The sequence below is a fragment of the Lathyrus oleraceus genome, chromosome 5 (assembly GCF_024323335.1).
Source record: "Lathyrus oleraceus cultivar Zhongwan6 chromosome 5, CAAS_Psat_ZW6_1.0, whole genome shotgun sequence".
NCBI classification, from domain to species: domain Eukaryota; kingdom Viridiplantae; phylum Streptophyta; class Magnoliopsida; order Fabales; family Fabaceae; genus Lathyrus; species Lathyrus oleraceus.
In genome coordinates this window covers 633,323,832-633,395,920 of record NC_066583.1, presented here as the reverse complement: position 1 = coordinate 633,395,920, position 72,089 = coordinate 633,323,832, and the positions used below count along the sequence as shown (strand labels likewise).

The window sequence follows — 72,089 nt, the reverse complement described above, 5'->3', positions numbered from 1 at the left end:
CTCTGCTGTGCCTTTGTACCAGATGGACAGAACTGGGTGTTCTTCCACTCTATGGTGATATAGTAGCAGATGTCGGGACATCTGTGAATGTGTGCTTATCAGTACTAGATTTTAATTTGTATAACTGTCTTGCTATATTAGTAACAATGTTAGATCAGATGTCATTACTTGGAGTAGAACATCTAAACTCTGACTACACCAGAATTTCAATTGGTATCAGAGCAGGCATCCTGTTCTGCTTCTGGATGAGATCCATGGGTGATACTTTCTGGTATCTTGCAAGGAGTTACGTTAGTACTGATGCTGGAACCTGTGAAAGGCTCTGTAATTTCCCTAAATGGTCCCTTGAAGTAGGTGGATGGACTGTTCATGACAGGAATGGTGTGTACCTGTCTCTGGAGGGTGGCAATTGGCCTGTGTGTGGGACAGCTGTGCCAGTATTGAATCACATTCAAACTTGGTATGGTCTTGGAGGCTGATCTGGTGAAGTGTGTGTTCATAGGTTGAGTTGTGTTATGATTTCCGCTGCATAATACCTGGCAAAACTCAAACTCTGATGTTGTTTCCCCTCATGTGGATGAAAGGCTGCTGTATTCAAGATCTCATCATAATCTACTGAAGATGTCAAAGATACTTAAGTCTCCTCAAGTCCACTCATCATGACGTTCTCACTTCAGGATGGTAAGAATCACTTAATCACTGATTCTTTTACTCACTTGAGTAGGGTGTATGAAGACCTTGAAGACCTTCAAGGAAGGTTTGTTCCAAGGAGGTGGAACTAATGTTCTATGCGATGTTAGAACATGTTGTTCAACAAGTATGCAGCTACTGGTTGAAGAGTAGATGTTTTTAGGTATCAAACAAAGGGATACTTCTGTTTGGAACCTACTCCTGACCTGGAAGAGGAGACATCTGTGTGTGCTAAGTTGAACTGTGTGTGTGCTCAAGAAGGTCACCTTTAGAAGTCTGATCTCTAGAAGTTGAGCTGGTTGAGATGTGACATTGTGCAATCTCCTGCTGTTTGGCATATTCCTGTTGATTGATCAGGGTTGGATAGTTGTTCCCTGAAGTACTATGTTGTGTTGGAAGACAAGTCCCCTGGATGTTAGTAGTCAATAATGGGATAACCTGATTGCTATACCATTTAAGAGGATTGGAACCATGAATCTTGTTATTCAAACACCACGTTTCAGAAGTGGCAGTTCTTTCGAGGAGTGAGAATATGAAGATTCAGAGGTTAGTTGAGGTAGTATGCTCTAGCAATGCATATTTACCATTGACTGGTGCTGTTTTGTATCACTAGTGCTTATGGTCAGCTGGAGTCTGATTGGTGTGATTGGAGTATGTATAGGTATAACTCATAGAGTTAGTTGCCACTGGTAGGGATGGTGTATGTCAGGTTGAGACATTTATATACAATGCATGGTTATTGGTGTGGAGTTTCCATGATTGTTAAGTTGAGGGGGAGTTTTGGTTAACCTCCTCAAGTTTGGTCAGCCTAGGGTCTGGTTGGCTGTTGACCTGTGTCACATGGGTTCTGGTGGTTGTGTGACACATTTGCAAGGAATAATTCATCTCTCTTATTCCTAAGGGTGAATTTAATCTGGGAAGACTTTCAAAATTGTCGAGGTGCTTGCAAGCAGAAGCTGTTGACACAAGAAGAGTACTTTCAAAGTAGTCTTATGGTGGAAGTATCTGAAAGGATAATTGGGAAAGGATTTAAGATCAATGTCTACTTGTGCCAAGTACAAGTGTTTAATTGATTATCCTTGGAGCTCAAGATAACTGATGTTCTTAAAGATGTTGGAACATCACTTCTTCAAGACCCTGTGCAAAATCACAGGAAGGATAGTACATTGGCTTATGATCTATCTCTTTGGTGGCAGCAAAAGCATATGATCTCTGAAAAGGTTTCCTGGCAAGAAACATGTTCAGCCTTGGTATGTACAAGAAGAAGAAGACATCATAGTCTTGATGGTGGTTACTTGGATCAGTTTATTTCTGATCTAGGTAAGGAAGTGCATTAGCTTATGCATACTGTGGAGTCAAGAACAAGTGGCAGCATTCTTAACATCATGGAAACAGCCTTGCCTTAGGACGTGGAATCCTTGGTATAGCTGAAGGGTTAGTCTCTAACTGGTCCTTCTAAAGACTCATGCACCAGAGTGTCTGATGTCTTTGGAGAAGAAGCAGGGATTCATCAAGGTGTGAACTTGGATGACTTAACCACAAACCTGCAGGATGGAGGTTGTTTACTCAAACTTGGTTCCACAATCAAGTCTATGAGAACATTGAACTCTTGTTCTGTGAAGGGAGGAAGTTCTTTCAAGTGGCAGAAGAAGGAGCTGAATTCAACAGCTGGATGTCAAAAAACAATGTTGTGACATTTGGTTCAACATCAGATTCTTAGTTGGTGAAGTGGCACATCAACTTGAGATAGAAGGGTCTACAGGGTTGTAGATTGGACACTTCAAAAAGCTTGAAGTTCAAATCTCACTTGGAAGGTCAGAATATCTTTGGGAGAAGTCTGATAAACTTGGAGAGGTCAAAAAGTGGCATTTGACTTTTTCATATGAGGATTCATGAAGGAGGTAATCAACCAGTGGCATTTGGTCTATCTCAGAAGTGAGTTCGAAGGATCAAGATAATCAACATATGGCAGCTGATTATTCTTGAGGAAAGTCTGAGACAAATTACTTTTGAGCAGAAAAGTAGTAAGTTGAAGACAAAAGGAGATGTCTCTCTATTCATCTCTTGGAGCTTGTGGTAGGAGTTCTAAGCTATCTATGGAAGATTATCTCTTGTAATGGGATGAGAATGCATGTGTCCCAATTTGTGTCTGGCTCTTTTGGACCAAGCTGGTGTGCCCTGTTATGTTGTGAGGATGTCCTAACTAATGTTAGAACATTTTGTGAAGTGGTTTTCTGTTCTGGTTAGAAGAGAGATTGACACAGAGTGTGGATGTGTTCAGCCAAGAGGGTTGAACAGAGGGTGTGCTCTTGAAGACATGAAGATGCGTCTTATGTTTTCCATTCATCAAGTGGTCTGGGTTCTCTTTGAATCAGGAAGTATGTGAAGGTCCAACCTTGGGATGTTGGATATGATCATGTGTGATCTCCCAGTTTCAAGAGGAGAGTAGGTTGTTCATGACAGGGGGAGTTTTGTCCTTGCACTGCAAGTAATCATCAAGCTTATGGTCTATGTGTTCTCAGATAACAAGGTTTGGACACCTGTTAGCTAGTGAGATGATGGGGTATGTGTCAAGGTTGAGTGAGCAGAAGAATGTCTGACCGGATGTCATGACATTGCCTTGGACAATATTTTTATTTTCTTCTGAAACTTACAGTCATAAGGAAATATGGAAGCAGATGCCAGTAGGACATTCTGGCTGGTACAGGTGCTGGAGTTACAGCAGCTGTTATTTGATGAATGCACAGATTTAGGGGGAGAAGAAGTACCCTTGTGCATTGTACATTTGTGTGTATTACTAGTTGCATCCATAACTAGTAATTCTGATTGTTGCAAAGATTTAGGGGGAGGAGAAGTACCCTTGTGCATGTGTGTATTACTAGTAGCCATAACTAGTAATTGTTTTTTGCTCCTGCTGCTGATTAAACTACTATTATGTGGTTTAAACTGCTGATAGTTTTCCTTGTTAACAAAAAGGACAGAGTATTCACAAGATGTCATATGTGATGTCTTAACATAAGATATCTTATGTGCCTGCTGGAGTTCAAGAAAGTGTTCATGCAGGAATGGATCAAGATGTCAGACTCAAAGTCTTGGAATCTGATATGGCTGTACCTACTGTAAAGCAAAAGTGGGTGATTACCTGATCTAAGTTGTGAAGCAAGATCAAGTGGGTACTAACTTGGTTGAAACTGTGAAGTAAAACCAAGTCTGTAAGTCTGTCATTTTTTTTGTTTATGTTGTTGACTTTGGCAACATTTTTGACAAAAAAGGGGAGTAACAGGTGATACCCCAGACAACAGATTGGTCTGTGAAAACAAACGTTCTTGACAGATTCGAAGATTCCCCCCCTGCAGCAACTGATATGTGCTGCTTTGTGAAGTTTTTATTTAACTTCCATGTATGTGAGTGTGCTGCCACTCTGAGTGTATTAGCTAGGTTTATTTCCTGCTAGATGTGTGATTCCGCTGCTATGAACTCTGTTATGGGGATCAAAGTGTTTTAGCCAAAAATTTGCCAAAGGGGGAGTTTGTAGGTGTTTAATTGGCTGCATTGTATGGTAAAACACTAGCTGGATTCTAATGTCTTGACTGATGTCATGACATGGTGTGAAGGTGTGACTGCATTGTAGGTTAGAATATCTAACTGTACTCTGATGTCTTGACTGATGTCATGACACACTTGAGTAGTCTACTGCAGGATTAGCTAATACAGGATTTGTTGAATGTCAAATTGGATGTGGTGAAATTCATCCCTGTCAGCAAATACTGAGGAATATAACAGTTGGTGTTCTGTTAGAACTCAGTGTTTATTTCCAGTCTGGTTATCAAGGAAATACCAGACCTGGCATAAGGCCTACTATCTGAATGTCAAACTGGATGTTATGACATTCATCATTGACAGCATATACTGAACAATAAACAGAGTGGAGTTCTGCTACACTTCAGTATGTTTCTGAGTCTGTTCTTCAAGAGGAAAACAGAACTGACTTAAGGCTAAATTTGTAAATGTCAAATTGGATGCCTTGACATTTATTATTGTAAGCTGCTACTGTAGAATGGACAGGTTGATCCTGTACAGTTCAGCAAATTATGTACAGTCTGTTTTCAGGAAAAACAGACTTAGCATATGGTCCTTGATGTCAAGCTGAATGTTGTGACATTCATTCCTGACAGCATATGCTATATTGTAGGTTGTTTAGTTTTTCTGTTTCAGCATTTTTCTCAGGCTAAAATCCAGGAAACCAACAACCAAGCTACAATTAAGGAACCTAACAAATAGCCTATTTGTTAGCACACTAATATCTGGAAATTAGTTAGAATCCTATGTGGCATTATTTGTGGAGGTCTTGGAATATATATAGGCTCAAAATAAGGAGATATATATGGAGAGATTTTAGGATTGAAGACCTTGTTTGTAGCAGAAAGTTTCTGCTGACTTTGTAACAGCAAAGAACAAGTTGCTGCGATTTTCTGAAGGCCCAAATCCAGTTGGGTGATTAGGTTATAAATAGCACTTTGTAACCTAGTATTTGTAAGCCTCTTAGAATGAATTTTTAGGGGTGTGTGTAAGGTAAACCTCCCAATCTGTGGGAAGGTTACCATGTGTTTCTCAGTGTTCAAAGCTGAGAGTATTTGTAACTCAAAGCCTGTAGGCAAGAGTGATTATGGTCTTGAATGAAGCTGTGAAGCAAGTTCAAGTCGTTTACCATTACATTGTGATTGTAGTGATAGGAATGGAAACTTGAGGTTTCTATCTAGGAGTTCCTAGGTATAGATTGCATTGGGTAGGGATTAAGTGAAGAGTTGTAAACGGGTGAGTTTAGCTTTGAATTAATACTACTGATAGTGGATCTTCTTCCTGGCTTGGTAGCCCCCAGACGTAGGTGATGTTGCACCGAACTGGGTTAACAATTACTTGTGTTTTTACCTTCTGCACGTTATAACTCTGTCAGTTATAAAATAAGGTCAAACTGTAATGTTGTAACAGCTGATGTTCAAACCAATGTTGAGACATCATGCTAATAACTATGCAGGCTCAACAGAAGTAAGTGCTATGTTTGATCTCTGCTGTGCCTTTGTACCAGATGGACAGAACTGGGTGTTCTTCCACTCTATGGTGATATAGTAGCAGATGTCGGGACATCTGTGAATGTGTGCTTATCAGTACTAGATTTTAATTTGTATAACCGTCTTGCTATATTAGTAACAATGTTAGATCAGATGTCATTACTTGGAGTAGAACATCTAAACTCTGACTACACCAGAATTTCAAAAACCTAATGGTTTATCCTTCAAGAACTGGAGTGTTCTTGAGGGTTTGTGAGTCACGTTTGCAGAACAGATTCAGCCGCAGCGTTGCGTTTGGAGATCGGGGGATTTCGCAAGCAGGTCGTGGAACCGGTGAATTGTTTGCATTTTCGTGCAGGAAATTCTTGATCGTGCTCAGATCAAGTGAAGGTTCATACAAGATGAAGTTCTTGGAAGTTAGAATTCTGTCTTTGTATCATAACCTTGTATCAACGAATTCGGCAATAATTGATAATCAAAGTTCTCAATTTCATTTGAAATTGAGAGGGAGACGTACCCACACGCGAGGACGACGTGGGGAACTTCCTTACCAAATCTCTGCGTATCGTATTCTTACCTTACTCCTCTTTACGTTTAAAACAGTTTTCGCAATTTCAGTTAGTGTGTTGTGATTGTTCCTTTTGCAATACAGCAGGGGCAAGAAAACTTTTTTAATTAAACTCTACTGCTGTTCATCATTGATCACATACACACCAACTGTTTGACAAAATTGTTAGCTAGGTTTTATTCATTGGAAATAGACTTTAATGATAAGTGCATTCAATTAGCTAAAATTCTGGTGTTGATTGCTTCTGTCATTCTTATTCAAATCCAGCATTAAACTCGTGTGTCCGATTTTCTAGTAGCGGTTCAGAATAGACGGAAGTCGATTCGGGACTGATATTTTCCGCCAACTTTAAAAACTCTGATAAAACTTTAAATCCGTTAAATTTCAAAGAGGTGATCTATTCACCCCCCCCCCCCTCTCGATCACTAGCCACACCGTCTAACATTATTTTTGGAGGTTTAATAACCTCAATAGCCCGATTCCTAGGAATCGAAGATAAATTCTCCTGCCTAACACTGTTCCCGCCTCGATCCATTGACATTGACATGACAAGGAGAATGAAATTGGTAAAACGAAGGCAAGACAGTAAATTTCACCTAATGGTTGCCAATAGTGTTTTTCAAGATTTCATCCTCCCCAACCCAATTCGCACATATGTGCGCAACCCGGACAATTATTTTTATATTCATGATCCGGTGCCTAACCAAGTCCCCGCGCACATTCCTGAGAATGTAGCTGCTGGCGGGGACATCGATGAGGATTATGTTCAGGAGCCAGCTGCTCCCGCTACTGACACCCACCCACACACCACACACATTTCTTCTGAAAATGTTGTAGGTACATGTAGCACCTCAAATTTGCACCTGCTTCTTGTACATACATTTTCATATTAGGTCATAGCATATCATGGTCCATTGCATAGCATTGCATTGCCTTTTTGCCTCAAGTGCAAGCCAATCAAGAAATTAGGTCAAACTGATCAGGAGATCAGTCAACCAAGCAAGCAAGCACAATTCTCAAGGAGCCAAGGCCCTAGGGTTGGTCCAACATGTTCACATGACTTGGGGATCCATTTGAAGTGATTAGGTCAAAGATTGGATGTTCAGAAGTCATCAGTCAGTGCACAGTCAGTCAGAAACCCTAAAAGTCAACTGTTGGTCAACTGTCCATTTAATCAGTGATTTGATGATGGAAATCGGTTTGAGAGGTCTCATTCATGTCCAAATAGGCCTCATATATCATGTCAAACACCATCATGGAAGAATTTGAAGCCAGATCAGAAATTTCCAAAAATGGAAACTGGACCTGTAACTGAAACTTACCAAAAATGGAAAGTCTTGATCCTCAAACTTACATCATGATACAAGCTTCAAATGAATTTTTGCCCAACATGAAAGTTGAAGATCTTGTTCTCCCATTTCCAAAAAGTCCAAGAACTCTCAATTCCCATGTGTGGTTGGCAAGTTATGATCGAATCGTTTTCACAAAATCTTGGACTTCAAAAGGCCATATCTCTCAAACCATTTGGCCAATTTTGGTGGGGTTTTTTCCTACAAGTCACATTTGATCCCCTCTTTCCAAAAATATAAATTTCATGAGCCAAAACTTCACCAATCAAAATGGCATTTTTTGACTTGTCTCATTTAAATTCAAGTTTGACCAAGGGTTGACTTTTTGATATAATCATTTTTTTTACCACTTGGCCATTGGAATATGTTCAGAAATGTTATTTAAAACTTGTTGGAAGCCCATTCCCATGAAGTACATGCAGCCATGCCCTAGTTGTTTGAAATTTGGCCAAAAGTACACTTTCACCCATTCTACTCCATACTTTCATAAGCCATGCTTTGTACTCTTAAACAGAATTTTAAAACATCATTTGTTGTCATTTTGAAACTTCAGTTGCAGCCTAAAACCAACAGAAAAAAAGGCCATTCCTTGCTTGCTTGAAATTGGGAAGAAAGTACAAATGCAACCACCACATCCCACATATCCATGGGCCATGCCTTGTACCACAAAACAGAGATTTTGAACCTCATTTTCTGTCATTAGAAACCAGTAGCAGCCACACAAAATCACTTGGTCTAAGCAGAAACTTACTCATGCTAAGAAACTCATTCTTGGCCATTTATCATTTTCTGTCCAGAACTTCCAAAGAACCAAACCTGGCCTTGCTTAAAACAACATCCATACAACCTTTTGAGCCTATTTTCACCACCATTCTTCAACTGTAAGAGCTCTTGGTGGACTGTTTTTTCCAAGGTGTCATTAATGGCAGAAACTGTTTGCAACCTCACCAAGCCATTTCAAGCCAAAAATCAATCATCATCCATCATTTGAAGGGCCATAGAACATCTGTTTCACCATTAAACACACAAACAACACTGTTTCGTGGATTTCTTCAAAAACAAGTAAGGATTCGAGTCTCTCCTTTCTTGAAATAATGATATGCTTTGTGTAGAGCTTTTTAAGTTGGTCATTTTGGAACTTGAACCACTAAAAATGGTTGGATATTTTGAAAGTTATGCCATGTTTAAGTTTGATGATGGAATATGTTTGTGCTGTGTTTGTCCTTGTTGGTATGAGTTAATAAAAATGATGGTTGTATTATTGATATATATGCTTAGATGTACACATTGATATGTTTATTCTTGAATTTGGAAAAAAAAAATTTTGACCTGGGTTTGATGGATATGTTGCTACTGTAAGTTTTTTTTCTGCCATTTGATGCTGGGAATTTTGCGTACTGGGCATTTCTTTCGTTACTGTAGCCAAGCCATTAAGCAATAAGCCAAATAAATGCCAAAAGGCCTGGGGCGAGGGGGATTCGAACCCCAGACCTTTGCCTCAAAGCTTCAAATACCAAGTGTTTTACCACTGGGGCGCAATGCCAATTCATTTATTTAAACGCCTTCTATAAAATATATATTAAAAAGGAGCGCTGCCATTGGCCCTTGTGTTCGCTGACCAAGCGTTGACCCCCCCTTCCCTTTAATGAAACGCTGAGTTTCATACTCAGCGAGGGGCGTTTTCGTCCTTTGTCTTTTTGTATTCCAATAATCAATTAATTCATTTTTCATTTCAATATTTATTTCATTTAATTACTCAAACTTTGAAAAATCATAAGTTCCTCATTTTAATTCCAAATTCATTGGGAATTTTTGCATCATGTCCATCTTGATCTCTAGTTTTTTGTCATATATTTTCCAGAATTTTTGCATGGTCGAATTTTAAATGGTGCTAGGGTTTGTGACATGTGACCAATTTTTGTACATCTTGCCAAAACATTTGTGAAATGATGATACTTTATCCAATGGCTCCCAAATTGTTTGTGCTTAAACTAGACACACTCATGGTGATTTTGGTGTAGAGTTTGTGAATTTATCATTGCTGGTTTGTGAGATATGATTTTTTGAATTAGGGTGTGACAATTTGTGTCACACCATTGATGTCCAACTTCATGATTTTCATTACCATGCTTCTTGACCTCCAATTGATCTGATTTTTTGCATGAACCTACTCTTGTATGTCTAGTTTACATGTGAATTTTCTTGGAATTATTTGTGGCATTTCCTAATTGTTTGAGATTTTCTCCCCTGTTGACCAAAATGTTGACCTTGTGTGATACATGTTCCCATTTCATTTGTGAAATTCTTATACTTTATTAGATGGACATGAAATTTTACATGAGATAACTAGACATCCTCATCTTTGCCATGGTTTTAGTCCCATTCATTTATCATACACCATCTCTGATTTATGATTTTTCTAAGTGGATGCATGTTTGGTTGACTTCTTTGAGCATGTTCAAAATTGCTTTGACTTTCTGATTTTCATTGACTGCCTTCCACTTGTCCAAATGAGATGAAATTTGACATGCTTACCATTCTATGGGTTGTGGTTTATCATGATTTATTTGATGATTTTTGGAAATGTTTAAGATTGCTTTTGAGTTAAGTCTTGCTGTTGACTCCTATGAGCTTCTGTTTGCTATACTTTGACCTAAATGGTTCATGAAATGATGATGATGATTGATATGAATGTGAACCCAATTGGTTGTGTTTCTTAATGGTTTTAACATGATTTTGGATGCTTGCCCTTTGCTGTTTTGACTTTCCCATTCATTTTTGACCCTAGGCTTGTCCTAGAGGTCCTGTTACTCACCTTTGAGCTTGTGTTTTCAGGTTGACCATCAAATGGCCATTGAGACCAATTCTTTTGATTGAGCTTGCTTAAAAATCATTGTCTAACTTGTTTGTTTTGTAGGTGGCTTGGCTCACATGCCTTAAGCCTTGTGCCTTGCACATCCATTTGGCCTCTAATTAACTGTTGACCTCTGTTTCTTCTTGCTTTGTTTGAAGTTGCATACTAACATCTGCTTGACTGTTTCAGGTGCTTTTAGTTGCTTAGTTCCTTGTGAACTTTTTGCTTTGCTTTGCTTGTATAAGCAATTTGCATTGAGGTAACTTCCTAACTTCATGTAGTCTGGAAGACCTGGCCTGTTACTTGGCCAGGCAACTGTCTGAAGTCCTCCTTAAGAGGCAATGTTTGTGGATGTTTAATTTTGTCCTTGCATAGAGTCAAAGTCCTCCTAAGTGAAGAGGCAATTGGCAGAACCCAAGGGATAAGCAACCTATCCCCTGCTATTCAGTGTGTCATCTGCTTTGCTCACACCACTGTGTTGATGCATTGCAGATACAAACCCAAGATCTTGTACAATTGTACAGTTGAGTCAGTTTCAAATGTGTAGAAGGGTTCCCACTTTCTGAACCCACACGCTCTTGTCTTAAGCTCTCCCAGGCCAGGGATAAGAGCTGTGAAGTCTTATCTTCACTCACCTTTCATCTGCTTCACCTTAGCCCCTCAATGGCAAGGTTAAGAGCACATTTACCCAGTTCCAGAGGTTTGTTTGTTGAGGTTGATATGACCCCTCGACTAAAACCTAACCCTTGTTTGAGCCACTTGTGTGCATATAGTGTGTGCTACCTGTGCTATCTGTGCTTGTAGGATTGTTTGACTTGCTTCCTGTGCAAGTTAGGATTGTTTGACTTGCTTCCTGTGCAAATTAGGATTGTTTGACTTGCTTCCTGTGCAAGTTAGGTTTTGCTTGGCTTGCTTCCTGTGCAAGTTAAGTGTAGGTGTGGTTTGCTTCCTGTGCAAGTCATGTCTAGGATAGGCTGGCTCCCTGTGCCAGTTAGCTAGAAACCTTAACTTAGGGATGATTTGCATGACAACATCTAGGCTCGAGTCGTAGTCTCCCTAGTTGTGTCTCCCTCTGTTATCTGGTTAGGCTAGTCCTTTATCCCTCCGTAGGGGAACTACATCGCCCTGATCTTCACACCAGATGAAGTATGTAGGCAGGAGATTGAGCTGATCTCTCCGGGCGCTCTTTTTCTTTTTTGTGTGTGTTGTTTGACAATTGCTAGGCTCGAGTGCCTGACTCCTTAGCAATCTGTTGTCTGTTTGTTTGTGTGTGTTGTTTGACAGTTGCTAGGCTCGAGTGCCTGACTCCTTAGCAATCTGTTGTCTGTTTGTTTGTGTGTGTGCTTGACAGTTATAGGCTCGAGTCCCCGACTCCCTATTAACTTGTTGTGTTGTTGTGTGCTTGGAAGCCGATGTAAGTCCATCGAGTGGCATTTGGGTTCCAGTGTGCGTGTGTTTTAGTTCGGATGCTGATGTAAGTCCAGTGATTGGCATTCAGGCTCCACGTTTGCCTCCTTGCGTGTGTTTTGGTTCGGATGCTGATGTAAGTCCAGTGATTGGCAGTCGGGCTCCACGTTTGCCTTTGCCTGTGTTTGTTTGTGCGCGTGTCAGCCGAGCTACGAATGCTCTGATTCTTCTCTCGTCCGAGAAGATACGTATGCATAGGATGCGATATCCTAGCGAGCATGTGTCGTTTCCCCCAGTCCGAACTACTTCGACTCTGATGTCTATGCCTGATAGACTAAGTAGGCCCAGGATGCGGTATCCTGCCGAGTCAGTTTCAGTCAGTTTCTTGTGTCTCTTTCAGCCAGTGTGTGTGTGTATGAGCAGTGTTTTAGCAACCATTTTCCTTCCTTTTGTGCGTGGATCCCGTCGAGTACGACGGATGCGTAGGGGTGCTAATACCTTCCCTTCGCATAACCGGCTCCCGAACCCATCCTCTTTGGTCACGAGACCATGTTCTTTCCTAGGTTTACTCTGAGCGTTTCCTTTCCCTCTTTTGGGATAAATAACGCACGGTGGCGGCTCTGTTGTTCTTGTTTTCCCGCCGGTTTTTCGCGTGATGCGACAGCTGGCGACTCTGCTGGGGACCTAGAGAAGTTGACCTGTGCTGGTCCGTCTTCCCTGAGCGAGTCTCTCCTAGCGCTCTCTAGGTTAGGAGTTTGGTTGCTGTTTGTTGTTGTATTTATTGCATTCATTGTATATATGTGCACTTACTGTTTGCATTTATTATTTGCATTAATGTTTGCATTTCATTCATATTCATCTGCTGTGCTGTCTGTGTTTCTCTGTTTGGGGGTGGGAGTTACTTGAGGTAAAAGGCCCAATACCCAGGCTATGAGTGAAATCTAGGGAACCTAGGAATAGAGTGATTCATGGGAAGCGGGTGGTATTGCGCCACTTAGCGGAACATTGATATCACGAGCAGTTCAGACCCTGGTGGGATATTGTCGTTACATACTTCAGGTGTGTATATGATGGTATTCTGCGAAAGGTTATTTATGCTGCGTTTCTCTTCGACTTTACCCTGACCTAGATAACACCCGTGAGTGGGGAGGGTTTGATCATTACAGGTACAGTTGCTGATTGTTGGTGATTTGTTGGTGACTCTTGGTACTGATGGTGACTGTGAATTATGGGGCATTTATTTCTGGGACGCCAGAGTTATGTCCGTGGTTTATCAGCGGGTTCCGTTTATTTCGGATCCCCGGGCTGAGTTGAGAGTACTTGTTCAGAGGATCCGTTTGTCACCCGTTCAGTGGTTGTTCCTGTGAAGATAGTGATGTAATCTCCGGTTCCGTTTATTTCGGAACTCCCCAAGTTGGATTTATGGTGACTTGGTCCCGAAAATTGACTGGTTCAGAAGAGAAGAGGGTCTACAGTTGACTTGGTGGCACAAGGGCCTGCATTCATGCATTTGCATCATATCATCTCGCATTCATCTGCATTCAACTCATGTCTGTCCGTACTCAGGGCCCGTTATTTTTAAATTAAAAACCCCGGTTGAGAGACATCCAGATGTCAAAATGTTGCTGATTAAATTTTATCTGTCTCAATGAAACCAAAAAAAAAGAGGACTGAATGTTCCTAGCATGGACAGACATTGCATGTGTGAGTCATACTAACCCGTTTGCTGTTTTGTAGGTTTCAGTATTCAACCAGTGCACATAGCTCGCCTGTTCAGATAACCTGCTGGGGGTCAACAAATCCAAGCTGATGGATCTTCTCAACGCCGATATCCTTGAACTGAAAGGGATGATGAGGGAGTTGTTCAGTGTTGTGCAAGGGCTTGTCTTGGGACAGAAAGCCATGTCTGAAAGATTGGAAAGGATCGAGAAATGGCTGATAGTGGAGAAGGTTCAGGGGAAGGCTCCGTCCTCCGAAGTGAACAAACCTTCTAGTACTGTAGCAAGGAAATCCTCCGACAGTGGTCCGTTCAAGAGGGAAGTTGAGCCAGTTGGTGTGCCTGCAAAGAAAGAACGTAGTAAAGATCGTTATCATCCTTATGCCGCCACTGTAATCACTCCTGTCAGCAATCCACCTGCTCAACAGCAACAACTGCCACCTCAACAGAAAACACCAGGAGCTAAGAACCAGGTGAAGAAGAAGAATGAGGATCGTCAGTTTGAGGAACCACCCGTGACATACGCCCATCTGTTCCAAAGGTTGATGGATCTTGCGTTGGTACGGCCAAGGATATTGATTCCCATAGAACGGCAGAAGAGGCCACCAAACTATGATGAGAATGCCAAGTGCGAGTTTCACTCTGGGGCACCCGGACACAACATTGAGGGCTGTAGAGCTTTTAAGCATGTCGTCCAGGACATGGTGGACTCCGAGACCATTAACTTGGCCCAGATTATGAAGGGGGATGTCAACCCTGCGCCCAGAAGGGGTCCTGTAAAAGTTAAGATGGTGAAGAAGGCCAAGAAAGGATTGGAGATGACTGAGGAGGATCAGCTAAAGGTTCCAATGACCGTGGTCCCAAAACCTCTGGAGCAGGATGGAGTTTTCCCTGTTAGTGATAATTCTTGTGCGATCGTCACCATAAAGGGAAGTGTATTGATGAAAGACACGACCCAGAAGATGAAGGAAGTAGAAATGGACGATGTAAGGTGTGGAGCACCCCGTCTGGCAGTTGAAACCGTCCAGGTAGAGAAGGCCCTTGTTGCTGAGAAAGAGAAGAAGTTGTCCATTTCTTCTTATAAACAAGCTCTGGAAGTGGTGAAAAACAAAGAGGCGCAAGGCTGGGGAAGGATCATTGACATCGTGGTAAAAGCAGACATGTTTGGGGTCGGTTATCAGCCGGATTTAGAGTCGTCTAGACCAAACAGAGGATGTCGTCCGCCGTACACCTTCGTCAGTGCAGGAATGTTGGATCCTGGTCATGCCCGTTCAGTGGGTGAAGATGTTGACAGCGACCGCGAACTCGAGTCATGGATAAAGTCGTGTGTACCAGGAAACTGGAAGGACTCCAAAAGCATCACTGTCACTCATTCTGAAGAGTAGTATTTTTGTTTTTCAAATTTTTGTTTGCATGAAAGCCATACGTTTTGCCCGAAACGTAATGGTCCATTGTAAGGGCCATCTCATGTGTTTCATTATGCAACATTTTGCATCAGTAATGAATGGATGTTTTTGTGGTTAAAAGCGGTGTTCCCTGTTTTTCATTTAATTTTGCAATTTAAAAAAAAAGAAAAAAACAAATAAAAATGGCAACGTTTTTTTTTCATTCTCTTTCCTTTTGATTTTGTCTCGTTCCAAAGTGATTACTCTCCTGATCTCACCGATAACGATTTGGTTACACCTCTGTATGACTTCGACAATTCGATCTATCATGCCAGAGAAAAAGGCGAAGAAGATTGTGATTTGCTGGAATTAGCCAGGTCATTGAAACAAGAGGAGAGGGTGATTCAACCGCACGAGGAGCGATTCAAGATTGTTACTCCAAGCTCCGCCGAGGTTAGAAAGCAAAAGCTGAGGCCGACAAAGGATGAGAAAGAGAGAAGGTGTGAATAGACTATCAAATGCGAGCAGAGCTAATCCAAAAGATGGATTCCCGGTACATCACAACGAGGTATTGGTTGATCATATGGCTCAGGTCTCAGTGTTTATCTTCATGGATGGCTTCTTGGCCCAGACCAGATTGAATTGTTGCCAGATGGTATGAAGTAAATCAAGTCCATCACACAAGGGGCACCTTCTTGTTCTAAGTTGATGTCGTTCCGTCACATTAGGCCGGTGCCACGTATCAGAGGTCTACGGTGACTTTGTTTCATGATATGATTCATCGTGAAAACAAAAGCCATGTTGATGACATGATGGCGAAGTCCCAAGCAGAACAGGGGCATCCGGTAGACTTGGGGCAAGTTGTTTGACCGTTTGAGATAACTCATACTTTTGAGTCTGAATCAGTGCACTTATGGGGTGCTGTCCATCAAGCTACCGAGGCTTGTTGTGAGCGAATCAGAGGAATCGAGGTCGATCCTGCTAAAAAAAAAAAAAAAAAGGATAAATTGCAGGAACTTCTGATTCCGATGCTTCCCAAAGAAATAACTGTTAATCCGGTACTTGATAACCCTCGAGGGGTCTACGAGGCGCGTATTGAGTCAGCATGACTAGTCTTGTCGAAAAGAGTATGCAATTTACCTAAGCAAAAAGTTTATCGACTGTGAAACAATACACTCGCTGTTCGAAAAACTTGATGTACTTTGGCATAGGCTGCTCGCCGACTGAGACAGTGTATGCTGATTCATACCGCTTTGTGGATGTCCAAAATGGATCTAATCAGATAGGTGTTTGAGAAGCTAGTAGCAACCCATGGAAAGGTTATTAACCAAGGAAGTTTGAGGTCCCTGATGAGGACATCTCGAGGTACTCAAATCGAAAGGTTGAGAGTGACTGATCCCGGAGGAGGGGTCTGACCCCGAATCCGAACGGATTCCGATGTCTGAGGGGGAAGGAGATGAGGTGAATAAGGTAGTGCTTCCCGGATCACAGTTGGTTGCACCAACAATGGTATCTGAACATAAAGTCTGTATCCTGGATATTGAACCTAGGGATGTGTATCTACTTGGGGCGGTGTCTTCCTCACAGAAATATGAGAAATCAGAGAAGACTGAATGGATAAAGACTCGGAATGACACGTTGAGCCCAGCTGAAGGAAAGGGCTGACAGTTACCTGGCATGGGGCAGCTGTACCCAGTGAACGAAGCATGTTGTTAACCAAGAAGTGTGACCTCGCGCGTACCGCGTGGAAGAATTGGTTGAAAAGGATCCTTCCTCCTCAAGACGATTGTGGGGCAAAGGGACAAACAGTTATGAATGTCCATTCGTGGTCAAGAGGGTCCCATCTGACAGAACCTTGTTGTTTACAACCACGGATGACGACGATTTTCCATCCACTGTGAGGGCGGACGCAGTTAGAAAATACTTCGTGAAAGAAACCCGCTGGACAAAAAAAAAAGAATAAAGAGTCCAGGCAAAAAATGGGCATCCCGGCGAACCAAGAAAAAGAGAAAGGTTCGGGAAAAAGTTAGGGATAAAAATAAAAGAAAAGAACTGTACACCCGGCAAGTTGAAAACCCGCAAGGGCGACTTGGGCAAAAAAAAGGGTATCCCGGTGGACTGAAACCCGAAAGGGCGGTCCAGGCAAAAGAGGGAATGAAACGAACAACTGCGTCTAGCATGATCATTTGTGCTCATGATGACTTGGATAATCTCCGACAGAGACCGATCGGAAGCGTCTTGTTCAGAAGACAGAAGGTGCGGAAAGTCCTGAGGACATACGAGGTGTAACTGAGTTGGAACCCGATGAGATCACAGTTTCACGTTGCCATTAGGATAGATTTTTTCTTTTATGTGCAATCACCTCTTTCCAGGGTTTGCTTCCTGTGTGTTGCTCAATTGTGAGCCATCTTTTATTCCAGTCAAATAAAGCGTGTGTTCGATCAAATAAATTTTGTTTTTGTGTCATTACTGTTTTGATTACGAAAACATCTATTCATTTTGATAAGAATATTTGCATTTTTGAAACATAGAGGTCCCTTCTGATGCATGCTCGTGAGATTGAAATCTGGAAATCTTACTTGGAAGTCTGAGTGACCTAAGTGTTGAAATATCAGAACACCGGGGGCATACCTGGGGCACGTTTTTATCTGACGATCTCTTGTGCAGGTGCTGTTAGACATCTTCATTCACTTGCCAGTGGTAATATGGACCCTTTTGACAAGAAGTATCTGCAGAGCCCGATCAGGGGCAATGGATAGTTGAACCGTGAAAAGACGGTGAAGGATTACGACAACGATCCTGGAAAGTTAATCAAGAAGACTCTTCAAAGTCTGATGATTGGAAAGTATGTGTGAATCCCAAGAGTTCAAACCTCCGTGAAGTACGGACGAGTTGGGAATACAAGATGATGGAGCAGAAAAGTCCAGAAGAGCCTGGGAGTTCTTAAGAGTGGAAAGTCGACACTATGGGTGGATGATGGATACCAGTGTTCGACGAATCGACCGACATCCCTGTCAAACAAGCTGTATCTCCCCAGAGGATTAGGAGTGTGATCTCCCTGGCAGATTCGAGATCGTTGTCTCCTCAGCAAGCCTGAAGGTTATCACGTCCCCAGCAGGGGCAGGGGCAGAATGTTTCTCAGGGTGGAGGACGTCTCCCCAGCCCAAGCCAGTATTGAAGCTATCAGAGTTATTTCCTCTGCAGAGATGCCTGTAGACAGTACCTTCTTTCCCCAGCAGATCTAAGGATTACTTCTCCCCAGCAGGCCTATGCTTGCAGATTTCCCCAGTTGAGAATCCCCGCTGAGCGCCTGGCAGTTATTTTCCCCGGGAGTCCCTAGTGGAGTTTATCAGTAGACTGTTGGTGTGTTCCCCAACAATTGGTTTTGTGATGCTATTATCTCCAGTATGGCCGTGAGTGCCTATCCTAAGCAGGTTTGGGGGAATTCATCTCCAGTATGATATGACGTGTTATCATCCTCAACAGAGTTGTTACCCTCACCACTATGGTTGTTCTCTCCACTAAGATCGTTCTCCTCAGCAGAATGGTGTGGTTTTTTCCTCAGCAAGTTCCCCGAGTGGAGCGGGTCTCATGAAATACATCTCCAGCAGTGATTCTCCTACATATGGTTTGGTTGGGTCGTCCCTAGTGGAGTAGCATTTATTTCTCCAGCAGAGTTCATCCTACCAGTGGATTGGGCGGGTTTCTGTAGTAGACTGATATCGGCATCCCCAGCTGAGTCGATTCTACCTATGGATCGCGTGGGTTATCCCTAGCGGAGTAACAGACATTCTCCGAAGCAGGGTTTATCCTATCTGAAGATTGGTTGAGTCTTCCTCCCAGTGAAGTCGCTTTACTATTCCCCAAGCAGAGTTCCCCGCAGAATATTTCCCCAAGAGGAGTCTCCCCACAGAGTCAGAGTATCTGATCATTTCGGCTCCCTAGCCAGGGTTCATTTGCATTTTGCATATAGTAATCATCGCATCCTCAAAAAAATCGCGTAGCATTCCTATTCATAAATGGAGCATTACGCCATAGAAAAATCAAACATATGCATTCATATGTTCGAAACCTCACCAGACCGTATCCCCGGCAGAGGCGGACCATTTCATTCAACATAGCAAGCATATCCATTAGCCCTAGGCCGTGGTGACCAACCGAGTTTGGGTTGTTGGAAAGAATTTTGCATCGTGCCATTGGATCGGCTTCAGGATTGGGTTCATCAGCATGGTTGAGAGGTTGGTGTTTTCCCAACAAGTGATTCCTCAGTCGAGTGGGTATCCCCAGCAGTGTTACTCCCCAATTGTTAGCGTCTTGCCAGCTTGGGTCTTTTTCCTTAAGCAGATATGGGCGTGTCTGATCTCTCCATGTAGAGTCTACCCCTTAAGCAGAAAGTGTCAATCTTTTCCTGCCATTTCCCCACTGAGATACATCCTCGTGGATGACGGTTGCTTCCGTTCCCTCCCTGATGGGATGGGTTTTCCCTATTGAGTTCTTTCCTCATTAGGATGAGTCTTGATTCAGTCTGCCTTTTTGGATCGATCCTAAATTGGCTTCTTGTTGACTATCTCTTGTGCTGCCCTGGGGCATAAATGAATAGTCGCTCACTAACCGGCACTCATTCATTTCATCCTCAGCGGAATTTGTTGGCCTCTACCTACGAACCGGTAGCTGTAAGTCCTCTCTTTACGGTCTTCTACCCACTACCCGGTAGTTGTAAATCCTTTTTTCTCACTCTGTCTCTCAGTAGATTCGTTTGTTGGCTTCTACCTACAAACCGGTAGCTGTAAGTCCTATCTTTGTGGTTTTCTGCCTACTAGCTGGTAGTTGTAAAATCCCACTTTCATCCCCTTGGTGGAGTTAACCCTGTGTGTTCATCCTATGCATGACTGGTTATTTTTCCGTGGTTTTCTGCCTACTAACCGGTAGATGTAATCCCCTCTTTGCAGTTATCAGTATCCGGTTTGTGATATTGATATTCTTTCCCCTCTGGATACTTGCCTTGATCGAGCAGTATTGTCCCCATTGGGTCTTCCCCTTCTTTTTGGATACTTGCTCCGAATAAGCAACTTTATCCTCTTTTGATTGGTCATCTTTTGCATACCTAGTCTGGTACCCAGATGCCTTTCTTTTCGGTCGCTTGTTCATTTAACAACCTACAACCCGGTTATGGATAATCTTCCATGCGAGTGTATTACCTACGTTTTGACGGCTATAGATAATATGTCTTATGTTTTTCTGGTATTCAGACCGAAGGAGTTTCCGACGATCAGGTCGATGTACTCATGGCACTCAGGCCAATTTCCCGGTATTCAGACCGAAGGAGTTTCCGACGATCAGGTCGATGTACTCATGGCACTCAGGCCAATTTCCCGGTATTCAGACCGAAGGAGTTTCCGACGATCAGGTCGATGTACTCATGGCACTCAGGCCAATTTCCCGGTATTCAGACCGAAGGAGTTTCCGACGATCAGGTCGATGTACTCATGGCACTCAGGCCAATTTTCCGGTATTCAGACCGAAGGAGTTTCCGACGATCAGGTCGATGTACTCGTGGCGTTCAGGCCAATTTCCGATTTTCAAATCGAAGAAGTATTCCTCCTCTCCGTTGGTGTCGATAAACGTCGAGTTTTTCCCGATCATCCGTTGATGATTTGGTTGTATCCCTCCCAGTCATTCATTAATGTCTGGTTACCTCTCCGTTGGTCTTGGTAAACGTCGAGTTTTTCCCGATCATCCGTTGATGATTTGGTTGTGTCCTTCTTCCCTAGTGAAGTATTCTCCTCTCCGTTGGTGTCGATAAACGTCGAGTTTTTTCCCGGTCATCCGTTGATGATTTGGTTGTGTTCACTCTCCCCAGAGATTCTTCCTCATCCGTTGGTGTCGATAAACGTCGAGTTTTTCCTATTTCGTCCTATGACGTCTAGTTGTACCTGTCCCCACGTGGATTTACCTCTCCGTTGGTCTTGGTAAACGTTGAGTTTTTTCCCATTACGTCCGTTGACATATGGTTGTATCTCGTCCAGTCATTCATTAATGTCTGGTTACCTCTCCGTTGGTCCCGATAAACGTCGAGTTTTTCCTAGTTGTCCGTTGGCATCTAGTTGTGATTCTTGTTCCCGTTCACCATCGTTGAGATGTCTGGATGTGGCCGTACCCTTTGAAAACAAAACCAAAAAAATATATACCCAGTAATAAATATCAAATCCCAGTGGACGTTTCCATTGGTGGATCCCTGTATTGTGCAAATTCAACGGTTCTTGGTATTCAATCCCTGTTTACCCTGAAAGTCTGACAGCCGTTGCTATCATCCGTTCGGGTTCCCAGCTGATTGAATAGGGGCAGCTGTAGCACCTCAAATTTGCACCTGCTTCTTGTACATACATTTTCATATTAGGTCATAGCATATCATGGTCCATTGCATAGCATTGCATTGCCTTTTTGCCTCAAGTGCAAGCCAATCAAGAAATTAGGTCAAACTGATCAGGAGATCAGTCAACCAAGCAAGCAAGCACAATTCTCAAGGAGCCAAGGCCCTAGGGTTGGTCCAACATGTTCACATGACTTGGGGATCCATTTGAAGTGATTAGGTCAAAGATTGGATGTTCAGAAGTCATCAGTCAGTGCACAGTCAGTCAGAAACCCTAAAAGTCAACTGTTGGTCAACTGTCCATTTAATCAGTGATTTGATGATGGAAATCGGTTTGAGAGGTCTCATTCATGTCCAAATAGGCCTCATATATCATGTCAAACACCATCATGGAAGAATTTGAAGCCAGATCAGAAATTTCCAAAAATGGAAACTGGACCTGTAACTGAAACTTACCAAAAATGGAAAGTCTTGATCCTCAAACTTACATCATGATACAAGCTTCAAATGAATTTTTGCCCAACATGAAAGTTGAAGATCTTGTTCTCCCATTTCCAAAAAGTCCAAGAACTCTCAATTCCCATGTGTGGTTGGCAAGTTATGATCGAATCGTTTTCACAAAATCTTGGACTTCAAAAGGCCATATCTCTCAAACCATTTGGCCAATTTTGGTGGGGTTTTTTCCTACAAGTCACATTTGATCCCCTCTTTCCAAAAATATAAATTTCATGAGCCAAAACTTCACCAATCAAAATGGCATTTTTTGACTTGTCTCATTTAAATTCAAGTTTGACCAAGGGTTGACTTTTTGATATAATCATTTTTTTTACCACTTGGCCATTGGAATATGTTCAGAAATGTTATTTAAAACTTGTTGGAAGCCCATTCCCATGAAGTACATGCAGCCATGCCCTAGTTGTTTGAAATTTGGCCAAAAGTACACTTTCACCCATTCTACTCCATACTTTCATAAGCCATGCTTTGTACTCTTAAACAGAATTTTAAAACATCATTTGTTGTCATTTTGAAACTTCAGTTGCAGCCTAAAACCAACAGAAAAAAAAGGCCATTCCTTGCTTGCTTGAAATTGGGAAGAAAGTACAAATGCAACCACCACATCCCACATATCCATGGGCCATGCCTTGTACCACAAAACAGAGATTTTGAACCTCATTTTCTGTCATTAGAAACCAGTAGCAGCCACACAAAATCACTTGGTCTAAGCAGAAACTTACTCATGCTAAGAAACTCATTCTTGGCCATTTATCATTTTCTGTCCAGAACTTCCAAAGAACCAAACCTGGCCTTGCTTAAAACAACATCCATACAACCTTTTGAGCCTATTTTCACCACCATTCTTCAACTGTAAGAGCTCTTGGTGGACTGTTTTTTCCAAGGTGTCATTAATGGCAGAAACTGTTTGCAACCTCACCAAGCCATTTCAAGCCAAAAATCAATCATCATCCATCATTTGAAGGGCCATAGAACATCTGTTTCACCATTAAACACACAAACAACACTGTTTCGTGGATTTCTTCAAAAACAAGTAAGGATTCGAGTCTCTCCTTTCTTGAAATAATGATATGCTTTGTGTAGAGCTTTTTAAGTTGGTCATTTTGGAACTTGAACCACTAAAAATGGTTGGATATTTTGAAAGTTATGCCATGTTTAAGTTTGATGATGGAATATGTTTGTGCTGTGTTTGTCCTTGTTGGTATGAGTTAATAAAAATGATGGTTGTATTATTGATATATATGCTTAGATGTACACATTGATATGTTTATTCTTGAATTTGGAAAAAAAAAATTTTGACCTGGGTTTGATGGATATGTTGCTACTGTAAGTTTTTTTTCTGCCATTTGATGCTGGGAATTTTGCGTACTGGGCATTTCTTTCGTTACTGTAGCCAAGCCATTAAGCAATAAGCCAAATAAATGCCAAAAGGCCTGGGGCGAGGGGGATTCGAACCCCAGACCTTTGCCTCAAAGCTTCAAATACCAAGTGTTTTACCACTGGGGCGCAATGCCAATTCATTTATTTAAACGCCTTCTATAAAATATATATTAAAAAGGAGCGCTGCCATTGGCCCTTGTGTTCGCTGACCAAGCGTTGACCCCCCCTTCCCTTTAATGAAACGCTGAGTTTCATACTCAGCGAGGGGCGTTTTCGTCCTTTGTCTTTTTGTATTCCAATAATCAATTAATTCATTTTTCATTTCAATATTTATTTCATTTAATTACTCAAACTTTGAAAAATCATAAGTTCCTCATTTTAATTCCAAATTCATTGGGAATTTTTGCATCATGTCCATCTTGATCTCTAGTTTTTTGTCATATATTTTCCAGAATTTTTGCATGGTCGAATTTTAAATGGTGCTAGGGTTTGTGACATGTGACCAATTTTTGTACATCTTGCCAAAACATTTGTGAAATGATGATACTTTATCCAATGGCTCCCAAATTGTTTGTGCTTAAACTAGACACACTCATGGTGATTTTGGTGTAGAGTTTGTGAATTTATCATTGCTGGTTTGTGAGATATGATTTTTTGAATTAGGGTGTGACAATTTGTGTCACACCATTGATGTCCAACTTCATGATTTTCATTACCATGCTTCTTGACCTCCAATTGATCTGATTTTTTGCATGAACCTACTCTTGTATGTCTAGTTTACATGTGAATTTTCTTGGAATTATTTGTGGCATTTCCTAATTGTTTGAGATTTTCTCCCCTGTTGACCAAAATGTTGACCTTGTGTGATACATGTTCCCATTTCATTTGTGAAATTCTCATACTTTATTAGATGGACATGAAATTTTACATGAGATAACTAGACATCCTCATCTTTGCCATGGTTTTAGTCCCATTCATTTATCATACACCATCTCTGATTTATGATTTTTCTAAGTGGATGCATGTTTGGTTGACTTCTTTGAGCATGTTCAAAATTGCTTTGACTTTCTGATTTTCATTGACTGCCTTCCACTTGTCCAAATGAGATGAAATTTGACATGCTTACCATGCTATGGGTTGTGGTTTATCATGATTTATTTGATGATTTTTGGAAATGTTTAAGATTGCTTTTGAGTTAAGTCTTGCTGTTGACTCCTATGAGCTTCTGTTTGCTATACTTTGACCTAAATGGTTCATGAAATGATGATGATGATTGATATGAATGTGAACCCAATTGGTTGTGTTTCTTAATGGTTTGAACATGATTTTGGATGCTTTCCCTTTGCTGTTTTGACTTTCCCATTCATTTTTGACCCTAGGCTTGTCCTAGAGGTCCTGTTACTCACCTTTGAGCTTGTGTTTTCAGGTTGACCATCAAATGGCCATTGAGACCAATTCTTTTGATTGAGCTTGCTTAAAAATCATTGTCTAACTTGTTTGTTTTGTAGGTGGCTTGGCTCACATGCCTTAAGCCTTGTGCCTTGCACATCCATTTGGCCTCTAATTAACTGTTGACCTCTGTTTCTTCTTGCTTTGTTTGAAGTTGCATACTAACATCTGCTTGACTGTTTCAGGTGCTTTTAGTTGCTTAGTTCCTTGTGAACTTTTTGCTTTGCTTTGCTTGTATAAGCAATTTGCATTGAGGTAACTTCCTAACTTCATGTAGTCTGGAAGACCTGGCCTGTTACTTGGCCAGGCAACTGTCTGAAGTCCTCCTTAAGAGGCAATGTTTGTGGATGTTTAATTTTGTCCTTGCATAGAGTCAAAGTCCTCCTAAGTGAAGAGGCAATTGGCAGAACCCAAGGGATAAGCAACCTATCCCCTGCTATTCAGTGTGTCATCTGCTTTGCTCACACCACTGTGTTGATGCATTGCAGATACAAACCCAAGATCTTGTACAATTGTACAGTTGAGTCAGTTTCAAATGTGTAGAAGGGTTCCCACTTTCTGAACCCACACGCTCTTGTCTTAAGCTCTCCCAGGCCAGGGATAAGAGCTGTGAAGTCTTATCTTCACTCACCTTTCATCTGCTTCACCTTAGCCCCTCAATGGCAAGGTTAAGAGCACATTTACCCAGTTCCAGAGGTTTGTTTGTTGAGGTTGATATGACCCCTCGACTAAAACCTAACCCTTGTTTGAGCCACTTGTGTGCATATAGTGTGTGCTACCTGTGCTATCTGTGCTTGTAGGATTGTTTGACTTGCTTCATGTGCAAGTTAGGATTGTTTGACTTGCTTCCTGTGCAAATTAGGATTGTTTGACTTGCTTCCTGTGCAAGTTAGGTTTTGCTTGGCTTGCTTCCTGTGCAAGTTAAGTGTAGGTGTGGTTTGCTTCCTGTGCAAGTCATATCTAGGATAGGCTGGCTCCCTGTGCCAGTTAGCTAGAAACCTTAACTTAGGGATGATTTGCATGACAACATCTAGGCTCGAGTCGTAGTCTCCCTAGTTGTGTCTCCCTCTGTTATCTGGTTAGGCTAGTCCTTTATCCCTCCGTAGGGGAACTACATCGCCCTGATCTTCACACCAGATGAAGTATGTAGGCAGGAGATTGAGCTGATCTCTCCGGGCGCTCTTTTTCTTTTTTGTGTGTGTTGTTTGACAATTGCTAGGCTCGAGTGCCTGACTCCTTAGCAATCTGTTGTCTGTTTGTTTGTGTGTGTTGTTTGACAGTTGCTAGGCTCGAGTGCCTGACTCCTTAGCAATCTGTTGTCTGTTTGTTTGTGTGTGTGCTTGACAGTTATAGGCTCGAGTCCCCGACTCCCTATTAACTTGTTGTGTTGTTGTGTGCTTGGAAGCCGATGTAAGTCCATCGAGTGGCATTTGGGTTCCAGTGTGCGTGTGTTTTAGTTCGGATGCTGATGTAAGTCCAGTGATTGGCATTCAGGCTCCACGTTTGCCTCCTTGCGTGTGTTTTGGTTCGGATGCTGATGTAAGTCCAGTGATTGGCAGTCGGGCTCCACGTTTGCCTTTGCCTGTGTTTGTTTGTGCGCGTGTCAGCTGAGCTACGAATGCTCTGATTCTTCTCTCGTCCGAGAAGATACGTATGCATAGGATGCGATATCCTAGCGAGCATGTGTCGTTTCCCCCAGTCCGAACTACTTCGACTCTGATGTCTATGCCTGATAGACTAAGTAGGCCCAGGATGCGGTATCCTGCCGAGTCAGTTTCAGTCAGTTTCTTGTGTCTCTTTCAGCCAATGTGTGTGTGTATGAGCAGTGTTTTAGCAACCATTTTCCTTCCTTTTGTGCGTGGATCCCGTCGAGTACGACGGATGCGTAGGGGTGCTAATACCTTCCCTTCGCATAACCGGCTCCCGAACCCATCCTCTTTGGTCACGAGACCATGTTCTTTCCTAGGTTTACTCTGAGCGTTTCCTTTCCCTCTTTTGGGATAAATAACGCACGGTGGCGGCTCTGTTGTTCTTGTTTTCCCGCCGGTTTTTCGCGTGATGCGACAGTACATCATCCAGCCAAAGACCCAAAAGAAGAAATGTCGCACCTGCCAATCTTGATGACATTTATGTTGAATTGCTGCGGCATAGAGAATTAGACACTCAGCGCGACCAACAAATCCAAAACATGGAAGCTCAGCAAACAGAAATAATGCAAATCCTTCGTCAGGTGCAGCATGACCAGTATGATTACACTTTCATGACTAAATAGCACATGTCTGGTTTGATCGATGAAATGGCGGCATTGACAGTGCGTGTGGAAGATCTACAAGAATAGGCCTCTTATGTGGGTACGCCAACTCACCATCCTGGAAATGGTGGATGTGGACGAACACGTGGCAGAAGGCGCCTGTAGCAGGCTATCCAGGTTCTACCTTTCTTTCCTATCTTATGTCGTTGCATTGGGGACAATGCTCGGTTTAAGTATGGTGGAGGAAGCTTTACCGCTTTTATTTATCGCTTTCTAGTTATATTTAAATTATTGTTATTTCCTTTGTTAAATTGTTAAGTGTTATTGTTATTTCCTTTTGTTATTTTCTTTGTTAAATTGATAAGTGTTGGTTGAGTCAAATATCATTGCATTGTCGAGTCTTTATGCGTGGTTTCCGTTGTTTACTGATTCTCCCATTTGCTCAAGCCATACCAAATTTTTGCAAAAATCATGACTTAGAAACACAGTACATCTTTTGAAAATTATAAACTATAAAAAAACTTTACAAGATCGATACCATTTTAACATCTTAAATCTCCCAAGTATAAGAGCTATTTGAGTACTTGTCATGTCGTAGCCTTAAATTCCATCCTTTAATATTCCTTAAGTAGTTTATCTAGCAGTCAGCACCATCCTAAGCACACACTACGCAAGAAGTTGATGCAAATAAGTGTATGATATCAGGCTTAAAAGAGAAAAAGATTGACAAAATGTATGAAAAATGTTGTTCCTTCTAAGTTAGGTGACCCTCACCCGATCATTTAACCCAATGATATAACCATCTTTAACTGTTATTTGAGCCAAAGTGCGAAAAAGAAAGAAAGAAATAATGATGAGATCATAGTCGCTAACAGATTATCTTGCTATGAATGTGAAAGGATAACGGGCTTAATGTGATTTCACTAGAATGAAAAAGGATAAAAATAAGGATTAGTAAGGTAGGCTTAGCATGATGACATGATTCAGATTAGTTTGTATAGGAGGGAGACTTATGATTTCATGATTGCGACTATGTGTTCCAACGATACCCTTAGTGTGGAAGTTAGTACTTGTTGATGCAATTCCTTATCGGAGTAGAATTTGTAGGCTAGAATGAGTATCTGAATGCAATTGAGTTTTTCACAAGTCTTGATACTGTATGCTACAAAAAATTTACAAAACTCTTTTATTCATGTACGCAATTATTCATGTACACAACATTTGCTTGAGGACAAGCAAAGGTTTAAGTATGGGGGAGTTTGATAGCGCGAAAATGTATCGTATATTTGAATTAACATGCATTGCTTTTTATTGATTTTCCATAGTATCACGCTGTATTTTATGTTTATTTCAGGTATTTATCGAATAAGAGATATCTATGCAAGCAAAGGGGAAAATAGCAAAAAGGAAAGAAAAAGGGAAGAAAATGGAGAAAAATAAAGAGTGGTGGCACCCACCACATTATAAGAATGTAGAGCCCACCACATGGGAGAGTGGCGCTCGCCACAAGGATTTATGAAGGGTGGCACCCACCATATTACATGAATATGGTGCCCACCACACATGAAAGTGGAGCCCGCCACGTGATCAAATTAGGGTTGTGGCATCCTCCACCAACCCAGTCCTCCTTGTTATTCTCCACAATTTTCTCCACGTTCGGTTTTTGCTCATTCAACAAACCGCTCCCCACTAGTAGATATTCAAGGCTACTTTTAAGGAGGAGTGGGGAGTATATATAGACTTCGGTCTTTAGAGACCAGGGGTGCATTTTTTTAGTCAGATTTTGTTGTTAGTATTTCTTAGGCAAATATTTACCTATAAAGTAATAGATTCTCCACGTCGGGGACTATCACAATTTTTGTTTTAAGCAACTGAATTTGATTGTAACGGTGTACCCAATTGCCAAAACGTGTCGGCATTGTTTGAATTCAAGAATCAACATTCATTCCAAGTTTTCGGTTTATATTCCAGGTTTTATTTTAATTGTCATTTTAATTGCTTATGCCTTATCGTATGCTTAATTATCAGAAATATCATGTTTGTCCCCGGATCCATGTCCGGCTAAACCAATCGGTATCGGTATGTAAAGATCGTTGAAACGAAGGGATTCGTAAATAATTGGTGTTGGCTTTTGAATAAAATATTATTTTCCGGTTATAGTTTCTTGTTCTTAATTCAAAAGTGTTTTTCATATGAGAGTACAAAGCAAACAAAGGTTACGGTCAATAAAAATGAGAGTTTGAGATTTTAACTGGATAGCTGAAACTAGGCATTAATCTTAAATACAGCGCTTTAGGATTAATTAGACTTTATTTATTTCCAAAAATTACTTTTAATTCAAATGAGACAGAGAGAGAGAAGCATTCTGGTTTAAGAGTATGGTCAGAGTCAATAAAAACGAGAGTGTGAGACAAAGTCTTTTAAATAAATAATTTCTACTGAAGAATATTTTGATGTTTAAGATTACATCAACTATCTATCAAATCCCCTAAGTTTGATGTGTTACATAACGATATCCCGATATTAAATATTTTTATTAATATTCTATTTTCGTTAGTAGTTAACTTTCTTCGTCCCTCAACTCCTAGAGAGATCCCTAGCCTTAGATTTACATAGTAACATTAGATAACGGTAAGTTCGATTATTAGTCCTTTGGGTTCGATAATCTTTATAACTACACGATACAACTGTGCACTTGCACTCACGAATCCTATAGACATATCAGTCAGACGCGATCAATGGCTTACCAATAATGCTTTCTCACCTCCAACAATAACAAGTTTCCCATTCTTGAAAAATTTGAGCTTTTGGTGTAGAGTCGACGTGACAACACCTACTTCATGAATCCATGGCCTACCCAATAAACAACCATAGGTTGGGTGGATATCCATTACCTAGAAAGTAATTTGGAAATCCCTCTGACCAATCTTAATTGGGAGGTAAACTTCTCCAATGACGGTTTTGCGAGAACCGTCAAACGCCTTCACAATCACACCATTATATCTCATTGGTGCTCCTTGATAAGATAGCCTAGCGAAAGTAGACTTGGGTAGAACATTCAAAGATGAACTTGTGTCTACCAATACATTGTACAAGGCATCTTCCTTACTATTCATATATATGTGGAGATCCAGATTATGATACCTGCCTTCTTCTAGAAGCTCCTCATCACAAAAACTCATATTGTTGCACGAAGAAATGTTAGCAATAATGTGATCGAGCTGATCAATCGTAACATCATGTTCAACGTAGGCTTGCTCAAGAACTTTCTGCAAAGCCTCACGGTGTGCCACAGAGTTCATCAACAGAGATAAAACAGAAATCTTGGAGGGTGTCTGGAGTAGCTGCTCCACGACGTTAAACTCGCTCTTCTTTATCAGACCAAGTACCTCATCATTATCATCCTTAATCTTCAAACTGCTAAACTCACCAGACTGACAGATTGGAGTATTAACAGGATCAATCAAAGGAACAACCACCTCGGCCTTCTTTACAACTACGACATTCTCAACATCCTTCGGGAATACCAGACTGAATACTCGACCGCTTTGGGTCACCTTGACAACATCAACAATGCTTACTACTGAATTATCTAGGAACCTCTTGCCCATCTTTAATCATAGTAGCATCATACTTGTAAGACACAATTTTATCGATGTGTATGAGACTGGGCCCGCCAACCATATCACCAACGGCAATACCGATCTACTTCTTCTCTTACTACTATCAAACTGAATCACCACCCGCTCAAGAGTTTTGAAAACTGGAACAATCACATTCACGTCATCATCCAGATTTCTAGCTTGGTTAATGTGAATCAAACCTTCATCCACTAACCTTTCAACATCCCTCTTCACAATCACACACCCACGTGGGTTGACGCTGCAAATGATACAACCGTCATGATCATGCTCACATTCACTAATCTGACACAAAGTCTTGTGAATCTCTACCAAGGATCTTCAGATAGGTCGAACATCATAAAATCTGTACTCACCGGGAGAATCGTCCACCATATTTATAGAGGAATTACTATAAGCAGGTAATAGATTGGCTTTAACATTTGGCGCACAGTCCTCAAAGGACACCATCCCACTTCTCACTAATTATTGAACCTCGTATTTCAACAGATAACAGTTCCCAATATCATGGTCTGGTGCCACTTGATGATAGGCACAATACTGATCAGGCTTATACCACCACGGCAGAGGTTCGGGCATATGCAGAGAACTTCTTGGTTGAACTAGATTCTTGATAATAAGATACGAATACAATTCGGCATAGGACATTGGAATAGGGTCAAAAGTGACCTTCTTCCTCTCATGGTTGTTGTGCTGATTATTGTTGTGATTGTTTTTATGATGATTGTTATTATGAGTATGTTGTTGCTGTTGTTGAGGTTGGACTGTTGTTGATTGAACGACTGCATTATTGGAAAACACTGGAATAACAGAAGACACTTGATGATGCTGATGAGATATGGAACTCTTCTTCACATAAGGCTTCCTTTTCCTCTCCGCAATTACTGAATTAGTTTCTCCATCTTTCTTCTTCGAGAAACCACCCCCTTACTTCTTACTAGTTGACACTTCCTCTCTAGACAATCTTCCCTCACGGACACCTTCCTCTAGACGCATCCCCATGTTCACCATTTCAATGAAATCATTAGGAGATCTAGCAATCATACGCTCATAGTAAAATGAACTCAAGTTATTGAGAAAGATCTTTTTTTTCTTCCAATGGAGGACTGATCTGAGCGGCTAACTCCCTCCATATCTGTGCATATTCTTTAAATGTATCTTTTTCTCTCTGAGACATAGACCAAAGTTGGTCATGATCAGACGCCATATCCATATTTACTTATATTGCTTGATAAAGGCCTCACCTAAATCATTGAAAGTACGAATGTTACCACTGTCCAGACCCATGTACCAACGAAGAGCGGCACTGGTCAAGCTATCCTGGAAATAATGAATGAGAATCTGGTCATTGTTTGTTTGGGTTGACATCTTTTGGGCATACGTCATAAGATGGCTTAAAGGACAAGTGTTCCCCTTGTATTTCTCAAAGTCAGGGACCTTGAACTTGACAGAGATCATAAGCACTCTTTCCATACATATCATTTCCCCTCAGGGTCTTCATTTCCTTCTTCAGTTCTTGAAACTGATCTTTCATTTCGCCCATCTTCTTGTACATATCTAGACCTTCAGACGACTCAGAATGGTAGATAGTCTCTTCAACACGAGACATGACATGCACAACAGGAGAAGGAATAGACATGACCGAGTGAGATGCCGACATAGGAGCAAAGTTAGGAGCATAACCCTCAGGCACAAAGTTTTGAGGCATTCCCAAAGGGAATCCGGAAGGTATGGAGTGTGTAGGTTGGTTGACTTGAGCCACAGACACGGGCGTTGAGGTAATCTCAAATATAATTGTCCGTTGTTGCGGAGCTACAGGAACTAGAGTCGCCTGGCTCTGAGCTCTGATGAGAGATTCCATAAGAGCAATAAGTCTAGCAACTTCCTCCTTGAGTTCACAGTTTTATTGCTCCAATTGATCCATCTTGTGTTGATGATTAGCACGAGTGTTGTACTGATGCGTCAACTTGACTGATATAAAGATAAAGATCATGAGACACCTGGCCGAAGGGTTAGAATGCAAGAAATCTGCGATGCAAATGATGCATGAATGCAATGTTTTAATGATTTTATTATTTTCAAGGAACATATAAAGTCTTGTTTGCAAATATTTCAACAATAATAATTAATAATGACAATTTGAATTGACCATAAAATCTCATTTTCATTCATAATATTTGGAAGGATTACACTGAGTACAATTTCAGAAACCAAAATACAAATACAAGAGAAAAGGAAAAATAGCATCCTAAGGATCCCTAGCAACTGCATCAGATGAACTGGCTATGGGGGTGTACTTCCTTCTAATGCGTCTGATCTCTGACTCATAAGCGATCTTCATATGAGCTTTTTCGGTGATGAGCTAATCGACGATCTTCTTCCAAGTACCATAAGACTGAGGGATACTAGAGGAAAATAAATCCTTTGGCCCTCTCTGTTAGTTGACAAATTTCGGCCAAAGAAGGCAAACCCACTCGACTAGGAAGCTCGTCGGGATATGAGATCGACAAGAAGTTAGACAATCCATGGGTCGACACCAAGATTTTCGGTCGAAGTCGAAGGGTATCTCCATGGTGAGGGTGATCGTGGACGGCCAAAAATGTGGGCAGTTATCTACGTACATGGGAGAAGTGGGCCGATACGTGTCATCTCAAGATAGGTTCGTAACCCCCCGACGGTTACTTTTTTTTAGTATTTAAGCAAGTATTAGGGATCATTGATTGGGGTGGCATTTTTAGCATTTGCAGTAGGAGTACACTTGAAGTACCAAAGCATTTCCGAGAAAAAAGTCATCTCCCTACGGAAAATGTACCTTTGCCTCCATTTATATTCATCAGTCATTTAAACTTACCAAATCATCTTTACTTTATTGTTTTACTTTCACTATATTTTCGCCTGTCATTGCTTTTTACTACCTTTCTAACTCACCAAGAGTTATATTTACTCCTTTTGAATATTTCAAAGACATTGCCCACTAAAACATCATACACTCAAACACTAAGTCCATGACTTTGTAGTCGGTCTTGCAAGTAACCCTCTCATAGGAAGGCTAGAGATTGTTGGCAAAGAAATAAACTGGCACACCCTGTGGGACGTCGACAGTGTTAGGTGCATGCGATTATGCAGTGGCAAAATGACGTCTCCTAGACCACACGAAGAAACTTCTTCGGAGGGAGACACTGCAACGTCTCATGCGGCTGATGTCGGTTATAGTGTGGCGTCGATGGTTTCGGCAGTGTTTGTTGGTCCAATTCTGACACCGTGTCATCCACAAACATCGACACCAACAACAATGGGAACCTCTGGGAAATATATGCCCAGTTTTACGGTCCCCATGCACGGGATGTTGGGAATGCCGACTGAGTTTATGGCAAGTATGCATAACTGATGCTTGATCTGACTATATATAAAATATAGTCTATCAGGTACTTAACTGCAAGTGCACAGTCCAATCGCTTTAGTTTTAAAAGATATCGATCCCACAGGGACCTATGGTCAAACTAGTGTTACTAACGTCACTATGTTTAGCTAAGGGAATGATTAATAGAAGTTCGGGTGCAGAATATTAAATCTAGGGGAAATTTAGTTTTAAGAAAGAATTAATGGAAGGAATCAGTATGCAACGCATTAATTGTCAGGGATTCGATAAGTCACCGGTGAATAGTTTAAATGCCAAATATCTCTCAGTAGAAAATATTTATTTAAAAAGCTTTATCTCACACTCTCGTGATTGTTGATTCGGCCTATAGCTTTAAGTCAGAATGTACGCTCTCGCTGTCCCATTTGAAGTTAAAATTACTTTTTGAAAATAAATAAGTTCTAATTTCTTTTAAAGTGCTCTCGCTGTTTTTAAACTCAATGCCTAATTTTTACTATCCAGCTCGAGTCTCACGCTCTCGCGATTGTTGGTTATCACCTTAGTTAATTTCCCACTCTCGTGGCAAAATCGTATTAAATAGTCTCTCACATTTTTGTGATAAAGTTAATTAAATTTAAATTAAAAACCTCAGCCTAAAAGATTGTTTGAGAAAAAGAGTTTTCACCGATTATTATTAAATCCCATATAATTAAATTGCTACATACCGATACCGGTAATTTAGCCGGACATGTTAAATAAGGTAAACGCAAAGCATAAACAGATCAACATTGCGGAAAACATAATTATAATAATAATTGGGCAATAATAATAATAATTTAATAAAAACCTGGCAATCGAAGTAACAGAGTATAGCGAATCTCAGATTATTTGAGCAGTCCTCCACAAGTCGGTAGGCTTCTACTTCTTCGATACAAATTGCTTACTAAAATTAAATAAAGTGTAGTAGTTCCCCAGTGTAGGAAACTACTACTATGGCTAACTGGAAAACAGAAAGAAAAAGGGAAAAGGGGAATTCTAAAAAGAATGGCAAATGAATTAAGGCAACGGAAACAAAGTTGTTGAAAAGAAAATAAACTAAAAAGCTAGAAAGCTGTCAAAATTAATTGCAGAGCGTAAGTGTAAAATGCAGGCCTCCGTGTAAATGTAGGCGTTCCCAATTTTTCCAACTTTGGTCCTTTATATAGTACTCCTTTAGGTCTTGGTGGTTGAGATATTTAAGGAAGACTTTGTTTGAATGAGGAATCCGTGGGAGTCAAGTTGTTGGAGGGAATTTAGGGACGTTTGGGTGCCTGTGATTAACTGTTTCAAAGCGCAAATTCTGGCCTCGTGACGGTCGTCATGGGCCTGTGACGGTCGTCACAGGCTGGGTCATGACGGTCGTCATGAGCCTGTGACGGTCGTCACATCAACAATTTCTGGTTTCTGCTTTTTCTTGTGCTTTCTCATTTGTTTCTTCTTCTTTTTCTTCCTTTTCTTCATTTTTCTCATTAATGCTTGGAGATTTAAATACCTGTAAAAACAACTTGAATACTAGTGGAATAATCGGAATATTAATTAAAATGGTATGATCTTTGAGTGTAAATCAAGGCAAATATCTGATATGTTTTCGCGTTATCAATAACCTCGGTTCGACTTACTGCGAAACATCAGCATCGCCATTCCCTCGTTATCAGGGGTGAGGACCTTTGGCAAACCCATTCGGTCGACCCCTAAGTTTTTGATCGACATCCTAGTCGGTCCCAACTTTTACGTCAAGTTCTGTCGTCGTTATGAGATAGCAGATGAACGAGAGTAATCATGAAATGGTACATATGCTAACTCAGCAAATGGGTACCATCTTGAGGCCTTTGATCTAAGATTCGACGCAAAGCTACTAGCAATTGGCAACTCAAATGACAAGGATAAGGGATTTTTGGGGGGCCCAAAGGCTTCGGCCAAAGAAGGAAAACCCACTCGACTAGGAAGCCCGTCGGGATATGAGATCGACAAGAAGTTGGACAATCCATGGGTCGACACCAAGAGTTCCGGTCGAAGTCGAAGGGTGTCTCCATGGTGAGGGTGATCGTAGACGGCAAAAAACGTGGCCAGTTATCTACGTACATGGGAGAAGTGGTCCGACACGTGTCATCTCAAGATAGGTTCGTAACCCCCGATGGTTACTTTTTATTAGTATTTAAGAAAGTATTAGGGATCATTGGTGGGGGTGGCATTTTTAGCCTTTGTAGTAGGAGTACACTTGAAGTACCAAAGCGTTTACGAGAAAATAGTCATCTCCCTACAGAAAATGTACCTTTGCCTCCATTTATATTCATCAATCATTTAAACTTACCAAATTGTCTTTACTTTATTGCTTTACTTTCACTATATTTTCGCTTGTCATTGCTGTTTACTACCTTTCTAACTCACCAAGAGTTATATTTACTTCTTTTTGAACATTTCAAAGACATTGCCCACTAAAACATCATACACTCAAACACTAAGTCCAGGACTTTGTAGTCGGTCCTGCAAGTAACCCTCACATAGGAAGGCTAGAGATTGTTGGAAAAGAAACTCTCTCTCTCTCTCTCTCTCTCTCTCTCTCTCTCTCTCTCTATATATATATATATATATATATATATATATATATATATATATATATATATATATATATCTTAACTGCACACTCTTCGAGGATCTCAATGAGTGCATCCTTATCTTTCATATCAAGTTGCAACTCCACTTGCTTTCGATTCAAAGCATAGAGTCGTTCTTCCCAAAGGTCCTTCTCTTGCTCCATCTTAGCTAGTGCGTCTTCCAACTCCTCTACGTCCTTGTTAGGGAGAGTTGATGGCTCAACCACAACCATGGGCATAGGTCTTTCACAGGCATACGACATCTTAAGCTCCAAGGCTCTCTTCTTCACCCAACTAGTGTAAGGTTCCAAAGCTACGTAATTGCACGGTCCAAGCTCGGATCTTCCCTTCCTAGGGATACTATGCCAAGCATGTACCATCCTACCCTTCAAGTTTTGGGGATCTTGACCCTCTTGATAGAACAGACCTTTTAACTAAATGTTATTAGGTTTATCTTTCAAGGGGAACCCAACTTGACAACGAGCCAAAGCGGGGTTGTAGTTGATTCCTCCTTGTGTACCAATGAGAGGCACATTAGAGAATTCACAACAACTATCAATAATATTCAAACCATCAAATACAGGACCATACCAAGTAATATCATCATTAGTGAGAGACATAAGTCTCTAGGACCACCGTAGACATTGCTTTTTCTCTAACAAGACTGGTGTCTGAGGCAAGTGTGAAATAAACCACTTATAGAAAAGAGGGATGCAACACACAATGGTTCCACTACCCTTGGAATTCCTTAGATGTAGGGAGAAGTACATGTCACCCAACAGAGTTGGAACATGATTCCCAATTAAGAAGATTCTAATGGCATTAACATCGACAAAGTTATCAATGTTAGGGAACAATGCTAGACCATAGATAAGCAATATGAAGATAGCCTCGAAGGTGTCCATAGTACAAGCTTGAGAAAAAGTGGTAGCTCTCCTAATCAAAAACTCAGAAGCCAGATCTCGGATACCTCATTTCTTCGTCATATTTTCATTAATCTTAGACCTTCAAATGAAGAGCATCAGCTATGACTTAAGATTTCAGATTCTCCTCTAATCCACTAAAATGCACCTTGTCAGATACGGATATACCCAAGAGAGATAGACATACTCCTCCAACATAGTCATAAGATGATAATCGAGAAAGGTGAAGCACTGATTGACAGGACCATAGAACTGAACCAACACGCTTAAGAGTCCTTCAACAACTTGTTAGACAACACAGACAGAAGCTTCCCATGACGTTCTTTGAAATCCATGGGATCAACTACAAAGGATGCTAGCTTCCTTAACTCTTTCAAATTTGGACATTTGAAACCGTATTTCTTAGTGTTCCTTCGTCCATAATCCATGGTCTGAAAATATATGCAAACACGACCTTAGTTCCTTGAATTTTTTTTTGGTGATGAATAATATGATGTGCATGTATGCATGAATGCAACAATCACACATAAGGGATCACACACAAGGAAAACACAAACAAAGGTCAAGGTATGGATCAAGTCATTGTCAAGATCAATCATCCATTTTGGTGGATTAGGGTTTTCACCTTATCAACACCCAAGATCCATTGATATTGAGGGTAACTTATTGGATCAACCGAGAATCAAAGGGTTTGTTGCGAGTCACGAGCATGGATTCAGGTTAAGAACTATCTTAAAGGAGTGTACTAAGGATAAAAAACTTGTAGAGAATGTTCTAAAAAGTTCCCAGAGTCGTGATCCCATCGATCAGATACTATAGGTTTGAATGGCCGACTCATCAATCCATAGTATTCTCAAGAGAAACTCATATGAGTATAGTATCGTGTAACAACTGTTATTAAGTCTACACTTGAACGGTCTTTGCACTACGTCCTAAATAGGCCATTTTGGGTTAAATGTTCTATGGTTCTCAACTTCTCGAACTCCCAAGTTGGAGAAAGTAGTGTCTATCCACGACTTACTCGTGTGACACCAATAACTCCAAAGGGGTCTCCACTAAGTGGGTGAATCTCAAGCCAACTCGTTAAAGACTACTCCACACGAGTCGAACATGACTATACCATCCTCCTACCTTAGATTGCACTCAAGTTCGGGTATAGAACTTATCTCACCACACAGAGATCACCAAACACAATAGATAGAAAATATCATACAATATATACAAACATATAAACATCAATAATCAACAAATATAATACACATAAAAAGTAGGTTAAACCCGCTTGGGACTACTCCCCAACAGAGTCTCCACCGCGCTTTTATTATTTCCAAAGGAAAAGAAAAAAGTACAAACAAAACCCAAAGATAAGAAGTTCTTAAATCAAAACTAATAAAATGTCAGATAATACAGGTAAGGGGGTTGGTTATATAGAGGGAAGGTATTAGCACCCAAAGTGTCATAGGTACTCCTAGGGAGCCCTCTTTTGTGTGTAAGTGTTTTGGTTGAAAAAGATGTTTGTTTAAAAAAAAGAATGAGGGGATTATAAAAGAATTCATTATTTACATTTTGTGTTTGGTAAGACTTTTGGTCTTATGCCTACGTACCAACATAAAAATGAGGGATCAAAACCTCGTAGTTCGTGGTAAAAATTTCAAAGATGGGTGGATTGATTTTAACAAAAACTTAAAGATCTTTTGTTATTAATGGGAGAATACTCAACCAAACATCCAGCGATAATGAGGGCTTTACAAAATTTAAGAGGAAGGGCTCCAACTTGGATTGAATCAACAAGTATGTCACTAACCCTTAGGAAATGGAAAGTCTTACACTCAATATATCATGGAATGGGAGAATTATATCTCCACCAAGGATAACTCGAATCTAAATGCTTTCTTTTTGAAAAGGTTAAAAGAAAAAGGCACAAAGTGGCCAAAATGATTAGATGAGGTTGTTAGTTCTTTTTGGTCTTTTTGAAAATAAAGTCGATATGATTAAGTCTTTTTACAAATTTGATTAAGAAAATAATTTGTAAATCAATGGCGTAAGGCTAAGGTTTCTACTCATTAAAACAAGTCTAAGTTGAAAAACAACAAGCAAATAAGTTTTCATAATGAGAGGGAGATTTTGAAATTAAAGAAGAAAGAGGTGGAGATGAAGAGACTATCCTAGGCAAGATTAAAAGTTTTGAGTTGAAAAGATTTGACTCATGGGAAGCATCCACCAGACAATAGTGTCAGATAGAAACCCATTTCCTTTAGATTGTTAAGCAAGCAACAAATCCATAATCATCCAAGAAAATAAATCCAATGGTATCAAATAAAGATAACCAAACATCCAAGCTAGCACTCCAAAGCAAGCAACCTTCAATGTCCTTTATGTGTATCAGATGAAATATCCCTTGAAACATACTCAAAGAGAAAACATCAAATAATAACAATAAGATCAAAATAATAATTTGAACAAAGAGAAAGAGTGTATCAGGTAAACCCAGGGAGTCTCTCAAGCCTGTGTCAGATGAATGGCATTGGCCAAGTTCTTGATCACAAAATAATGGCATTGACCAAGTTTCTTCCATAGCTCAGGAATGTTGCCTACTCTAAGTCCACAAATCCAAATCAAGTCACTGACAAAGATCCAACAGTCCACCAATGTGTTTTTTAGGGGTTTTATTTTTATTAAGTGTTTTAAGGTCTTAAGACCACAAACAAAACAAGATCACAAGCACAAAATATAATGGCTCAAGTGAGCCAAATTAAAATAACTAAAGCATAAACATAAGCCCAAGTGGGCAAAGAGAATATATGATATGAGATTCTAAAATAAAAGCATAAAGTAAATAACAAGAAATAAAAGCATGAAGTAAATGACACTAAAATAAAGCTAATATAATAAGATGTTAGTAAATGTTAGTGAAAGAAGAAAAGATATTTTAGTCATTTTTTGGAGAACACTCAAGTATCCACTTACAAGCATGAAAATATGAACTTATACATCATATATGAGAAGGGCTCCAACTTGGATAAAATCAACAAATATGTCACTAGCTCTCACAAATGGAAAAGGATCAATAATTTCACACAATACCATGAGGGATAAGAGACCTGAAATCTCACTTATAAAAATGTCATTGCCTTTGGGACAAATTTAGCGCTATGTTAAGCAATTGTAATTGGACTTATATAGAAGTCACAACTATCTAAGGCCGATCAATAATAATATTGGTGTTAATGCATGCTAGAGACAAGGTATCCAAGATCAAGCTCCTAAAGCATACCACACACAAAAATAAGAGGGGATGGGCATATCTCAATCAAGCTCGTGTTGATTCATCTGACACAAGGTCATTGATGAATCAACTAGAAAATGATCCAAGATAAGTCATTGGCCAAGAGATGGTTGGGGAAGAAATAAGATGAAGATGGAGAGATGAAATGAAAGGGATCCCAAATTGGTCAAGGGATGAAATTCACTTGATCAATACCATTCATTCATCTTGAGGGATGAAGTTTGAACTTCATCAACCCAATGGTATTGACCAAATCAAGGTCCAATTCAACCAAGACCAAGGCCAAACAAAATTAAGGTCAACACAAAGTCAATACAAAAGCTCAACAATATGAAAAGTTATTATAGTTAGGTTATTTTAGTTTGTAATATATATATATATATATATATATATATATATATATATATATATATATATATATATATATATATATATATATATATATATATATATATATATATATATATATATTACAAACTAAAATAACCTAACTATAATAATAAAACTAACTTTATTTGCATTACCTAAAAAATATAATTAATTTAATTAAAAAAAACAAAGGGGTGCATTATTTGTTAAATGGTCAAAAGAGGGATGTGCTAATAGCAAAGGGCTAAGTCCAATGTCCTAAAGGCGCATTAGAAAAGAAAATAGAAAAAAGGAAATAAAATAAACAAAATATAAAATGAGAAACGAGACCCTTGGATGACATTACCAAGCAGGGTTAAGACTCACTCTGGAACATGGGAGCAGAGGGTCAATTTTTTAGAGGATAGTGATTGAGGGTACACATAGATAAGGATGGATGCGTGTGCGTGGGATGAGTCAAAGTAATAGATGATTGGTTGTCAGGATGCCACTTGTCCATGAACTAATGACGCGTTAAGGGGGTATAAAAAGGCAACTCCTTCAAAAATAATTTATTTCCTCCTCTTCTTTTTCTCTTTACTCTTACTTATCTCTCTCTCTCTCTCAACTCTCTATACTTTCCTCTTTCTCTCTAAAACCACCCCTTTTGACCACCACCAAACAACTCCGACCATCACAAACCACCACCTGAACCACCATCTAAGCCACCACCTTCATCGTGTTCTTATGAACATGATGAAGGTTCAACCTAGAACCTTCGTCCCACATGAACCCTAACCTAAATACCCATAATCCTAAGAACCCTAACCCCCAAAGATAAATCCTAACCCTATTTCAACTACTCAAACCCAGATTTCCATTAACCTTAACCATACTTCAGCATAAACCCTAATCCTTCTTCATCTTCTTCTTCAACATTCAACCTTTCAAACCTTGAACTTACCTAGATCCTCACCTACCCTACCTAGATTAACATCAAATTATCCCTAAACGATAGATCGGACATCACTAACCAACGATCCGACCCCATAACCACTAAATCAAACCTTAACTTCCAAACCCTAATTCTTCAAAACCCATTTTTATCTACCCCAAATCTGATCCTAACTCAACCAAAAACAAAAATAAAAACCCTAACATGCATTTACCCCGCTAACACCCAAAGCATTCAACCAGAAAAACAAAACCCTAAATTAAGTGAAAGATAAAACAACATGCCATCAAAGCAAAGGAAAAAATAAGTCATCATAAAGGGTCATGGGGAGTGTCAACCTACGGAGAAAAGGCGTTCTCCGGTGAATAAAGGTAAAAAGGTTTATATTTTCACTCTTCTTCTCCTTTTATTCCTTTCTACTTGAATCTTCTCTGACTCATCTTCTTCTTCTTCTTCTTCTTCTTCTTCTTCTTCTTCTTTGATTGTGAGGTATGGCTTGGAGTATCGGCTGCTGGGATGGATGGAACTTAGATTTTTATCGTTTTTTGTGTTGTTGTTCTTCAGTGTAAAGAACAACAACTTTAGGATTTGTAAATCGTGGATGTTTTATTGTAAATTTTAGATTTTCCTTTATAGTGCAACATTGGGTTTAGATTTTTATGTTAGATCTATTAGATTAGGAAATTTTTGATCTAATTTGTTAGCTATTAGGTATATTCAAATTGTAACAGAAAAACAATATAATAAAAATATTATTCTTTCTCTTTTTTGCTTCATATTTGATTTGATCTTTTTTTAATCCACTATTCACGCTATCTTAGGGTTTCCAGACTCTTTGTTGGACTTGTTTGACTGTTTGACTTTGGGTGACTTAGCAAAAAATAAAAAAAATAATAAATAATACTAACAATGATAATTACTAAAAATTGCCCCTAATAAACTTGAGAAAAATATTAGTAACACTTAATAATAATAATAATAATAATAATAATAATAATAATAATAAATATTTGAAATAACACTAATGACCTCATTAACAAAACTAACCACTAATATTAATACAAAAATTAAAAGGACATAATACTTAATACAAATGTAAAAATAAACACATCAATATTAATAATAGCTTAGTAATAATAACAATAAAAACTAATAAACCCTCCTTACAAAAATAAAAATGAAAAAAGGGGACTAAGAGGAATAATAATAATAATAATAATAATAATAATAATAATAATAATAATAATAATAATAATAACAATAATAATAATAATAATAATAATAATAATAATAATAATAATAATAAGACTAATAATCCTACAAAAGGAATATAGTAAAAGAGATAAAATAAAACCTTATTATACTAATAAAAATATAAAAGGAATTAAAAAATAATTAGCAAAAATAAGTCAAAATGGTTCTCCTTTGACTTCTTGGATCATTGGAGTGGACCATTTGACTTACACCTGATGGATTCAGATGAAATGATGACTCTGATGACCTGGACCTACACTGATGTAGAGTATAAACTTAAAAAACTCAGTTAGATGATATGGTCAAAATTTGGGGTATGACAGACTTATAATCAATTTCAAAGCAATGCTTATGAATCATAAGAGTTTTATCCCAAATGATAACCTTTGGCTTAACAATTAATTCAACTAAAGGCTTAACTGACTTGATATGACACATAGAATTCTCAATGATACTTATTGGTATGGCGAATCTTGAATGGGATGCCCTACCATCGGAAATAAGTAAAAATTATATTTTCCTCGAGGCTACAATCAAAAATAATATATCCATTTTATCTAAGAGATTGCTCTTGAGATGAAGGTTTTACTGGTTCCACCATATACCCATTTAAGAAGAAAAATTCAACACGGATATTTAGATTACTCATGATTGTGTCATATATTTTTATTTTTTATTCAGTCATTGTGGAAGTTAATATTCGATGCTCTAAACGTAGACTTTAACGATCATAACTAAACTAATCATAAATAAGGTGAAAAAAAAATTAGAAATCAAAACATTGCATGGAGTATAATTGAGAAATATCACATGCTTTGTTGTTGCTCTGCAACAATTTCTCTATCTCTTCCAAAATTAAATTCTTCAATTTATCTCGTGACAAAAAAAAATCAATTAGAAATAATGAAAAATAGTTAAAGGTCCACTTGGTTTGATATGACATGTAGAATTCCCAATAATATTTATTGGTATGGAGAATCTCGAATGAGTTGTCCTACTAGAGGAAATAAGTAATGATAATATATTTCACTCGAGGCTATAGTTAAAACAATATCTTCATTTGATCTATTCACTGCAGAGATTGCTCACTAGATGAAGGTTTTACTTATTCCACCATACTCATATAGAAAACAAATCTCGACACGAATCTCATTCATGCTACTCATGATTAAGTCATATATGCTTATGTGTTCTTCAATCATTATGGAAGTCAATATTTAGTGCTCTAAATATAGACTTTCACAATCATAATTAAACTCTTCATAGATAAGGTGGTAGTAAGATTTATAAATCAAAGATATTGTTGGGGAATATTTGAAAAATCCTTCAAGCTTTTTTGTTGCTCTGCAACAAAATCTATACCTCTACCAAAGTTAAACTCTTTAGTTGATCTTCTTACAAAACCAAATATGTTAGAAATAATAAAAAAAATAAGATGTAGATAATAATAAACAAATCTAATGATATGACAATAAAATAATATAATTTATTTAAATATTTGTAAAAAATATCATTTGATTATCAAAATCAAAACATTGTAAAAGTCATGTTGCCTATGCAAAATGTTAATCACTTAAAGATTACCAAATATTATTCCAAGTAAAATACATAATTGTTATTTGATTTAACAATAATAAAATAGTCAACATCTTTCTTATAAAGATACAATGTCTCAATGATATGCTTCTATAGTATCATCAATATATTCTCTCATCATATATAAGACCTCATGCATAACAAGCATTTTTAAATGTGTTGAAGAGGACTAAATTATTTACTGTCTTTATATCTTTAAAAGATGTCATGCATTTCCAATAATTTAATAAATTCCACAATTAATATAATGGACGACTCCATTGTGATAGGAAATTAACACACAATAATAAATCAATACACAACAGATATAAAAATCCTCAAACTTATAGAACCTACACTACTACAAATAATATATTTCATGACAAAAATGTCACCTCATCCAACAAAAAACCGAGGTATAATATCAATGTGTGCTATGTTTTATTTATTTTAAATAAATACCACACATTTCCTCGATTTCTAATTATAATCGATGGGAAATTAATTTAGAACATGTTTTGAATCCCAACAATAATAATTTATGTTTTTATTTTATTTTTAAATTAATGATTCATTTCTTCGGTTATCTTGAATAATCGAGAGATTAGATCATCATAATTTTATTATGAAAATACTCGTTGATCGATTTTATCCTAAACTTAACTTATATGTAGCTACTCCAAACTTGTACACATCATGTTTTATGATGGATTGCAAGACAGAAAAAACCCTTCAATGTTCTTCTATCTTGGACCAAAAAAAATTATGCTCTTGCAATGCTTCCCAACATAATGATGTTGATGTTGTTGTATTTTTGGAATAATCTTCCTATATTGTCAATCAAAGAAAACACTTCATAATTTATTGTTTTCCTCGGTTGACAACATTGAGAAATTTATTCCTAAACATATTATAAATTGCTAGCAATTGTAGTACAAAAATTGGTGAATGGTAAAAAATTGAGAAGAAAATAAGACATGTTACTTTTAACTTTTTATCATTCACTATTTTTTACAAGTTATATATTACCTTGATTTTTTATAAAACCGAGGGGAAGATCCTTATTTTAACAATGCTCAAGATATTTGTCAACACATCAATTCACAAGAAACTCTCTACATCCACCATTATATATCTTGTTGTCTTTCTTGTGAAAGCATTTTCCATGAAAATATTTGTCATGAAAACATTTGCTCAAGATAATGAAATCTTTGAACATATCTCTAGGATAGACTGCAAGTGCATAAAAAAAATTCAATGGTTGAAATAGATAACTAATCAGAAATTAGATGCATGCAATTCATTGAACTTGAAAAGATTTGTTGTGCTCCATTGTCAAAATCTGGATTTATTTAAACAATGCATTTTAATATTTTGTGTAAACAATATAATTTTTTTAAATAAAAAAAAAAAGCTTATCCCCCTCAATTTTTTAAAGAAATCAAAGGTATATATGGAACATATTTTACTGTACTTTTTATTTAAAAATACATACATTTTACCTCGATTTTGAGTAATAACCAAGGGAAAATATAAGTATGTTCATTGAGTTTCTTCATCATCCTTAAACAAATTTTTGTCGTCCATTTAATGAGTATCAATGCTCAATACATTGTCATTAGTGATCCGCGTGAAACCTAAGACATTATAAAAGCATTATGAATATTAAAAAATGACAATGAAACATTTGACATAAAAACTTTAAAACTTAAAGAAGCGCTTATTTTATTTGGGAAAAGTTATCTGGGATGGATTGCAAGAGCATAAAATTATTTGGGTTCAAGTTTTATTTTCTTAAATAATCATATAATTGAATATTTATTTTATTTGTCTAAAAAATATTTTGTATCAAAAACAAATGAATACAAAAGTCATAGAGAATATATTGCATCCAACATTTGTTCTTCACTGACAGTGATGACGATGAATCAGATTCAAAATTTATTCTTCCCCAATATATTTTTACTTTAATATTATGTGTAGACAGTGTAATATTATGTGTAAACAATGCAGTGTATAAATAAGTTAATTTATTAATATTTTGTGTAAATAATGTAATTAGTATTTTTTATTATAAAAAGTTATATTTCACGTCGGTTTTGGCCATAAACCGAGAGGTATGTGGTACTAGTTTTGAAAATATAAAAAAGGTATTGCTAGAGATCGAACCAATGACAATTCCAACTATCCCCTCGGTTATTCTAAAATTGAGGGGTATAACGGAGAGTTTTAATGACGATATTTATTACCTCGCATCTGTAATCGAGGTTAAATCAACTTCGCGTCCAATGTTAGATGTGTTTTTTGTAATAGTGCTATGAGGATCAACAACAAACATATGACAATAAATATAACAAATAAAGGCATACGAGAACACTCATATTTTAACGTGGAAAACCCTCAATGTGAGAGTAAAAAATTATGGGTTACCCAAATCAAATAAACAACTCCACTATAATCAAATAATGGTACAAGAGAGTCTCAAAGTGATTCATAAACTAGTGCTAACAACAGGAAAATCACAAAGCAAATTAGCTTACCAATAAAAAACAAGAAGCTGAAAATACCTAAATTTGCAGTTTCAGTAGGAAAGTCAATATCTCTCAACTCAGACTTTATTTTGAAGATCCAAACGGTCAAAAGGTAGACACGGGTGTTGGGAATACACCTCCAAATTTAAGTTCGATCCATTTGTTAATGAATTTAGAATCTCCGATTTATTGAGACTGGTTGCAGAAAAACATAAATAATTTTCTCTTATCGTTTCTCTCTTTTGAAGCTGACTTTTGTGTTTTCTTTTCTCTCTCAACCCTACATTGACCTTTTTCACATAAATAATTGAGACACAAATGAGCTAGCATATTTTAGTCTTTTTACACCGAGAAAGGGAGCTCGAACCCAACACATGGATGAACAAAATCTATTCTTCTAATTTGAAATCCTTTTTTGGATGGTGATTCCAAACAAACTTAGAAGAAAAATCACTATATGTAAACTCTATTGTTTCAACATATTTTTTATTGGTATCCATCAATGTCAAAATTTTATAATGTTGAATTGATTTATATGAATTTTGTTGGAAACCGTTTTGTGTAATACAATTTTTAATGAAAACAAGTATGTATTTGTGAGTAGTTGACTTATATATTTCCATATTGTTTATTGAGACAAAAAATTCTCAAAAATATATAGAACTTCTAAAACAAATCATTATTGATTGTTTCTTACAAATTATCATACTCGAGAATTTTTAAATATAAGATGCCGAATTTTAGTTTTTTAAAAATTTATTTATCAAATTTATTATATATTTTTTCAGAAAAAAAAAACAAATCATTTTTCTTATGATTCATTAATTAAAATAATGAAAATTAAAAATAAAAAATGTGAAATGAAATAATTCATCCATAGCACCACATTATTATTATAAGTGAGAAATTTTCATTAAAAAAATAGAATCTTAATGGAGAGAAATTTTTTCTTATGATTCATTATTTAAAAGAACGATAATCAAAAACAAAAATATTAAAAAATAGCTAAGTTTTATTTTTAAAATGAAAAAATAATTTATTAATTAAAAAAGGATTATATAGTAAAATAATTATAAAAGAAATAAAATTTTATTAGTTTAAAGAAAAATAGCAAGTTAATTGGATAATTAGTAATAAATAAATAGATTAATTGGAATACCCTAATAGTGTAAAATCACTTTACATTATCATACCGCTAAAATTAATTATTTTAACACATATAATCATAAATAAAATAATATATTATAATTAAATTATTCTAATGAGTACTTCTCCCATGTTTCTCTCTCATCTTTCATATTTATGTATCAAAATAATTAATTTTAATTAGATAATAATGTAAAGTTGTTTTACATTGAGAGTGAATTTTAATTAATCTAATAAATAAAAAATTTTAAGTAAATAAATAAATAAATAAATAAATATATATATATATATATATATATATATATATATATATATATATATATATATATATATATATATATATATATATATATATTATATATATATATATATATTATATATATATATATATATATATATATATATATATATATATATATATAGCATCAAGCTTACTCGACATTTGTTTCATCAGCTCACTCGTGTGAGGATTTTGGTAAGCGAAATCTTTGTTTTGTTGAACTCGAGCGTTCATGAAGTTTTCCATCATGAGTTCGAGATTTGACTTCATAGGTGCTTGTGGAGCTACAAGGGTTTCTTTCTGATAACCTGGAGGTATAACAAGTGTTGGGTTTGGTGCAAACAAAGCATTATTGTTTTTATAAGAAAAGTTCGGATGAATTATCCAGCCAGGATTGTAGGTGTTGGAATATGAGTTTCCTTGGGCATAATTTACTTGGTCGGTAGGAATATCAGACAATAATTGACATTCAGCATTAGTGTGCCCAAGGGTTCCACATAATTCACAGTTGGGTGCCACAGCATCTACGACAGTTGTTGGGGTTATGGTTAAGTTCTCAATCTTTTGAGTAAGAGCATCCACTTTAGCATTGACGTGGTATATGCCATTGACTTCATACATTCTGGTCTTCGTAGTTGGCTTTTCTGTAGTAGTTCGCTCACCTTCCCATTGGAAATGGTTTTGCTCCATGTTTTCAATGAGTTGATAGGCGTCTTCATAAGGTTTGTCCATTAAAGCGCCGACAACTGCAACGTTTAAATTCATCTTAGTGTTGTACAGAAGACCATTATAGAAAGTATGGATAATCATCCATTGTTCAAGTCCATGGTGTGGATAAAGTATCATCGTGTCCTTGTGTAGGTGTTTAATTGGCTGCATTGTATGGTAAAACACTAGCTGGATTCTAATGTCTTGACTAATGTCACGACATGTTGTGAAGGCGTTTGTGTAACTGCATTGGAGGTTAGAGTATCTAATTGTACTCTGATGTCTTGACTAATGTCATGACATACCTGAGTAACTTACTGCAGGATTAGCTAATACAGGATTTATTGAATGTCAAATTGGATGTGGTGACATTCATCCCTGTCAGCAGATACTGAGGAATAGAACAATTGGTGTTCTGTTAGAGCTCAGTATTCATTTGCAGTCTGGTTATCAAGGAAATACCAGACCTGGCATAAGGCCTATTATATGAATGTCAAACTGGATGTTATGACATTCATCATGGACAGCATATACTGAATAATAGACAGAGTGGTGTTCTGCTACACTTCAGTATGTTTCTCAGTCTGCCCTTCAAAAGGATAACAGAACTGACTTAAGGCTAAATGTGTAAATGTCAAATTGGATACTTTGACATGTATTGATGTAAGCTGCTACTGTAGAATGGACAGTTTGGTCCTGTACAGTTCAGCAAAATTGTACAGTCTGCTTTCAGGAAAAACATACTTAGCATATGGTCCTTGATGTCAAGCTGAATGTTGTGACATTCATTCCTGACAGCATATGCTAAATTGTAGGTTGTCTAGTTTTCTGTTTCAGCTTTTTCTCAGGCTATCCTTCAGGGATTCAACAGCTGAGAGAAAATCCAGGAAATTAACAACCAAGCTACATTTAATGAACCTAACAAATAGCCTATTTGTTAGTAACCTAGATGTGGAATTTAGGGAAACTCGGGTGACCTTAAATTCAGGAAAATACAAGTGCAAAGGCCCAAGTACTGCAATATAAAAGGAAGTCGTTCCTTCATTCAGAACTGGGGATTTTGAGGCGTGAAGATTTAGTGTGTCCATCATACTTCACTGCTGTATTTTTGTGAGTCTTGTATTAGACATATCTTGTAAACCAAGTTGTTATCTTGTAGATGATTGCTTTGGTGTAGGGTGTTCATTGAGTTGTAAGTGTTGTGTCACTCTAAGCTTTTAAGCGTGAGTGTTGTGTATCTTGATTAAAGCTGTTAAGCACAATCAAGAGTTGTTTGAAGTGTGACTTCAAAATTGTCTTTAATATTGATTAAAGGTAGTAATCACTGAGGTGATTGAGGGGGAGTGAGTAGAAACTCTGATCTTGGTGTAAGATTGAAATTGCATTGGGTAGGGATTAAGTGAAGAGTTGTAAACGGGTGAGTTTAGCTTTGAATTAATACTACTGATAGTGGATTTCCTCCCTGGCTTGGTAGCCCCCAGACGTAGGTCATGTTGGACTGAACTGGGTAAACAATTACTTGTGTTATTTACTGCACTTACTTTTAAGTTCTGCATAATTCTTGTCTGTGCAGAATTGGATGTCATAACAACCCGTGTGACATCGAAAGTCTGATAACTAGAATTTCAATTGGCATCAGAGCAGGCACCCTGCCTGTTAATTTCTGGGTGAGATCTAGGGAAGTTACTTTCTAGTACCATGGACAAGGATATAGGACACTCAAATAGACCACCCATGTTGGATGGCTCTAACTATGATGACTGGAAGCCTCGTATGATAGCCTTCTTAAGGTCTCTAGATAGCAAAGTCTGGAAAGCTGTCAACAAAGGATGGGAACATCCAACGAAGACAGGTGAAGATGGAGTCAGTGTGCAAATTCCTGAGGAAGAATGGGACAAGGAACAAGAGGCATTAGCCCTTGGAAATTCTAAGGCCTTGAATGCATTGTTCAATGGAATCAGTAAGAACATCTTCAGGCTGGTACACCACTGTGAGCTAGCTAAGGAAGTTTGGGATACCCTCAAGATAACTCATGAAGGTACTTCCAAGGTGAAGATGTCCAAACTTCAGATGCTGACCACCAAGTTTGAAAATCTGAGGATGAAAGAGGATGAGACTATTCATGACTTTCACATGAATATTCTTAAAATTGCAAACACCTCTGGTGGATTAGGTGAGAAAATGGCTGAAGAGAAACTTGTAAGAAAGATCCTCAGGTCCTTGCCTAAGAGATTCACTATGAAGGTCACAGCCATAGAGGAGGCTCAGGATATCTGCAATATGAAGGTGGATGAGCTCATTGGTTCTCTCCAAACCTTTGAAATGGGCTTGTGTGAGAATGCAGAAAAGAAAAACAAAAGCGTAGCTTTTGTATCTAATGCTGAAGAGGAGTCAGAAGTAGGATATACTGGAGGTGATGAAAGCATATCAGAAGCCTTAGCCATGCTTGGGAGACAGTTCAACAAGTTCGTGAAGAAGATTGATCAAAGAGGTAGACCTAATGTCAAGAACATCTCGTCTGACATCAAGAAAAGATCAACTTCTGAAGAAAATTTCAACCAAGGCAAGGGAATCCAGTGTCATGGTTGTGAAGGGTATGGACACGTCAGAGCTGAATGCCCTACTTACCTCAAGATGCAAAAGAAGGGGCTAGCTATCACATGATCTGAAGGAGATTCTGAAAGTGAATCTGAAGGAGAATCTGCTAAACATGTCACTGCACTAACCAGTGTTTATGCCTCTGATGATGACTCAAGTGCAGATGAACTGACCTTTGATGAACTTGCTGCAGCGTATAAGAAGCTGTGTGCCACCAATGCAGAAGTGCGTGTACAGGGAGAAAAGCAGAAGAAATTCATCAAGGAGCTGGAAGATGAGAGACAGAAGCATCTGACGGCCATAGAGGGTCTAAATGGTGAGATAATCCTGCTGACCTCCAAGCTGAATCAGATGACTAAATCCATCAGAATGATGAATAAAGAAACTGACACATTGGAAGAGATCCTAAAGGTGGGACAGAAGTCTGGAACCACATCTGGTTTAGGCTTTGGGAAAAGATCCTCAGCTGAACGCAAACGCCCAAAGGCTAAAGTTCAGAAATACAAGCGGAGGTCACATCCAATGTCTCAACATCGGGGAGCCAGGATGAATAATCATCAGAAGAGGAAATTCCAGAGATGGAGATGTCACCACTGTGGAAGGCTTGGGCATATAAAAGCCTTCTGCTACAGGCTTCAGGGCTACCCGAACCAAGTCCCCCATGTCAGGCCTAAGCATAAGGCATATAGGCACCATGTCCCCAACAAGAAGAGACAATGGTATGCTAGGTTAGCTCACACAGCTCTAAGGGCTTCTACCAAAGAAGACTGGTACTTTGACAGTGGATGCTCAAGACATATGACAGAGATGGAAAATCTATTGGTAGATATTCAACCTCACACTACCAGCTATGTGACCTTTGGTGATGGTGCTAAAGGAAAAATAAAAGGTGTGGGTAAACTGGACTACTCTGGAGTTCCAAAACTGAAAAATGTGTTGTTAGTAAGAGGACTAACTGCAAACCTCATCAGCATAAGCCAGCTGTGTGATCAAGGGTTCTATGTTCAGTTTACTAAGGAGCTATGTATTGTGACGAATGGTGACAATCAGGAAGTTATGAGAGGATCCAGGTCCAAAGATAACTGTTATCTGTGGGAACCTAAAGTCTCAAACTTCTCCACAATCTGCTCTCCAGCCAAGGAAGAACAGGAGGTGAAGCTGTGGCATAGACGCCTTGGACATCTCCACTTACGGGGAATGAAGAAGATCATATCCAAGGAAGCAGTCAGAGGAATTCCAAAGCTGCTTATTGATGAAGGAAGAGTCTGTGGAGAATTCCAGGTGGGCAAGCAAACCAAGATGTCACATCCGAAGCTGGGACATCCTACAACTTCCAGAGTTCTGGAACTGTTGCACATGGACTTAATGGGACCTATGCAGGTTGAAAGTCTGGGGGGAAAGAGATATACATACGTGGTGGTTAATGATCATTCCAGATACACGTGGATAAGCTTTATCAGAGAGAAGTCAGATACATTTGATGTCTTCAAAGACCTGTGTATCAGACTCCAAAGGGAAAAGGACAGTTGTGTTGTCCGAATTAGGAGTGATCATGGTACGGAATTCAAAAATTCCAAGTTTGATGAGTTTTGCTCGTCTGAAGGAATAAGTCATGAGTTCTCCTCCCCTATAACTCCCCAGCAGAATGGAATAGTTGAAAGGAAAAATAGAACTATTCAAGAATCTGCCAGAGCTATGATTCATGCAAAGAAGCTCCCTATGCACTTTTGGGCTGAAGTTATGAATACCGCATGTTATGTTCACAACAGAGTCACCTTGAGAAAAGGAACCTCCTCCACTCTGTATGAAATATGGAAAGGCAGAAAACCCACTGTGAAGTACTTTCATATCTTTGGAAGTTAATGTTACATTCTCACAGATCGTGAACAGAGAAGGAAACTGGATCCCAAAAGTGATGAGGGTATATTTCTAGGATACTCCACTAACAGCAGAGCTTACAGAGTATTCAACTTCAGGACCAATGTCCTGATGGAATCCATAAATGTTATTGTGGATGATAAAGAGGAAGGAATCAATGTCATAGGGGATGTTGAAACATTCATTGACAGTTCAACAGACATTCCAGCCAAGTCTGAAGAAGTACAGGAACCTCCTCCTGAATGTGAAGTAGATGCAACCACCAAAATGCCATCTATCAGAATTCAGAAAGACCATCCTAAGGATCTCATCATAGGGGATCCCAATAGTGGTGTGACTACCAGGTCAAGGGGAATAAGCTCAAATTCTTGTTTTGTATCCAAGGTTGAACCAAAGAATGTGAAAGAAGCTCTGACTGACGAATACTGGATCAATGCCATGCAAGAGGAACTTGAACAGTTTAAAAGGAATGAAGTATGGGAGCTAGTTCCAAGACCTGAAGGGACCAATATCATTGGTACCAAGTAGATCTACAAAAACAAGTCTGATGAGAAAAGAGTAATTACTAGGAATAAAGCAAGACTAGTAGCTCAAGGATATACTCAAGTTGAAGGGGTTGATTTTGATGAGACGTTTGCCCCTGTTGCCAGACTTGAGTCCATCAGATTGCTGTTAGGTGTAGCATGTATTCTGAAGTTAAACTGTTCCAAATGGATGTGAAGAGCGCATTCTTGAATGGCTACTTGAATGAAGAAGTCTATGTGGAACAACCTAAAGGGTTATGTGATCCTAACCAACCTAAGCACGTGTACAAGTTGAAGAAAGCCTTGTATGGGTTGAAGCAAGCTCCTAGAGCATGGTATGAGAGGTTGACTGAATTTCTAACCTCAAATGGATACAAAAAAGGTGGGATAGATAAAACCTTGTTTGTGAAAGATGAAGAAGGGAAAATCATGATTGCTCAAATCTATGTGGATGATATAGTCTTTGGTGGAATGTCAGAACAAATGGTAAAACATTTTGTTCACCAAATGCAATCTGAATTTGAAATGAGTCTGGTTGGGGAGCTGACTTATTTTCTTGGAATGCAAGTCAACCAAATGGAGGACTCTATGTTTCTCTCTCAAAGCAAGTATGCCAAAAACATAGTCAAAAAGTTTGGCATGGATAATGCTAGGCACAAGAGAACTCCTGCTCCTACTCATCTAAAGTTAACCAAAGATGATGGAGGGGCTAGTGTTGATCAATGTCTGTATATAAGCATGATAGGAAGTCTACTATACCTAACTGCAAGTAGACCTGACATCTCTTATGCAGTTGGAGTGTGTGCTAGATACCAAGCAGAGCCTAAAGTGAGCCACTTGAATCAAGTCAAAAGGATCCTCAAGTACATCAATGGGACTTGTGACTATGGGATGATGTACTCACATGGGTCTGAGCCTGTCCTATCTGGGTACTGTGATGCTGACTGGGCTGGGAGTGCTGATGACAGAAAAAGCACATCAGGGGGTTGTTTCTTCTTGGGAGACAATCTCATATCTTGGTTCAGCAAGAAGCAGAATTGTGTATCCCTATCCACTGTTGAGGCTGAATACATAGTGGCTGGAAGCAGTTGTTCCCAACTGGTTTGGATGAAACAGATGCTCACTGAGTACAATGTCACTCAAAATGTCATGACATTGTTCTGTGACAATCTCAGTGCCATCAATATTTCCAAGAATCCCATCCAACACAGTAGGACCAAACATATTGACATTAGACATCATTTCATCAGAGATCTGGTGGAAGACAAGGTGATTACCTTGGTACATGTAGCCACGGAACTTCAACTGGCTGACATATTTACAAAGGCTCTGGATGCTACTCAGTTTGGAATGTATTGTTTAATATCTCTGCCTATTAAACAATTCGAACTATGCTCTGATTGGTCACCAGATCATAGCTATGCCACTTATAGCAAGTGTAGAAACAAGAGGATAAGGAGATATCCTAACGTGAGGCGATCTATGCACCTGCAGGAGTTCAAGGACGTTGTTCATGCAGGAGTGGTTCTGGATGTCAGAAACAAAGTCATGGCATCTGATATGGCTGTACCTACTGTAAAGCAAAAGTGGGTGATTACTTGATCAAAGTTGTGAAGCAAGATCAAGTGAGTGATAACTTGGTTGAAACTGAGAGACAAACCAAGTCTGTAATTCTGTCATTTGTGTGTAATTCTGTTCGTTTTCTGTGGTCTGTAATTTAAAGTGTTGCTTTGGCAACATTTTTGACAAAAAGGGGGAATAAAGGTGATACCTCAGGATAACAGATTAGTGTGTTGAAACAGATATTCATGACAGATTCAACATCCCCTCCCCTGCAGCTTTTGTGTGTGTGAAGTGTTTATTTAACTTCCATTTGTGTGAGTGTGCTGTCACTCTGAGTGTATTAGCTAGGTCTATTACCTGCTAGATGTGTGATTTCCGCTGCTATGAACTCTGTTGTGGGATAAAAGTGTTTTAGCCAAAAAATTGCCAAAGGGGGAGTTTGTAGGTGTTTAATTGGCTGCATTGTATGGTAAAACACTAGCTGGATTCTAATGTCTTGACTAATGTCATGACATGTTGTGAAGGCGTTTGTGTAACTGCATTGGGGGTTAGAGTATCTAACTGTACTCTGATGTCTTGACTAATGTCATGACATACCTGAGTAACTTACTGCAGGATTAGCTAATACAGGATTTATTGAATGTCAAATTGGATGTGGTGACATTCATCCCTGTCAGCAGATACTGAGGAATAGAACAGTTGGTGTTCTGTTAGAGCTCAGTATTCATTTGCAGTCTGGTTATCAAGGAAATATCAGACCTGGCATAAGGCCTACTATATGAATGTCAAACTGGATGTTATGACATTCATCATGGACAGCATATACTGAATAATAGACAGAGTGGTGTTCTGTTACACTTCAGTATGTTTCTCAGTCTGCCCTTCAAAAGGATAACAGAACTGACTTAAGGCTAAATGTGTAAATGTCAAATTGGATACTTTGACATGTATTGATGTAAGCTGCTACTGTAGAATGGACAGTTTGGTCCTGTACAGTTCAGCAAAATTGTACAGTCTGCTTTCAGGAAAAACAGACTTAGCATATGGTCCTTGATGTCAAGCTGAATGTTGTGACATTCATTCCTGACAGCATATGCTAAATTGTAGGTTGTCTAGTTTTCTGTTTCAGCTTTTTCTCAGGCTATTCTTCAGGGATTCAACAGCTGAGAGAAAATCCAGGAAATTAACAACCAAGCTACATTTAATGAACCTAACAAATAGCCTATTTGTTAGTAACCTAGATGTGGAATTTAAGGAAACTCGAGTGACCTTAAATTCAGGAAAATACAAGTGCAAAGGCCCAAGTATTGCAATATAAAAGGAAGTCGTTCCTTCATTCAGAACTGGGGATTTTGAGGCGTGAAGATTTAGTGTGTCCATCATACTTCACTGCTGTATTTTTGTGAGTCTTGTATTAGACATATCTTGTAAACCAAGATGTTATCTCGTAGATGATTGCTTTGGTGTAGGGTGTTCATTGAGTTGTAAGTGTTGTGTCACTCTAAGCTTTTAAGCGTGAGTGTTGTGTATCTTGATTAAAGCTGTTAAGCACAATCAAGAGTTGTTTGAAGTGTGACTTCAAAATTATCTTTAATATTGATTAAAGGTAGTAATCACTGAGGTGATTGAGGGGGAGTGAGTAGGAACTCTGATCTTAGTGTAAGATTGAAATTGCATTAGGTAGGGATTAAGTGAAGAGTTGTAAACGGGTGAGTTTAGCTTTGAATTAATACTACTGATAGTGGATTTCCTCTCTGGCTTGGTAGCCCCCAGACGTAGGTCATGTTGGACTGAACTGGGTAAACAATTACTTGTGTTATTTACTGCACTTACTTTTAAGTTCTGCATAATTCTTGTCTGTGCAGAATTGGATGTCATAACAACCCGTGTGACATCAAAAGTCTGATAACTAGAATTTCACCTTGTATCTCTCCCAAGCGTCGAAAAGAGATTCATTGTCTTTTTTCCTAAATCCGTTGATTTTGGCTCTTAGCATAACAGTCTTACTTGGTGGGAAATATCGCGCTAAGAAAACTTTCTTCAACTCATCCCGTATAGTGACAGAGTTGGATGATAGAGACTGGATCCAAGCTCTAGCTCTGTCTCTTAAAGAAAAAGGGAAAATACATAGTCTTATTGCTTCGGGGCTGACACGGTTCGCTTTTACTGTGTTTGCGTATTGCACAAACACAGATAATGAAGGTTCAGATCATCAGTAGGACTACCAGAGAACTAGTTATGTTGTACAAATGACAACAATGAAGGTTTTAATTCGAAATTGTTTCGTTCGATGGCATGGGAAGCAATGTTTGTAGCGGTAACTTCATAACCATTAAGCTATGGATAAACTTAACGTCAATAAAACCAGAGTCGACATCGCGCTTTTATTGTTTCCAAAGGAAAAGGGAAAAGTACGAACAAAACCCAAAGATAAGAAGTTTTCAAATCAAAACTAATAAAATGCCAGAGATTACAGGTAAGGGAGTTGGTTACACAGAGGGAATGTGTTAGCACCCAAAGTGTCCTAGGTACTTCTGGGGAGCCCTTTTTCATGTGTGTATGTGTTTTGGTATAAAAGACGTTTGCAATAAATAGAGTGTGCGGATGAGAAGAGAATTCATTAATTATATTTGTGTGTTTGACAAGACCTTCGGACTTGTGCCTACGTACCAACATAAAAATGAGAGATCAAAACCTCGTAGTTCGTGGTATCAATTTCAAAATGAGTGGATTGCTTTTTAATCAAAATTTAAGTTTAAAATAGGCACAAAAGGCCCAAAGAGTTTGAATGAGTGTCAGTTCTTTTTGTCTTTTGAAATTTTTAAGTCAATATGATTAAATTCATTTACAAGTTTAATTTAAGAAAAAGAGTTTAAAATGCAATGGCATAAGGCCAAGGTTTCTAATTTGCAATAAGGTCTAAGTTTAGGAATCACAAGCAAAGAAGTTTTTTTTAAAAATAAGGGGAGAGATTTTGAAATTTAAGAAGCGGGAGGAGATGAAGAGACTAATCCTAAGTACAAAATTAAAATTTAAGAGTTGAAAAGGTCTGACCAATAAGATGCAATCCAACAGACAAGAATGTCATATAGAAAACCCACTTTCCATTTGGACTTTGAATCAAGCAATATCAACAAGAAAATATCAATATGTAGATCAAGGCATCAAATAAAGATAACCACATCCAAGCAATCAATTTCACAACTAACAGTCTTCTTTGTTTTCTCATGTATCAGATGACATACTCCTTGATTAGCTCAGAACAAGGCATTAGACATAGGTTCAAAGTAACAGTTATATCAAGACCATGTAGCAGATGAATTTATGTAGATCCCAATACTTGTATCAAATGAAAGTTCAAATCATAATAACTTGGTCTCAGAAATATTGGCATTGGTCAAGTCCTTTTGCATATGGAAGGTGGTCTAATTCTAAGTCCAAAAGCTCAGATCAAATCCAACAGTCCACACAAACATTTTTTAGGGTTTTTGTTATTTATTAAGTATTTCAAGGTCCTAAGACCACAAAAACAAACAAATATATACAATCACAATATAAGGCTCAAATGAGCAAAGTGAAAATGACATAAACATAAACAAGTTAAATGATATGTAAATGACAAATGAAATGGTAAATGACTTGAATTTAAATTGTATAAAGTAAATGACTTGAAAATAAAAGTAAGAATAATAAAAGTTAGTCAAATGTTTGTTGATTAGGATTTAGTGGAGTTTGCTTTTCAATTGATTAAGTCATTCTTTGGAGAACACTCAACCCTCTATTCACAAGCATGGATCCTTGAACCAAGACATCTTCCAAAGGAAGGAAAAAATGCCAAGTTTCCATACAATACAATGAAAGGGGGGAGACTTACAATCTCATTTACTAGAATGTTATGCCTTTAGGGTCAAAATTTAGCGCTATGTTAAGCAATCGTAATTGGACTTATGTAGAAGTCACAACTATCTGAGGTCGGGCCATAAAATTTTTGGTGTTAAAGCATGTTAGAGAAATGGTATAATGAACCATACTTCTAAAACATACCACACACAAAAAGAAAAAAGATGAAAAGATGGACCTATCTCATCCATACTTGTATTGGTTCATCTAACACAAAGTTATTGATAAACCAATTAGCCTTAGGATATTGAGAATTCATTGGTCAATGGAGAGGATGGGAGGGAGAGAATGGGATTGAAGATGAAGAGGGAGGGGAAATGAGAGAAACACAAATTGGTCATGGGAGGAATTTTATCAAATTAAAGTCATTCATTCGTTTTGGGAGAGGAAATGTATATTTCATCAATCCCCTAAATCCAATAATTTTAATCCAACAAAATTCAAATCAACCTTGACCAAGGCCCAAACACATGGTCAAACTTCACAAGTCAATAAAAATGGCTCAACATAATTTCTACACAATTAATCAATTAAAAATCAAATTAAAAATGCATTTAAATTAAATTTAGTTTGGTCAAAACCTAAAACCTCTTCAAAACACCAAATAAATGGCCAAGAGAATTATCCTAGGTCAAACAAGGTCAAAGGACCTTAGACAAGAAAAATCATAATTTTTGAAAAGTCAGAAGTATTTTTAAACAATTAAAAATATGCACAAAAACAATTAATTCATGAAAAATATCAAAATTAATCCAAAAAATAATTCTAATTCATAAAATGAAAGAGGAAAATATTTAAAGATATTTGGTGAAAGTCCCATATTTTTTGGATTAAAAATGAAATTAATATGAATTAATAAAAATAATTAGATTAAACACAAAAATCAAAAAATCAAAAACAGGAGGGTCGTCAAATCTCCCTTGTTAATTGAGGTGCCAGATCTGATGGCCAAGCGCGCGCAATCCACGATAGTCCTTAGTCAATGCGTTGTAGGCTTGGTAATCAGATTGGACGCGAGAGATTAAAACATTTCAAACGGATCATGTGGTTGAGATGTGTGACAACACATCACTGGAGCTAGGGCTCCGGTCTTCTTCTCCGGTGGACCTCATCGGACTGATCCACCTTCAACCATCACCAAAATAAAAAACAAAGACATGGATTTAAAGGAAAAATGCTCAGGAGCTCGAATTTAGACTCAATTTTCTCCAATTCTAAGTATATAAAAAGATATCGGGATTTGAATTTTGAGGATCATGAACTGAGTTGCTTCGATTTGACCTCAAAGCAACTCAATCTTCTTGCCTACATTGATAGGACTTCAGACAACCAAAAATCACAAAGAATGGTGAAGAATTGAGGGAGAATTGAAGAGAAGAAAATTCTGAAAATTCACCTTCAATTGAGCTTCAGATTGGCAAGATCTTGATTCCAATTGTGCTTGGCCTTGCTTCATATGCTTGTTGGAAGTGATTAGGATCAAGAAAAGGTCTGAACTCTTGGAGTTTCAATCTCAAAACAGATGGAGATTTAAAACTCGGTTTTCAAAGAAAACTTTCACGATTATCCTTCAATGGTGAGGATTTGGGATTGCAGGTTCAAAGCTTGGGCATGAGGTCCTTAATTCTGAGCAATGAGGGCCTTATTTATATCCAAGGAGATTCATTTCCACACATTTCCAATTTTGGAAAATTTTGAGAAATTCCCTTGCATGCTTGCATGGGTGTGTGATAGGCCCATCAAGTGATGTAATCAGGTCCAAAAATGACTGAGGATCATGCTGAAATCATGTTACAAAGCCATGCAATCGTGTATGAAAACTGGAAGTGGAAATCATCCAAATGGTGCTCCATGTTGCACCCAAGCGCAAGTCCTTCATACTTGGGCAAAATGAGATGATCTTGGACTTTTTAGAAAGGTGAGATCAAGGGAAACAACTTTCATGTTGAACACTTTTTCATTTGAAGCTTGTATCATGATGAATTTTGATGTGGAAGTTTGGGAAATCAAACATATTTGAAAATTTTCTAAGTCCCAAGTCAAATGTTCACTTCTTCCACCTTGAATAACTTTTTCTATGGACTTCAAATGAGAAAAGTTCCTTCATAAATGTTGTATGTATTTCAAACCTATTAAATTTGGTCACAAATTTGACCTCATTTGGATTTGGCATGAAGGAGTTATGCATTTTAGAAGTTGAGGAAAATCAATTGTTCAATGGTATTGGCCCAAAATGACCTATAATGTTTCCTATTGCCACATGCATTTTTAAGTTGAATTTGAACTTCCTCCAAACATAAAAGTTGAATTAGACATCTTGAATTTGATCATGGAATTTTAATGGATTTTATATCATAAAAATTGAGAAAGTTATGGTCTTGGGATGTTGACCTCCAAATTAGGGTTCAAACAAAATGACTTATAATCTTTCACCATAAAAAATGACTTTACAAGAAAAAATAGCTCTTGACTTAAACATGAAATTTGTTTGTAATGTAATTTTGAGTAACCTTTCTATTGGAATTGTTTTCATATGACGAAAATTGTAGGAGATAGGGTCTAGGGAACCCCAGTTTTGACTAGTTGACTTTCTCTGGTCAACCACCATGAACCATCTTGCTAGCTTGGAATTCTCTTGACTTTTGGGACTCATGGAGGATCATATACGCATAAGATGATGTAATGTGAAGTATCCTTTGAAATATTTGATCAATTGTTGAATAAACTTATTGAAGAAGTCACACAAGATACCCAGATGAATTAGGGTTTCCAAGGAAAACAAACTCCAAACTCTTGATGATTTCTTGATCAAAATAACATGTGAAGATCATGGGGATCCATATATGATGCTTAGAACCAATGTAAACTAATTCTTGAGTTAGCTACTTTTATTGAGGGTCTTAAACCTTATATATGAGCTTAATGGAGCATAGGTGAGCATACACATTTCCTACAAAAGCAACAAAGTATACATTGACATATTTTTGGGATTTTGGTTAGTCAATAATGAAAAACAAAGTATGATACAATCAAGATGTACTTGGTGATCTCTCCCAATGCAAACCCAATGAATGGAGGGGTAAGGAGAATGCCAAGTTGTGATCCCAATGCTAATGCATATGATGAGATAACATGAGGGACTTAAGGTCAAAATTGGGGTCTTACAGCTGCCCCTATTTAAGGTCATTCTATCTGAGGAGATGGAGGTTAAAATTTTCGTATCGACTCAGTAGAATAGGCTTAAATAACAACAATAGAAACAAATTTTGGTCCCTAAGAGACCTCATGATGCATATGACATGAAATGTTAAAAATAATCTTTGTGGGGAAAACGTTGCCACAAAGAAAAAGAAATCGGAGAGACTGAAAGTCCGTAGGAGCATAATGTCTTTCGTAAGGAAAACTCACTGGGGGGACAGAGAGTCTATGGGGTAAAAAGTTGTGCGTAGGCCAGGCTACGACTCAAAACTGCTGGAGACACAAGGGGATTCCATGGAAAGAAATCAATGGAAGGACTCAGTCGGGGATAAAGGGGAAAATCTGCGGGTAAATCAGAACAAAGCTGAAATACTCGAACCATATAGGAAAATGGCGATCTCAATGAGGAAATACGCACTCAAGCTCAACTGGGGAAGAATGAAGTTCAACACAGGAGTACCAGAAGTACATTATCTATTACCGGTTATTGGGTAGGAAGATAATGTAATCTGTTTTAGAGAACATTCGTTATCGGTTAAGGTAAACATATCAAGGATGACTCGCTAAGGGACACGGGAGGTATATTCATTACCAATTACTGAGTAAGAATAACCTTCTGGGGAAAAGCCAAATAGGATTTACAACTACCGGTTACTGGGCAGAAGACCAAAGAAAGAGAATATTCGTCACTGGTTAAAGTGAACATATCAAGGATAAACTCGAAAGGAAGAATATCCGTCATCGGTTAAGATGAACATATCAAGGATATACTGTCGGAGAAAAGTAGGAATTATATCTATCAGTTACTGGATAGAATACCGAAAAGAGAATATACATCACCGATTAGGATGAACATATCAAGGATAGACTCAGCAGGGGAAAGCATGATTTACAACTACCGTTTACTGGGTAGTATACCGCAAAGAGGAGAAAACTCATCATCGGTTAGGATGAACATATCAAGGACTAACTCTCTGGGGAATGAAATAGGGATCACGCCTACCTTTTTATTGGGTAGAAAACCAAAAGAGGAGAATATCCGTCACCGGTTATGATGAACATATCAAGGATAGACTACTTGGGGAAACGTGAAACGAATCCGCTGGGGAAAATAAGAGGGAATAGATTACTATTATCGGGTATTAGGTAAGAGTAAGATACTCACAAATTGAGAAGAATATTACCAGTTACTGGGTAATAGACTATCAGGGGACCAAAGAATCTATCTAGGTAAGAGCTAGAAAGAAATTGTCGAACAAAGACTCGACCCAGTGAGGATATAACTCAGGGGGAATGGTTCCATCCCGATAATCCACTAGGGAGGAAGCTGAAATAATAATCGTCCATGAGGAAATAACTTAGAGGGGAATGAGAAAGGTTAAATTCTTTCTGCTTAAGGGGATGACACTCTATAATTGAGGGAGGACAGACATACCAAATCTGCGTGGGGAAAAGATATCACCATACCAGAGGATCGGAAAAAATAATGAATCAAAAAGTGCAATAATAATGTATAATGAAATATATGATGTATGAATGTATATGTATATGTATATATGATGATTATGCTGACAAAACGATCACAAAGGATACAAATGTCACTGATCTGAATCATCGCTACAACACTCAACTGATCTCGACAGGATGGAGGCATCAACTAGAGAGAAAGGTTTGGGACGAACCTAAATCGTCCACCACAAACCACTCGACCCTGACTGGGGAAAGAGAAAATATCTGCTAAGGATCTGCATCATCAACTTTGCGGGGATTTTTAGGTCAACACCATACCAAAATGGGAGACAACCTTGCAGAGGAACAAAAAATACTACTCAAGAAACAGTGCGGGCGAGGTTCAGGAGTGAACTTTGCCGGCGACTTGAGGGGAATAAAACAATTTGTGTCGAATTTATGCAAACTGTTGAGTATACGCGCCCATAACTCAGCTGGGGAGGTGATCATAAAACTCGGTTGGAGAAACTGAATTGCTATTGGGGATGAAAAAGTGACTCAACCAACTGCTTGGGGAGGACTAACAATGCTTCTCACTTTGGGACTCACTTGTCCTCAGGCTGCTGTTGATATTCCTTACTGAAATCGATTGCTTTTTAGTAGTAATTGCTTTTATTATTTTAAGAAAAAATGATTTTAATTTTTATTGATTCAAAATTTTCAAAATTATCATCACAAAAATTTAATTCTATTTAGCTGAAAGATAAATAAGAGTAGAAACAATTGGATAAAAAGCTCAACTTTATTTAAATAGAATGGTAGTCTGTAAATGACAAGACTCCATAGATCTTTACAAAAGTTGAAAAATGGTAATTTACATGGAAAAGGGCTACATTGAATACAATGATCACCAATCCTTCTACCAACTTCAATATCCATTGTGCTCTTGGCTTTGGTTGAAGATGATGAATTAGAATTGGCTAACTTGCTCAAGAATGCTCCAATGATCAGAACCAAACAAATGCAGTTACTTGCCGAAATCCCTAATTTTTACATAAATTGCCCCAAGGTGGGGTACTCAATTTGTCGAGATAAATTTTCTGTTTTTATGTCTCTCTTTTTTTCTGGATCGCTCTTTCGGGTTTTCAATCCACTGAGACGCTCATTTTTGCCTAAGCCGCCCTTTCGGTTTTTCAAATTAGGGAGTTGTTCTTTTCTTTTTAGGCGAAGTATTTCTTGACTGCATCGACATTCACAGGTCGAGTGAACTCTTCACCATCCATAGTTGTAAGAATCAAAGCACCGCCTGAAAAGGCTCTCTTAACAACATACGGGCCTTCATAATTAGGAGTCCATTTGCCCCTAGCATCTGGTTTGAAAGATAAAATCTTATTGAGCACAAGGTCACCTTTTCTAAACACATGAGGCTTGACCTTCTTATCAAAAGCTTTCTTCATTCTCTACTGATATAAATGACATGACACATGGCAGTCAACCTCTTATCTTCAATCAAATTCAGCTGGTCATATCTGGTTTGGCACCATTCAGCTTCAGTCAACTTGGCTTCCATCAAAACACGCAACGATAGGATCTCAACCTCTACTAGGAGCAAAACTTCCATGCCATAAATAAGTGAGAAATGGTTTGCCCTTGTTGAAGTGCGGATGGATGTATGGTACCCATGCAAAGAAAATGGGAGCATCTCATGCCAGTCTTTATATGTCACAACCATTTTCTGAATGATCTTCTTAATGTTCTTGTTTGCAACTTCAACAGCCCCATTCATATTTGGTCTGTAAGGAGAAGAATTATGATGTGCAATTTTAAAGTCTTTGCAAAGATATTCCACCATATTATTGTTCAAGTTCGACCCATTATCAGTAATGATCTTACTCGGCACACCATAACAGCATATAATCTGATTCTTGATAAACCTCACAACAACTTGCTTGGTTACCTTTGTGTACGATGTAGCCTCAACCCACTTTGTGAAGTAGTAAATAGCCACTAGAATGAAACAATGTTCGTTCGAAGTTTTAGGCTCAATCATGCCAATCATATCAATTCCCCACATGGAGAAGGGCCATGGAGAGGAAATAACATTCAATAGTGTCAGAGGAACATGAATTTTATCTGCATAAATTTGACATTATGGCATTTCTTCACAAGGTTGCAGCAGTCAGATTCCATTGTCAACTAATAGTAACATGCTCTCAAAATCTTCTTAGCCATAGCATGTCCATTGGAATGAGTACCAAAGGAACCTTCATGAACTTCAGTCATCAATAAGTCTTCTTCGTGTCTATCCACGCATCTGAGCAAAACCATGTCGAAATTTCTTTTGTAAAGCACATCACCATCCAGGTAGAAGTTGCTAGTTAATCTTCTCAAAGTCTTCTTTTCTTTAAAAGATGCCCCAGACGGGTAAATCTGACTTTGGAGGAAACACTTGATATCAAAATACCACGGCTTTTCATCTTTGACTTCTTCAACAGCAAATTCATGAGTTGACCTATCAAGACGCATCACAGTCAAATTAGGAACCTCATTCCAAAATTTCACCATAATCATTGAAGCCAATGTTGCAAGAGCATCTGCCATCCGGTTTTCATCTCGAGGGATATGATGAAATTCCACCTTTGTAAAGAAAGTTGAAATCCTCCTCGCATAATCTCTATATGGTATCAAACCGGGTTGATTCGTCTCCCATTCACCTTTAATCTGATTCACGACCAAAGTTGAATCTCCATAGACGTCCAAATACTTGATTCTGAGATCAATGGTCTCTTTAAGTCCCATAATCCAAGCTTCATACTCAGCCATATTATTTGTACACTTGAAAGTCAATCTAGTTGTAAACGGGAAATGAGTGTCTTGAGGAGTAACAATCACTGCCCCAATGTTATTACCATATTGATTAACAATGGTTCATCACAATCTTTCATTTTCAAGTATAAAATCTCTTCATCTGGAAAATCATACTGTACTGACTGATAATCTTCAATTGGTTGGTGAGCCAAATGGTCAGCTGTCATACACCAATTTTGTCCAGACATTTTTAAATTTTCAAAAATTTGATTTAAATTTCAATTTACATCATATGCACAGCATAACATGCATTTCACCATGAATAACACATAAAAGATCAGTCGGAATGAATTATTGAAAATACAGATAAATTGGTTAAATCATCTCTCAAAAACGTGCAAAATCAGCGGGTAAAAAGTTTCAAAATTTAAATTGCAGACACCAGTATTATTAATCCACGGTTTACATAGTTTAACCTGTTGTGCTCGTTATATTTTTCAGCGGCTGTTTCGGCTGCGTTTTGACCCGCCTGAGCCTTTTAACCGGTGAAAGTTTATTTTGAAATTAAAAGAAACGCGCTATTTTTTCAATAAGTATATTTTGTGCTGATCATTTTAGTGTGTCCGGTTTATTTTTTCGAGTAAATTTGCGCTTGACTTTTATGCATATTTAATCGTTTTATTTTTTGTTTCCTTGTCTAAATATTCAAGTTTAATTAGGATTTTCGTATTAGTAAGTTTGGATATTGATTAGTGTTTTTTAAATAACTATATTCTCTTTGATAATAAAACAATAATAGTGGTTTCAAAAATAAGTGAATTTAATGGCATTGGATCCCCTTTTGCAAATTGCCAGCTAATACACATTCCACTCAATCCCTCTCATTTCCAACAGAAAGATTTTCTCTCTCTCTTGATAAATAAAATCCAGCGAATCTTCTGGACAAGGGGGGAGGAATGGACATGCGTTCCCACACCTCTTTTCTCTCACTACTCTCCAACACACACTTTCTCTGCTACTAAACCGAAAAAAAAAAGAGGAAAAAGGATCCAAAAAAGTATATATACTCTCTCACACTCACGCGTGTCTGGGGATCCTCCCATTCCCTCTCCACCTACACTACTCACCCAGTCTCTCTCTCTCACGTAAGGAAGAAAAAAAGCAGAAAAAGAAAAAGGTGATAAGGACCTCACTGACTAACTCTCTCACCTCTCTCTCATAATACCTACACTCACTCATTACTCCACCTCTCTCCTCTCATGATTACTCTCTCTGTAAAAAAGAAAAAGTACGGAAAAGAAAAAGAAAGGTAAAGCGAAGAAGACGGTTCTTCTTCCTCTTCCCTCACGTCTCCACCGCAAACCACTGTCGGTCCACCCTCCGTTTCACTTTCTTCCAACGAACTCTCCCTCTCCACAACCACCACTCTCTCCTTCACCGCCAAAGCCAACACTGATCACACCAAATCACATCGCATTTTTGACTCGGATTTCACATGTTTATTAGGTCTTTATTATCATTTTACTTGTGTTATGCTCTCTTTTATGTTGTTTTCAGATATTTAGCTCTTTCGGGACCCTTTTAGAAGAAACGAAGCAAAAAGACCAAAAATTAGGGTTTTTCGGCAAATATTGTACACATGGTGTTATGCATGGCGGCCGTTATAGGAGAAGCCATGACTCATCATCCCTCAACCAGGAGGTAACCGCCACGATCCCATGAACTTTCCCATTTCCACACATGGCGGACGCCATGAAGGGATGGCAGGCGCCACCTTTGCATTTCACGTTCCCACTAAGGAGAAGTTGAAGGGCACCATGGTCTTTGCATGCTGTTGAATCCCTCTATAAATATGTCGTTCTAGTTCATTTCCAAATCATCCAACTTTGTTTACAACACTAAGACTATATTATCATCTGTAAAAGCAGTAATCCGTCACATCGGGGGGTTATCGCACCTTAGTGAGATTGAGTTAGAGCACTTCAATTTTGCTTTCGTCTTTATCTTCAGAGTCGAAGGTTTATTTTCCTTGTACCAGATTTAAAGCCTCCGTTTGGAGCAGGTTCTTATTTAATCGCTTTTATTTATTTTACTTGTCATGCTTTACTTTATTTAATTTCTCGCCACGTTTTACTTTATTTAATTCATGTCATTGTCTTTACTTTATTTAATTTCTCGCCACGCTTTACTTTATTTAATTCCTGTCATTATCTTTACTTTATTTAAATTTCTCGTCATTATCTTTATTGCTCGCTTTACTTGTTCCTTACGCCTTACATTCTAAAACAACTTTTCATCATGATCAATATCGTTGTGTTTGTTGGTATTACCATGTCTGGCTAAATCTTTCAAAGGTTAGAATATAAGGATCGCGGTTAAAGAGATATTTCACATATTGAATCTGTAGAAATGTTTTAAAGGCTGTTTTGATTTTTAATTCGAGTTTTCTGAAACAAACTTGGTTAGTTTTAACTACTCAAGGAGTGCGAAAACACCCTGGTTTAGTTAACTAGGAACTTTTATCACTTTAAGGAAAAACGGTTTTTGAAACTGTTTTCGGACGCGTTGGTAGATTTAAAATCAGGAAACTCCTTAGGTAAACTTTCCAAATCAAAATCACTTTTCAACTAAGTTTACGAGTCTTATTTCTAAAAAATAAGTTTACTACTTTAGCATTCTGCGCACCTTTTATAAGTGACAATAAAAGGCCTTAATTTAAGGATAAACTCGGTTCTGAATACGCGAAAGCGACAGTTCCTGTTAAATGGATTCTTTTCAAGAGTAGAAAATATTGCTCCATAAGTAGTTCTATTTAGACAATCAAAACATCGTTTAACTGACGTGAAATACATTCCAACTTGTCTTTATCTGCACTGTATTTATTATTTTCCTTATTTACCATTATTTTGCAACATCAATATCTCTTTTATACCGCCTTAGATAAACATTGTAACGATAGTAATTGATAGATTGACGATTTGGTCTCTGTGGGATCGATATTCTTTTATATTACTCTGACGCGATTCGTGCACTTGCGAATAGAGCGATCAAGTTTTTGGCGCCGTTGCCGGGGACCAACTTCGTCAAATTTCGTACCTTGTTATTACACTGTCTAGACTAAGGCATTATTAACCGGTAAATACGAAGAACCCATAGTACCGGAAATTTGGTAGATCCTTTAGCGGAACCCGAATGTTACACTCGTACATGCCTCTTACTCATTCGAATTAAGAAAGTTATGTCCGAGAATCGCGACCGGAGACCTCTTAAGGAATTTTCCCAACCCTCTGACGAGGAACCTAGTTCGAGTATAGTAAACCCCCTCATTCCTGCCAACATTTTCGAACTAAAACCATCTTTACTGCAATTAGTGCAACAGAACCAATTCGCAGGTCTCGCTACTGAGAACCCAAATCAACATTTAAAATTCTTTATCCAACTGGATGACACCTTTAAATCCAACGGTGCTTCACCTGGTTCGATTCGTTTAAGATTAATTCCTTTCTCCCTCAGGGATAGAGCACGTTCATGGTTAGATTCACTTCCAGCTAATTCAATAACTACCTGGGAAGACCTTAGAAGAGTATTCCTTGCTAGATATTTTCCCCCCAGTAAGACTGCTGTTCTTCGAAACCAAATAACTAGATTTACTCAAAACCAAGGAGAATCACTTTTTGAAGCTTGGGAGAGATATAAAGAGTTGTTAAGAGTCTGCCCACACCATGGCCTAGAACAATGGTTGATCGTTCATACCTTCTACAATAGACTCCATTATAACACAAAGATGAGCATCGACGTTGCCGTTGGTGGCGCGCTGATGAACAAACCTTACCCTGAAGCTTGTGACCTAATTGAGGATATGGCCCAAAACCATTACCAATGGGGAACTAAACGAGCATCAATAGATAAAAAGGAGACCCGAGGTGGAATACATGAGATAAGCTCTATGGACATGATGCAGGCGAAAATGGACGCTTTAGCCCTTAAGGTCGAACATATGTCTACAAACACTAACACCGCAGCGGTAGTCCACACAGAGTGTGAACTTTGTGGATCTAAAGGACACGAATCGGTGGAATGTAACCTTTTGAACGACCTGAACACCGACCAAGTGAATTACACCCAAGGTAACCCATTTTCAAACACTTACAACCCTGGATGGAAGAATCACCCAAATTTTTCCTATAAAAACCAGAACCCTGTCCAAAATTATGCACCTCAAAGACCACAAGGTTCTCAAGCCCAAAAACCAAATCAACCTATGCAAGTTGTGCCCCAGAAGCCTAACCTTGAGAAGATCATGGAGAGCTTTATATCCGTCCAGACTCAGCAAAATAAAGAATTCCTAAACCAGAACATTCACGTAAACAAACTAATAACGCAATTATGGACTAAGGTTGATCAGATAATCACTCACAACAAGATGCTTGAAACCCAGATCTCACAGGTCGCACAAAACCAAGCCTCACAAACTACACCTGGAGGACAATTCCCTGGACAATCCGATGGAACCCGAAAAAAAATCCGACCA

General features: G+C 38.4%; 1 non-coding gene across 1 annotated transcript; it reads right to left on the bottom strand.

Annotated features, from left to right (window-relative positions):
- Positions 1-71,180: 71,180 nt before the first annotated feature.
- LOC127090131 (small nucleolar RNA R71) lies at positions 71,181-71,287 on the bottom strand. Its single transcript, XR_007791662.1, has one exon. It is a non-coding gene; the product is annotated as a small nucleolar RNA R71 (small nucleolar RNA).
- Between the last annotated feature and the right edge of the window lie 802 nt (positions 71,288-72,089).